This window comes from Sceloporus occidentalis, unplaced genomic scaffold (assembly GCF_023333645.1).
Source record: "Sceloporus occidentalis isolate IW3139 unplaced genomic scaffold, rSceOcc1.0.p SCAF_309, whole genome shotgun sequence".
Taxonomy (NCBI): Eukaryota; Metazoa; Chordata; class Lepidosauria; order Squamata; family Phrynosomatidae; genus Sceloporus; species Sceloporus occidentalis.
In genome coordinates, this window is record NW_028317289.1 from 71,889 (window position 1) to 129,739 (window position 57,851).

The 57,851-nt window shown below is 43.3% G+C and overlaps 1 protein-coding gene across 1 annotated transcript; it reads left to right on the plus strand.

Moving 5' to 3' along the window:
• The first annotated feature begins 7,094 nt into the window (after nt 1-7,094).
• On the plus strand, nt 7,095-16,560 carry LOC149274931 (retinitis pigmentosa 1-like 1 protein). Its single transcript, XM_089505080.1, has 4 exons — nt 7,095-7,730; nt 9,541-9,712; nt 11,354-12,184; nt 12,950-16,560. Exons 1-4 carry the CDS (start codon nt 7,095-7,097, stop codon nt 16,558-16,560), a joined length of 5,250 nt encoding a protein of 1,749 aa, XP_089361206.1.
• Nucleotides 16,561-57,851: the final 41,291 nt, after the last annotated feature.

Below are 57,851 nucleotides of genomic sequence, written 5' to 3' on the forward strand. Positions count from 1 at the left end.
GCTGGACCGGTCACCGGACGAGGCATCCGAGGCAGCTGCCGGGCGCCTCCTGGACTAAACTGAGAAGAGGTAGAGGTTCATTGAAACGTCTCCTGACTCTAAGACGGGGGAACGGATCTTCTCTACCGGCAAAGAGGTCTTCTCTACCAGCAAAGGGGTCTTCTCTACCAGCAAAGGGGTCCTCTATGCCAGCAAAGGGGTCTTCTCTACCAGCAAAGGGGTCTTCTCTACCAGCAAAGGGGTCTTCTCTACCAGCAAAGAGGTCTTCTCTACCAGCAAAGGGGTCCTCTCTACCAGCAAAGGGGTCCTCTCTACCAGCAAAGGGGTCTTCTCTACCAGCAAAGAGGTCTTCTCTACCAGCAAAGGGGTCTTCTCTACCAGCAAAGAGGTCTTCTCTACCAGCAAAGGGGTCTTCTCTACCAGCAAAGAGGTCCTCTCTACCAGCAAAGGGGTCCTCTCTACCAGCAAAGAGGTCCTCTCTACCAGCAAAGAGGTCTTCTCTACCAGCAAAGGGGTCTTCTCTACCGTTCGCACGACATGTTGTGGGGGCATTAGACATTTCGTCTCGGACCGGACCTGAGGCTCGCCGGATCTAAGCTGGAGTCCCCTGCAGGTCCTTGTTCTTCAGGACTGAGACGCGGTTACAATGCATCCGGTTTATAGAGTATGACGATTCTTATCAATAAAGCCATTAAACGCTCATCATAATGAATCTGAGACCCTCGCGGCACCCAGTGCGGGGGAGGGGTGCAGGCAGGCCCTGATTGGCCGTGGACTCGCGTGGCCGTGCTTGTGTAGCTCTCAGCCGTGCATATCCAGCTATTGGCCCGCGGGCCGTATCGCCCAATCAGACGCCCGGAGTACCAGATGACCGTCCGGGGCCCTGACGCTTTTTAAATTAGCCATTTAATAGCCCGTGTTTATTTTTCAAAATGTGTCTTCGTGCACAAATGGAACCGCAGCTTTAGTGAAATGTTGTATTTGTTATGCGGCCTTCCTGCCTTTAGGATGAGTTTTTCTGGAGACTCGGAAATAAAGTTTGTTGAAAGAGTGGTGTATAAATGGAGCAGCCTCTCAGTGGAAGTCGTCGTTGAAAGAGTGGTGTATAAATGGAGCAGCCTCTCAGTGGAAGTCGTCGTTGAAAGAGTGGTGTATAAATGGAGCAGCCTCTCAGTGGAAGTCGTCGTTGAAAGAGTGGTGTATAAATGGAGCAGCCTCTCAGTGGAAGTCGTCGTTGAAAGAGTGGTGTATAAATGGAGCAGCCTCTCAGTGGAAGTCGTCGTTGAAAGAGTGGTGTATAAATGGAGCAGCCTCTCAGTGGAAGTCGTCGTTGAAAGAGTGGTGTATAAATGGAGCAGCCTCTCAGTGGAAGTGGTAGAGGCTATTGTATTCTATGTTTCTATTCTTCTATTGGGTTTTGTGTTAATAAATGTTCATTTTTTTGTTTATTCGAGGTTCATTGATTGAGAGCAGTTGTGAAAGGGTTAAACGCTGGCGTCACATCAGGGCGTTCCGCTGCTGTGACAATAATGTGACCCTAATCTTCAGGAGTAGCTGACCTTATTAGCGTGCCTCGTGTGGGGAGATTAGCGCTGGAAACCTGACTCAACAGGACACGGAATACACATGTAACGATCATGTGACGAGCGCAACAATTATTGCCATTGCTTTCAGGACCTCAGAGGTCTCTTCTTCAGAAACGTTCAACCCATCTGAACAAGAGACCTCTGAGATCCTTTGCATCTTCTTCCTTGCTGCACTAAAGAAAAGCACCAAGAGCGAATGCCCAGTGGGCCGTTGGCTGAAAGGAACACATACCTAAATGAGCTGCCCCCGAGACCCTTAAATTATTAACCCTTCTAATACCAGTCATCATGGAAACCGTGACCTGGCATTATTTAAAGATACACTTACTTGAGTCACCTGCATCCAAGCAGGGAGATCGACCATAATATATTACCGGGAGCAAACGCACCAACTGGGAGTCTTTTATAAGATCCCAGAGGGGAGAATAGGAAGGAGTCAGCTCCAGACCCTGGGAATCTGCCCCTTCACCCTGAGATTGGGGCAAAAACCCTGAGAGCTCCCATAGCAGCAGATCGGGCCTTGTGGTGTTTGGCCACCGGCCACGTGCTACGTGGGTACAGCGCTACGGAATACGATGGCGCTATATAAAACAGTAAATAATAATACAATTGTAAAGTGCGGCTGCTCTGCTATCCCGCCAGCGAGTCACTTTATAAATGGGGGGGGCGCATTGAATGGACCGGCTACTGGTTTATCTCCGCTGCCAGCCCCCCCCCCCCCCCAGCAGTCGGCTCCTGCTCCGCCATCCCCCGCGCGGCACTTACTATCCGTTTTAAAGGATTGTGGGACTGACAGGTGGATGATGGAGAGTTGCAGGAGGAAGGCAAAGATGCTCAGCAGGGCTGCAGTATTACGTATTTATTTATATAGCGCCATCATATTCTGCAGCAAAGGGTTAAAAAAAGTGGGGGATAACGATTCCCCGAAATTTTAAACGATATTATTATACACAATAAACAGACCCATATAAAAAACACATAAATGATTAAATTATTAGATTTTTACCGTTTCTAATACATTATTTACGGGTAACTCTATTTCTCCTCTAAAAGCCCCAATAATGTGTATAGAAACGGCTTTATCTATTAAATGATGGGGAGAAAAAAACATTCTAATAAACGCTGCATGAATAGCTATGAATTAGTAGAATAATTTGTCCTGCCCCTTGGCCACGCCCATAACCACTCCCCCCAAATAAAAGTGGCCCTAAGTGGCCCTAAGAGGAATGTACCGGTTACAAGCAAAATCCCTAGCGTTTAAAAAAAAAAAAAATGAAATAAAAAAAAAATTGAAAAAAATAATAGAAAATTTTATTATGCCTTGTGCTTGAAATTTATATTTAGACTTTGTAAAAAATTTCCCCACCCAGTATAAAAACTGAAGTTTTAAGAGGAATGGATTATTTACAAGAGAAATCCCTGGTGTCTGCAAAACAAGAAAAAAAAAACATTGAAAATACATTTTTAAAATTGAAAAGAAAATTTAAATTTACATTTTTCGAAAAGTTTTTTAAAGTCTAGAACCTCCCACAGTAGAAAAAATCTAGATAAAAGTGTGATCTGAAAATTTTAGAGGAATGAACGGGTTACAACCAAAATCTCTGGAGTCTGTAAAAAAAAAAAATATAGTAATACTAACTATATATTAATATAGCAATAAAATGAAAAGAAAATTTACATTTACATTTTTTTAAAAGTTTTCCGAAAGTCTTGAATTTCACCCAGTAGAAATATAAGCATTCAAGAATAAAAAACCCCCCCAAAGAGTGTAAAATGGACCCTGAGACTCATGAAATATTAACCCTTTAATATCCCCTTATGAATGGGTTACTCAACTGTCCCTAGTACCGGCCCTCATGGAAACCCTGGCACTATTTGTGTGCCCTCCTGATATTAGTTTAATCCCAGTGGCGTTTAAAAAAAGCCTTGGTTCATAAGGGGTTAAAAATAGACTTTTTAGGAGGGTCAAGGAACAATTCTGGGGACAAAAAGGTGAAAAAAAAACCTAATCAGGGGACAATGTTATTTGTACAACCCCCCCCCCACCATGGGCATTGTAATACACGTCTAGTAACTCCCACAGGGGCAAAGGGGCAACTGACAATAGTTTCCCCATCTAATCGCCCGTCCCGCTGTGAAGACTCAAACCTCAATCAGTCGTTGGTCTCGTCTGTCCCATGCATGTTTAATACCCTCACTGTATTACCCTCTACCACTTCTGCTGGGAGGCTGTTCCACTTATCTACCACCCTCTCAGTAAAGTACTGTAATGTGTGGTTGCGCATTATATTATAGATATCTTTCGCGAGCGGTCAACTGTGAAGGGAATAGAGGAAAGATAACATTAAGACTGTCCAGAGCCTACTGGCTTCGCTGCAGGGAGCTTAGTAGCCACAGGCAGCTTTCACAGAGGAAGTATTAGGCTCTGTGGCTTCTCACAGATTAATGTGACCTCTACTAAATAAGGATCATTTACCGGCTTGTCCTTTACCGGCACTAGCCTACCCAGACTTAACAGAGTACACAAACGTGTTAACCGGGAAAAACTAACCAGATCTAATTTTTTTCTGCTGCTATGGCAACAAAATAATGAAATATTTTGCCTGGTCACCTCCCTATCCCTGTGATTTGATCCTAACTACTGCAAATATTTCTTCTGCCACAAAGCAGCCCTTCGCTGTCTTGTTACGCGGCATTAAAACGCCCCTATTTGTGATAATTATGAAGAAAAATTATTAAGAAAAAATAAAATATTGGCGTTTTTACGCGAGGTAAGGTAGGCAACAAAGGGGAAGAAGAACAAAGAGATAATCATAGAACCATGATTACAAGATTCTAGATTTTCATCATATTTCTATATATATCCGGTAAGAATAGAAAGAATATAACAGAACTCTAATAAATACAAAATTAAATCTATATAATATATACACTAATAAAAAAACTAAAATATACGTAAAATAAATAAAAAAACCACCAAAGGTATTAAAAATTATATAAAAGTAATGGAATTTAACTTTGCGGAACATTGGAGAACAACAAAAAAAAGTCTAAAGACGTCACTACGGATCTCGGCACCCGGGGCAGGGTCCGCAGTCCCACCTCTTGCTGACACTTTATTATTATTATTTATTTGTTATTCTGAAGCGGGACGTTTTAGGAAATGTAATATATATTTTTTTTTATATTTCTGGCACAGATTTGGAGAATAGGATGTTTGGGGCAACTTGCTCCTGCCTGTGGGCTTCTCCTGATGCCCTTGGAAATGATCTACTGTCAGGATCGTGAAAGAGTTAACAATTATGTGCATAAGTCAAATTCATCAAAAAGTGGTAAAAATGGAATAGATTTCCGATCAAAATTTGAAAATTTGTAGGGGTTCTTTATTTAAAAAAAAATCAAATAAAATAGAATCAAATAATCTAAAATTCTATTAAAAGAATACAAAAAAAAATACTATTAATAGTTTTTTTGCTGATTCCACGTTTGTCGATTAAATACGTCCTTAGCAAGGTCACTACGTCATTGTCTGGAGATTAAAAAAAACAAAAAAAACCTCATACCTTTTATTTATCCATTTTCCACAAAAAATATATTTTATTTTCCATTTTTTATAGTAGTAATCTCTCTCAAGTGAACATTTTTTTTTACACAATTTGGAAATCGGAAGTTCCTCAGGGTAAATGATTAATAAAGATTTGGCAGCGGTGGCTAATAATTTAAGGTAGATTTTTTTTTCACCAAAAGAAAAACACAGAGAAGTTTGGCATCAGTCTCGTTAAATTTGGGACAGTCTTTAGCTGTTTTTTAATAGCTGCAAAAAAAACCCCACCGCTTATGAAGTGATGCATAAAAATAAAGTAGAAATAATTAAAGATATTAATAATATATGTAGTATGTTTTATTATAACCATTTTATTATTCATATATGGTTTATGGAAACAAAGAACAAACAAAGCACAGATCAATTATATAAAATAACATATATAAATTATAACAAATATAAAATTATATATATGTTAAATATAAAATTACCGGTATATATATATTTAACAAATATAAAATTATATATATGGTATATATATATTATTATAAATATATATATAATATATACATTATAAATATTAATTTATATATATATATATATAATAAATATATAATTATATATAGATATAATATAAATTATTATAAATATATAGATATATAATATATAAATTAGAAATATAAAATTATATATAGATATAATTTTATATTTATTATAATTTATACAATTATAATATATAATTACTTACATAATAAACACGTTTTAAAAAAAATACACCTCTTTGACATGGTTTTCTTTTTTTCCCATTTATTTATTTTTTAATCCTTAGAGGGACCACGTGGTCGATCAAGGCCAATCCTTGGCAGCCTGAAGCTCCCTAAACATTCATTTGGTTTTTAGGTGGATAGGAGATTTAAGAAAATGAAGTTAAAGAAAAAAAGACTTCTTTTCCCAGAACGTGCTCCGGCACACGCCTAATGTGCAGCGGAATTCAAAGGACTCCTAAGCAGGGCTCTATCACCTTGTGATGGCTCGTTCTGCTCCCCTGAGCCGTGATAATCCTCGCTAAGCCTCATACCCCTGTGACAGGTGCAGCATGGATAACAGCTGGGATTTTACTTTTATAGACGGCAGATGTGAACGTAGAAGGGAGTGGAATATAAAAAGTGCCCGCTGAAAACGTGTGGCTAAACTTAAAATATCCAATTCGATTTATTTACTTTACTCGGAGGGTGGTAGATAAGTGGAGAAGCCTCCCAGCAGAGGTGGTAGAGGGTAATACAGTGAGGGTATGAAACACGCACGGGGATAGGCATACGGCTCCTGAATCTAAGACGAGACCGAGGACTGAGCAATCACGGTATTGAGAAGTTTGAGAAGCTCTGGATCCACTCACCTCATCCCAGTTTGATGGAAAACAAATTCATCTTGAGGGTCAAAGTGGTGGACGCTCCGCTGATAGACACATTTTTCAAAGGAACTGAGCTGCTCTGCGCCGCTTGTTGGCACAACTCGAACGCTTGTGAAACCCCCCCACACTAGTCTTCATCGGGTTAGAATTTCAGAATGTGGAATGAAAATGTATTCACTAAACAGTGAGGAGTACATCATAGATGGTCAACCCACGAGTGATCTTCTCCAGCGAGTGGGGCAGACTTGGATGCGTGTGATGGATGGGAAATGTTATTTCTTGAAACCCTTAACCATGGCACATAACATGAATTTTACCAAATAGCACTTTTTTTTTACACATCACATGGGCCCCTTTCTCACCTTCTGTTGATTCATGTTTTTGGAGGCCACAAGCACCACTTGAAATATTTTGGATTCATTCCTGGTTCCTGTTGTCGGAGCTGTTAATGATACTGTTTGTGTTTCCTAACATCACTATTTTTGTATCACGCTTGCCCATTGTGCAATAAACCCTTCTCTGCTTTAATTCCAGCTCCCGATAACCAAGCACAATGAACCCAACCGCCGCGGAGAGGTCTATGGCTGCTCCCTTCAGTCCAGAACAGTCCTTGCCCGCCGTGCCACGACCTCAAGCCGTCAGCGAAGTCACCCCAGCCAAGAGGATAACTTTTTTTAAGAGCGGAGATCCCCAATTCGGCGGAGTCAAAATGGCCATCAACCGGCGTAGCTTCAAGAGTTTCAGCGCGCTCATGGACGATCTCTCCAACCGAGTCCCATTGCCATTCGGCGTAAGGACAATCACCACACCGCGGGGGACTCATAGCATCAACAGACTGGAACAGCTGAAGGACGGCGGCAGCTACATTTGCTCTGATAAAAAATACGTCCAACCCATCGACCTCGGTGGATCGGGGCGCAAAATGGGTGTCCATCGACCACAACGCCCCATTAGTGCTCGAAGGCACGGTCAACAAGAGGACGTGGATGACGACCACCGCGCCGCTGATATCCCGCAGGCTCCAAAGCTACGGAAAAAAATCACTTTGGTGAAAAATGGAGACCCATCCGTTAGACGTTCCATAGTCCTGAACCGCAGGAACGCGCGCAGCTTTAAAGCGTTCATTGAGGACGCGTCTGATCTCCTGCAGTATAGCGTCAGGAGGCTCTACACTGTGGACGGTAGAAGGGTAAGCGCATTGTTGACTATTATACCGCATACTTCCCCAGTATCCCTCATTAGATGGGACAGTCCCTCTCTGAGATCTTAACCAGCATACCTGGAAGCTCATCGCTTTTGCCCGGGGACTTTGGATGAAGCACAGCTCCTCAGGGTTTCTGGGTCATGGCCTGAAATCTCCAGGTAGCAGGAGGGGCGTTTCGATTCACCCCACTCCCGTCCGTGATCATTTCCCCACCCCTATAGACATTCTATTAGGCTAGCCCCCCCACAAAGTCACTGGCCCCAGCCACTGACGACATCGGCCCCGTCAATGGAGCTTGGTGGTTCCCAGGTAAGGTGTATCGGTAAAGCAGAGAATTCTCCTTCTTCTTCTCAATCGGTAGTAGGTTCCAAAGTCGTGGGTTAGAAAGGATGTCACCCCCTTATCTCGCGATCAGAGAACTTGGGGCAAAATTCCATATTCTACGGAACCCCAGAAGAATGGAAATAGTTTCAGAGTCTTGGTCTAGGCCCAGGGGGCAAGAGATCATCTGCCACATTTCCAGGGGCACAACACCCTATAGGGCTCAATGGGCCATTTGGGGAGGTCTACGATCTTCCTTGTAACTGGTCCATTTGCCCTTTGGAGATCTGGGCTTAGCTGGCACAGCAGCCATAGCCCTCTAGGGCCACAACCCCCTTAAATATACGTCTTCTATACCACCATGTGTAATAAAATACATGAAAGCTAGAATTAAGCTTGTTGGGTGCAAGAGCACAGAAAGCAGGTTGCGATTTCTGGAATAACCACCATGGGAAACATTGGGGACCGTTCTGGAGACCCCCATCTGGGGGGGGGGGGGTAGTGACATTCTGGAGAGAGTTCAGAGGAGGGCGACTAAATTGGGGAACAGTTTGCAGGATCAAATTATCAGGAAAGACTGAGGGGTCTCAATGTGTCGGGCTTCGGTGGAGAAAAGAGAGAGAGGGGGATGGGAGGGAGAGACATTTCAATAGATAAGGAGAAATGTGACAACAGGAGGCCAGAATCTAACACTAGAGGGTCAGAGGTTTAGATGTAATGAACGTTAAGGAGGGAGTGATAGATAAGTGGAACAGCCACCCAGCAGAAGTGGTGTAGGCTAATAAAGGTCTGAGTCTTTACAGCAGGAAAAACATGCAGACCCGACGGGCCGAACGGGGCTGATCTGCTGCCAGATATGTTTCTAAATTACATTGTTTCCTTTTTTAATGGTTAATCTGGAATATCAATAAAGGAAAGGGGAGAATTTTATGATTTGTAGCGCACCAGGAGCGCCCGCCGTGCCATCTGGTCTCAGACGAGGTCCCTCCTGGATGTTTACTGTAAGGTGGTGGATAAGCCTTTAATGGGTTTATCTAGGAAATTAAGATCAAAGAAAAAGTGTTGTAAGCAAATAAATAAAACCAGTTTACAAAACGCTTCTTAAAAGTCATATTATTTTATAACGGATTAAAAAAAGGGTAGGACCCCCAATCGGAAAGGAGCTGGATCTGGGTCTTTTCTCCTTTTGTTTGTTTTTATTCCATTATTTCTCTTGGATAAAGAGAACTCACTCAGATGTTTTCTGTACCGGGAGGGTAGTAGATAGGTGGAACAGCCTCCCAGCTATTACCGTATACAGTAATAATAAACTATCATTCCTACAATCCCAGGCTGGCAGTTAATAGTCCCGCTTGGCATGGGTTAAAGTACCGCCCAGGCTATTAAAAATATGGAAGATGCTGGTTATTAAATAATATTGAATATGCCCATATTCATATAATTGCAGAATTAATTATTATTAATTATTTTGCAGATTGAAAACATGCAGGGGGTGCTTCAGTCGCCCGCCATACTGATTTGCGTGGGTCGAGAGCCCTTTAAACCCATCCAAATTGACAACGCAAGGAAAGGTTCCCCCGAGAAGCTGCCCGGACTCCGATCCCATCCCGGCATCACCAGCGAGGTCATGGACAACAAGAAAAATGGTGAATTCATAGAATTTTACTATTATTGCTATTTCCTGCTATATTTTTTTCCTAAATATAATGAATATTCTCCTCAACGTAAATTAAATTAAATAATTACATTTAAAATTAAATTAGATAAATCTTCAGGGAGAGAGAACATAAAATTATTAAAAATTAATTAAAAAAAAATTAAAATAAATAATCCAAATTACTTTGAAATAAAGCATACGATTAATTCTGGAAAGGAAGCTTCTTCTTTCAAGTAATATTTGGGCACGGATTAAAATGTTAATTCCTTTTACTTTGAAGAAACTCAGACTTTTACGCCCCAAAAAGGCAAACTGCAATTCGGCGGAAACACGCTATTCCCCAGGAAAAAAAAGTATATAAATGCAAGTTCATCAAAGCGCTGATTTCCAAACAACCTGCAATTTTCTTCCTAATGTTCCGCAATAAAAACCACGAGCTACATAAACAATTCAGGGATGATTGACAGGTTACAAGGTCAGGTCTGCGGGCTGCGATGCCGAATTAACTCTCGGGGCGCTTAATGCAGCCGTACCATCGCCTCACCGGTTATCCCTTTCACTCTTACCATCATCGGGGTAATCCAGGGGTCCGCGAAACGCCGTTTGATCTCAGACAGGCTTCAGCTTGTGATTCGGGACTTCAAAGCGGGCAGAGTCGAGAGGGAAGGCAGAGAGCGGCGTGAGAACTCGGGGAAGCGTATATGGACAAGGAATTACCGAAGCAACTTTTATGTCTCCCGAGGAAGAGCGAAGCAACTTCTTGGATTTAAAAAAAATATAAATATATTTATTATTATTATTAATATTAATATTATTCTAGTAGTGGTTCTATTGACTCAAATGGATCATCCAGATGGTTTTAGGAGTATCATGGCATCATGAATCACAATCAATAAAACAGTTCTAGACACAAAGAGCTTCCCCGCAAATCGGCCCCTTTCGGCCCTTTTACACTGCCCGTTTCTCCTGCTGTAAAGACCCAAACCTTAATCAGTCGTTGGTCTCGTCTTAGATTCAGGAGCCATATGTCTATCCCATGCATGTTTAATACCCTCACTGTATTAGCCTCTACCACTTCTGCTGGGAGGCTGTTCCACTTATCTACCACCGTCTCAGTAAAGTAAAATTTCCTTACATTACATCCAGACTTTAGAACGTTTCTCTGATCCACAATTAAACACAGATTGATTTACCGACGCTTTAAAGGTGCTCTTTAAGCTTAATTAAAGGATGAGATGCTGGCTTAAGGGAAAGTTACAGAGAGGAAAGAAGAAAGATTGTTTGCCTTTTGTACTTTTTGACCTCTAACCAGTGACAGATGTTATTACAACAAGCCATGTGATTAGTTTGGTTAAGCGTTTGTGCTTAAGTGGAACAACCTCTCAGCAGAAGTGGTAGAAGTTAAACATGCATGGGAGAGGCAATTCTGAATATAAGACAAGGCCAAGGACTGAATAAGTCTTGAGGTTTCTACAGCAGTTGTGGTTGTTATTTTATATTTTTCTAACACCTGATAATTAGTGCAATTTTGGGGTCAAAATTGCCATGTTTTGTCTGTTTATAATATATTAATATATTTTTGTTTTCTCTTTTCTGCTCTTCTGCTCCATGGAATGTCAACGTTGTCCAGCAAACTTTGGGCTGAAAACGAAGAAAAGCGTAATCCATCCCCGGTCTGCCTCGAGCAACAAAACCAGGTTTTCTCTATCCTCAGACAAATCCTACCCCAACGGTCTCAACATGTCCCCAGTGAGCAATGGCTTTGCAGCCTTCACCGACGAAGGTCCACACGCCAAGTCGGACGACACGCCCCACTCTTTAGTCAACGACGACATTGAAAAGAAGGTCCACGTCAACAAAGATGGCAGTCTTTCGGTGGAGATGAAGGTCCGCTTCCGTCTTTTAAACGAAGAAACCCTTCAGTGGTCTACGCAGATTAAAAAATCCAGCACGCTAGGAAAGGCAAAATGCGAACAGCTTCACTTATACCACGAAGATGACCTTGAGACCAAGAAGCAGATGGACCCAGAAAATTTCTCCGAGACAGACGATTCCTTTTACCCATGCGATGCGGAGTCCTACAGTTCAAAGCTAAACGATGCCGAGTTAGACGATATGTACTGTTCTCATTGTGGAATGCAATGCCAGGAGTATGATATTTGGAAGAATCCCCTACACATTGACCCACATGATGATTACGCCAAGCAAAGCACTTGGCAAACTCAATCATCGACTTCCAGCACATCATCTCACCGAAGGTTAAGGAGCAATCAAGACAGCCTCCATACCATGTCTTCCGAGGAATACACCGAGCATGTTCTTCACAAGTCTTCAAGTTACTCAGAAACGAGAGGAAGTGGAGAGACAACGGTACGATATTCTGCTGTAAGCCAATGTACGTGTCGTAGCACTCAGTCGGTTATCTCAAATGTAGATATGGTGTCGGAAAGCGGGTGTAGACGTACCAGAGAATACCAAAACAAGTCATGTCCCAGTCCAAAGAGTTTGTGTTCTCTGCCGAACCAGTGTCCTGGGAAGTTCCGTGGATCAAAAAACGTAAGAGCAGGAAGTTCTGAAGACAAGGCTGAAACATCTCCAAGACCGTGTTCCAATGGTGAATGCCAAAGAGTAAGCGCGATGTCTGAGTCGTCATCTCGGAAATGTCATAGAAGGATGAGCACAAGGAGTAGCACAAATCCAAGAAGTCCTACGTCAAACGTAAGCTGTGACGAAGAAAAACAACAAGGCAGAGGAGACCTCTCAACTCCCACAAGGAATATTTCAAGAGTGTCAAGTGCAAACAGTGACTTGGGTGGTGGCGAATGTGCGGAGATACCTAAAGTCCATCAGAAAATGAATAGTGAATGTAATAAAGAAAGTAATGAACTTGCATTGGACTCCTCAACGACTCCAGGCAATGGTGATGAAGAATCTTCAACAAGAGCATCATCTCGTTCGAGTAAACATTCTGATAAAAGGAGGACACCAAGAATCAATAGTGGACAGAAGAATAGACGGCGTTCTTGTAATTCTGTTTCCTCTTCTTCAATTTCAGTGGAAGGTAGTGAAACCCTATTACCAGATGCTGGCAGAGTTGGACCTTGCGATGAGGAAGTCAATTTAGAAACAAGTAACTTCATTAACTCAAATATGAATTCATATGCTGATAAACGTCAACAGACTCTACGATCTAACCATTCACTCCAGTCTTCCTCGTCTGTTGCAGAATCTATTCCATGTCACAAACAAGATGACCAACCCAGTTCTAACAGCCCCGACAATTGTGAGGAGTCCCAGAAAAGCCACCCTGTCTGTAAATCCCAAAACAACACGGCCAGTCCTGCTCACTCACAAACATCAGGTAAATCGCAGTCCATTAGCTCGAACTACAATTGCGTTAGTTGTCCTGAAAACGACAAGCTTTATAGCATAAGCTCCAGGGTTTCCTCTATTTCCGAGAAGAAGAGCAAGCGCTCAGACTCTTCTGATATCTGTGACCACGAGTCCACTCACAGTAGCGTTAAAGAAACAAAACAGACAGGGGACCCAAACAACGTTGATCAAAGTGCAAAAACATCAAGCAAAGCATCGGACTCTGAGTTTGAATGTGCTTACAGTCCTTCTCCACCAAAGGGACACCCAGCCAAAAGGAATCTTAGACTGTCAAAGTTTAAACATTCCAGTAGCAGTGTCTCTAGTGACCAGGTGAAGACCTTTGAGATAGCAGAAAAGATGGGAAGCTCAAGGTCTTCCACACCTGAGTCGAAGGGTGTTTCGGCATCAAAAGACAGTATAGAGACCTGCAAGAAATTAAAAAATACCACGAACAGAAGTACGGAGGAAGTAACAAACACTAAGAGTCGGAAAAACAGTACTAGTTCCTCAAAGAAGAAGGTCCACAATGAGTCTGTAGATCATGTAAATCAGGATGAGCTTATTCCAGCTGCATTGCCAAATGCATCCTCAATAGAAGTTGTTCACGAATGGCTAAGAAAGATACCGTCGGGAACGTTGGTTGTTGATTCTGAAGTGGAAGAATGTCCGGCAAAGGCATCCAAGGACACCAACAGTGAGATGATGGAGCCCATAACTACCAAAGGAGCAGAAGAAAGGCAAATAAGTAAAGACTGTATAGTAGAAACACAAATTAGCAATCCAACGCAAAATGAGGTTAATAAAGCTCTGGACAAAGTCAAGATAGAAGGAAAGGATGAACGTGCTTCGCCAGACAAAGTGCAAAAAAACAATGCCGACTGCTGTAAGGCATCTGTAAAGCCAACTTGTCACCAAAAAGTTCTCCCAACTACCATCAATACATCTGTCCAAATAATGAAAGCACTGCTAAGCCCGTCACAAGAACATAAATTTGACAGGTCCAACAGTTTGCCCGAAGTGTCGCCTGTTATGGGACGAAAGCTCAGCAATTCAGCAAAAGCTTTGATCTCTTGCCTTGATAGTCTACAGCTTCTGGATGATGGCCGAACAGATCCTTCAGACAAATCAAAGGAGTACAACAAACCCAAGTATACTGAATTGATAAACATTTTTCAGGCCTTATGGGCAGAAGGCCCAGCTAAGAAATGTGAAAAGAATGTTAAATCTGGAAAGCATTACTCCAGGGAAGATGAAGTAACTCCTGGTTCATCTTCGGGAGTTGATGTCAACAGCGGATTCGGAGGCTCTGGAGATGGTAGCGTAATTGGCGGTGATTGTCCCGCGACGGCGGTAAAAGCAGAAGAAAGCATATTGGTCGGAGCAACCATGGACGTGAAAATGATCAATAACATCACGGCATGCAATGGATCTCGTCAAACTCTTTCTGAAGATGAACAGCGTACAACAGATCTCAAACCAACTACGGACGCTAAGAAATCTTCTTGTCCCGGTGAAGCTAACTCACCTAATGTAGATGAAAACATGAATGAGAAAAAAATAGACCATCAAGACAATAACGCGAGAGATGGAGAACTTCCAAATGATGTTTCAGAGCACTTAGATGACAATTGTCCTAATGTTGATGATGAATTGATTGGAAGTCTTAAGCAAAAAACTGGCAATAATGATAATCTAAATAATCTTAACAATGCCGAAAACAATCCTCAATCAAATGTGTCTAACTCACCAGAAACAAATTGTATCGATTCTCCGGGCGACACGCAGTCCAATTCCATCTCTTCCGCTGATTCCAATGGAAAAACCGAGGCGGGCGATGATCAGCAGTCGTTTGATGCGGATCCAGTGTGGGTACTAAAACTGCTGAAGAAAATCGAGAAGGAATTTATGGCTCACTACGTGGATGCTATGAATGAATTTAAAGTTAGATGGAATCTAGAAAACAATGAGAATCTTGATGAAATGATAGCGGAACTAAAGGATGAAGTGAATGAAAGGATTCAAAGAAGTATCGCAAATGAGCTAAAGAAAATAAAGAGGGGAGCAGGGCAGAAAGTACCAAGACCTCCAGATGAAGGCTCGAGGCGGAAGTCTTCTCTACAAGCAGAAGAGAGGAGAAAACATCTGCAAACTATGCGCAAACGATCAGTCTTGCTTCTTGCAAACGGAGACAACAAGGGAAACTGGACCAATGATGTTTCATGCGAGACCGATGAGGAAGATCTCACATTCAGTGCATCATTTGGAGATGAAATCAATGGACAACCAAATGGTGAAGAGTTTTGTCCCTGTGAAAGATGTATAATAAAGAAAAGAGCTTTCAAATTATCCAAACCCAAAGCTGCAGTTGCTGATGCCCCAATCATAAGAGCGTTTGATCTCCAACAAATCTTGAAGATGAAGAAAGAGATTAACGAAGTCACCAATGAAGGAATAATCAACTCAAAAGTGGATGAGCGCAACAAGGAAATGGGTGAACCAATCGCAGAGCATGGTGGCACAGACATGTGCGGAGACTGCAAGAATGAAGAAGGCTCTTCAAGTCATTCAAGACTTGGAGATAAGACGAGTCAAGGCAAGTCAGAATGTTCAGCTGAAGAACAAGAAGACATTGGTCTTGATGACCATGCTTCAGTAGAGTTTGAAAATGAAGATCACAGCGATGATGATTTTCAGGGCAAAGGAGGAGAATATCAAGACATAACAGAAGAGAAAAAACAGGATGAAGGCTTGGAAGATGAAGAACAAGATGCCAATACAGTTGAGAAGGAGGAATGTTCAACTGTGAATTGTCCAACTGAAAATGACACAACTAGCAACCTTGAGGAGACCCAGAGTAGTGATAAAGAAACCACTTCCTCGAAGTTAGATGATGGTCATACTGTGGAACAAGACTTAGAATCCACTATGGAGGATGAGGAAGAAAAAAGTACCACAGAGGACGGAGATGAGCCAGACCAGTTGAGTATAGATTCTAAAGTACCAGAAGAAAACAATGAAAGCAAAAGTATCAGTGGAGAAAATGAAGCAACTGAAAGAAACAAAGAAGGAAATGTCAGTGAAGACGACGAAGAACAGACTTCAGAGGGAAGTCAAAGTTGTTGCTTGCAGAAATCTTGTTTGGGTCAACATTCACTCATAACCCGGAACGGCTCTGCTGATGATGGAGACAAAGACTTTAAGGGCATGAACGGCAGCACCGGGGAATCATCACCTAATGGGCAGTCCAACAGTTCCGGCAGTAAGCAGGCCCAGATGTACCCAGATAGTTCTTCAGACGACGAAGCTGGAGACTCTACATGCGCAAGCCCTGTTGGAATGAACAAGAATGAAGCTACTGGCAGAGTATACGTCAACAACAAAGGAAGCTTTGAGGAAAGTGAAAATACCTCAAAGAAGGATTCACAAGAGGAAGTTATAGACCAAGACGACTTTGACTTTTAGTAGATCTTTTTTTCTATTTTTTGCTTGAATTTGATTTCTTTCCAACAATATCTAGAAGCGCTGTGAATTTTATATATATGTCAACTACTTCCACACCATGTCATGTATAATGCTAATATTTCAGGCTTAGAGCTTTATTGGTTAATTAAAAAAAAATAATTAGCAAATCAAATATTTAATTGTTTGGGTTAATGAGGCTTCGGAAATTCCGAACCTGGTGCTAACTTAGAAGTGTATTTAAAACTAACGCTGTTTGAGAGACCAATGGGTGAGAATGATTTGCCCACATGGGTGAGAATGATTTGCCCACATGGGTGAGAATGATTTGCCCACATGTGAGTTTAAAGGGTTCTAGTCAACTATTTTATCCTGCCCATGAACTGTTGGATGTTCTTTGCACGTCTTGGTATGTCTCCAAGTGATGCTGGATGTTGTATATAAAGGATGTTTATGGGTATGAAATTCCAAAAAACGTTTATTAACAACTACTGGGACTCAACTAGTGCTGTAAAAAAGTTTTGTAGACGGGGCATTGCCATACCTGGGAACTTCTGGGCTCCGGCTACCCGGAGCCTTCCCTTGCGGGACGTGGTCAGGACTGCCCCTGACATCGGTGAGAAGTCCCGCTGACGTCATGGGCGTTCCCGCTGATGGTGACTCTCAGTGGGAAACACCCCCATTTAAAGGGAAAATGGGCAGGGAGCGGGGCGTGTCAAGAGCCAGCTCCCGCGACCCGGAGGACTTAAGTCTTGACCCGGAGAACCGGTGCTTCACCAGGAAATCTCTGGGTCAAACCCAAAGAGTTCCCAGGTATGGGCATTGCCCACTTTGCCCTCTGTGACACCTGTAAAAATAAGGTAGCCTTGACATAAATTTAGGAACAACCAAGCACTTTATCTACTAACATTGTATAATGGAATGTGACCCATTCTTTTTTTTTTTTTTTTTTTTTTTTTTTTTACAATTTAAAACTTTTATTCACCGGAATCATAGTACAATACAGAAAAAGTAACATCCGTGCACATAATTAAAAGAAAATATAAAGGCACCCGCCTCGCAGGACGGTACAGTAGTATCACAGACACGGTTTGAAAACGTGAGATAGAGATACAAGGAGATAACAAAAGGCAAGATACACCACGGAGGCCGGAGAGGCACGAGCGTATAGAGTAGATGGAGGGTCGAAATCAGCCTTAAGCGGAGAACTTGCCAATCTAGTCATAGGAATGTGACCCATTCTTAAAGACTGTTACGGAATAAGACTATCTGAGTTGAAAATAAAATAAAATAATTATTTTTTCTTTAAACCGATAAAAGGAATCATAAACCCCTTTATGGGGGTATCTTTTTTTTGAATGTTGTTGTTCATATTTATTGATTTGGTGCCACCATATTCTACAGTGATGTACAATCTGGAAACAGAAACTAGGAAAGCCATCTATATGTTTTAATCAAATTTACAAAATATTACCTGAAATACAGATTAACCTCCCAACATACAGCAATGTACATTGTATTTGAAAGAAAAAATAGCGGAACAAATCATATAAAAGGAAATTAAAATCTACCAAACTATTAGATTACATGCATTTTGTGTTTTAACCCCTTTCACGACAAAGCCCATACATGGATGAGTTCACAATGCATTGTCCTTAATGGGTTAAGGAAAACCTGTTGTCCTTCCGGCGCTCAGCATTACCAGCCGGCACCGAGACCGAGCTAGAGGGCTCGCAGAGGAGAGAGAGGGGCTCCGAGATTTTGCCATTTGATTTGTTATGTTGGGAACCCTCTTCGTTATCAGAGATTCATACGATGGTCGGAATGAATGGTAATTCACGGGGACGAGATAACCATTGACATTGAGGAAGACTGCTGATAGAAATGGTAGTCTCGGAGGGAGGAAAAATGTACAAATCATCCTTCCTCTAGGAAATGGTCATGCCAGGCAGACCTGTGTCTTACGACCCTTATGAATCAACAATAATGATAAATGATATAATCAAAATAAACAATAAATAATGAGGGATTTCCCATGCTAAGAATAATTATTTCTGTTATTTTTTATGGGATTAAGATTAAGTTATGCTTTATTACATATATGTGACGTAGTGAACCAAAGGAGGCAGGAGGTAATGGGATCGGATACACGGGGACTAAATAATATGTAATAATATTTCTAAGATGTTTCATTGGAATCACTTTTCCGAAGGTTTACATTTTAATTACATTTTTTGTAATTAAATTTGTTGTTTTTTTTAGTTAGTTTTCATATTTAGTTCATATTTCATATGTTCAAATATTATCCGACTTCCCAAAAAAAAATAATATTTTTTTTTCCCCACAAAAATCTATTTGAAAAGTTTCTGTGCATTTACAGGGATTTTCACTGGAAAAGATTTGCGGTAATTCAGATTTTTGAACCATTTTCAAAGGGCACAGTAAAACAACAAAGATCTGTACCATCAATTAAATCTCTATTAAACCAAGTTTTCTGACAGCTAAGGTATTCCTGCAATTAATCAAATCCCATTTTTTTTTGCTAATTAAAGCAGGGCTGTCACAGTACCAAGAAATCCCATTTAATTTGGAATCAATTTTAATCCGGGTAAAAAGAGAAGGGAAAAAAACCCTGATGTTAGCAAAACTGCAGGTGTACGGACGGGGTGATATGAAGAAGACTCAAATGTCTGGGGATTAACGGAAGCCTTAATACAGCACAATAAAATAGGAAACCTTACTTCTCAGTGCTAAGTCCTAGCGTCCTCCTTACTACCAGGCACTTCCAAAACCTTTAACACAAAGAAGGGTCAACCACAAGACTAAATCCCGAAGTATGAGGGTAATGGACTAACCCTTAATGGAACAAATAACCAGGGCAATATAAGTACAAACAGCCTCCTGGGTAGGTATAAAGACCAAACATGGCAGAGCATCCAAAAGAAGTACCACCCAAAATAAAGTAACCCAACGGATATCATGAACGGGGCAGTCAAAAGGTTAGTGTGTGTGCTAGTGTGATACTTAATGAACTAATAATTGGCCGGAACTGTGGTTAAAATGGGGGCTACCTAATTTCCATCGGATAGTGATGGTTCCTAACCAAGTCCTCAATGCACACCAATGATCCGAATTGTATGACTTGTTTCATAATTACTAATGTGCCTTGGGAACCACTGGCATTGAGGAACACGCTTTGTAATATCACCAGTATTGTCTACACTCCCAATGTATGATTTGTCAGGGTACTCCATAACCCCTACTTGCCTTATCTGTGTATTGCTATGATACAGTACTTTGGCTGTACAGTACAAGCCAAGGGGTTAGGGCAGGCAAAAGTTCAAAGGTCGGAGGAGGCCGAATAGGTTTGAGGTCAGCTATCAAGCTGAGTAGACAAAACAGGAAAATAGCCCACTCAAAGTTCACAGCGAGAACCGTCTCACTGAGGAAGAACAGATGCGTCAAAATTAGAAGGTAACACCAGGCTATGCACTGAAATGCCACACAAGACCACCAATGAAAACTCCTTCATGTATGGGTTTGATGGAAGGATGCGACCCGGAAGACACAAAAGTGTGAGATGCCACCAGACACCAGCCCAAAGAGTTTTACTCCAGATATGTTGGAATGTACTATGACTGATCATTCACAAGTGATGTATTCATCACTTATTCAGAACAGACAGATTTCATTTCCATAGAAAGACAAAACACAAAGGCCGCTTTCTGTGACAGAGGTTTTGTGGCTTCGAGTTCCGAAAAAATTCTTATGAGCATCAACCGATTGGTCCTTTCATCTTCGATAACAATAATTTTTTGGTTAAGTAAAAACACAATTTGACAGTCATAACTATGATAAATGACACGTCTACTATACAGATTCGGGGGTTACTGAGGTCATTGTTTCAATGAATGGACCCAATGAAATAAGAGAATGGAGTCAGTAACCAGCTGTGAAATACACTGCCCCTGCTGGCTGCTCTGAGGATTACAACCAGTGGCGCCTATATGTTTGAGCCGGTAAAACGCGCTGAGAGTTTGCGAAGAAATGTACAAAAATTCCACCGGTTTCTTGCAAAAAGAAGATATAGTGGAAAATTAACAAAATCCTACATTCTGACACTTTCCATTAAAAATATGAACTTATATTTTAATAGAATGTTTATTTATTTTCCTTGTAGAACCAACATTATAGCAAAAATTTCCTTTTATATATAAACACAAACTACCTTTCAAAAGTTTGAAGTCACTTAGAAATGTGCTTGATTTTTTAAAGAAAAGCAAATTTTGTGCATTAAAAGAACATGAAATGGATCAGAAATCCAGCACAGACGGGGTTAATGTTGTAAATGACTATTGTAGCTGGAAACGGCTGATTTTTTATGGAATCTCTTCATAGGCGTACAGAGGCCCTTTATCACTCCCATCACTCCTGTGCTCCAATGGCCCTTTATCACTCCCATCACTCCTGTGTTCCAATGGCCCTTTATCACTCCCATCACTCCTGTGTTCCAATGGCCCTTTATCACTCCCATCACTCCTGTGTTCCAATGGCCCTTTATCACTCCCATCACTCCTGTGCTCCAATGGCCCTTTATCACTCCCATCACTCCTGGGTTCCAATGGCAAGTTGTGTTCGCTGATTTAACCCCTTAAGGACAATGGGCGGTCCCTAAATCCATTGAAAACAATGCGTTTTGAGCCCGTACATGTATGGGCTTTGTCATTAAAGGGTTAAGTTTTACAACTAGAAATTTCCTTGTTTTCCATGAAAACAGCTGAGTGACCCCAAACTTTTCACTTTATGAAATGAAGCCCTACTGTATGTGGCGTCACCGTATGTAGCAATTGCAAGAAGCTGTGATTGAAGACTTTTTTTTTTTTTTAAAACCCGTCCGTTCGCTTCATATGTGATAATCCCCCAAATCTGTCAAAAACTTGGAAGCACATGCTAATGATTAATATATAACTTGGTTTATATATCTTTATATCTATATATATCTATATTTGTCTATATATATCTGTGTATATATATATATATATATATATATATATATATATATTTATATATATATTTACCCCTATAGGTCTAGATCATAAAAAGCCAAAACATTACTATCCATTTTTAAGGAGGTTGGGAAGAGCCGACACCAACCCACGGACCTGACCCCCGCCACGGCGAGGAAACAGATTGTTTGCGCTCCTTTCCTCCCGCGTTATTCCCTGACGCTAAGCGGCTTCTTGTAAGATTTATGAAATCAGCGGGAAATTGCTAACTACTGCAATACTTTGATCAAATTTAGAAGGTAGACGTACATCAGCCATCGTCTCGACGGACCGGTGGCAGGGCGGTCCGGCGGAGGAGTAATGCGCGAGTCGCCGGCGGTCACATTCTAATTACTTTTATTTGACACGCGCTTTGTTTGGCTATTTTTAAGTGACAGTCGCCGGTACGGGCAGCTGGTTACCAGTACGTGTTAAACAAAGGTCCGGGTTTTATTTTATGGATTCCAACGCCCACTCAGGACCCCGCAGGGACGCCGGGGCCCATATGCACAGTGACTGCCGCGAGTGGGCGTCTTGTCGCATCTGGAACGGGGAAGACAGGGCACATTAATCCACGTTTAAATAGGGCTCATTTAAAACCATAACGGAAAAGGGCTGCCTGTCGCTTTAATTCTATTAAAAAATGTGAAAAAAAAAAAAATACAAGAAAAAAAATAAAAAAAGACAAAAAAAATCCGCGGCTGCAGCATACCGACTTTAACAAACTGGATTTAAATGTGATTATATTACCAACTAATCCGATAACTAATCTAACGGCAGAAGAGAAAACAAAAGAGAAAGATGGCGGTGATGTCATAAAAAAAAAAAAATTAGATTTAAGTGACCTAATCCCAGAAAAAATGCATTTAAAAAAAACCAAAACTAATTATTTACGTAAAAAATATTTTGTGATTTTTGTATTGACTTTTTTGATTGGCTGATTGTTTTGTAAATTTTTTTTTTATTATTTGCTTTATAGCTGGCGCAAGACTCAAAATTCAGAGTTTCTTGCAAAGTAAATTATTTTAGAAAAAATGCTGTAAATAAGTATTGGAATCATTTTGGAATATGGTCATATGGTTTACGGATTCCAGTGAATATTATTTTTGTCGTTGATCAGTCAAGTTACAAAAGTGTTGATTTTGACAGAGTAGGTGGAACAGCAGCTTTAGAGCCTCCTACTGGAACTCCTTCTGTCTGGGAATTCGATGCACAAAAGATTTTTTTTTCTGCGTTAAAGCAATGAGGTCTTCTAACGCCTATAATACTGATAACATTGACAATAAATTGGAGACGCGCAAAACTATTATTCCCATTAAAGAGAAACGGAACACGGAACAAAATATTTTTCTCCTTGACCCCTTAATAAATGACCCCCAGCATTGTATACAGTAATATAACCCCCCAGCGCTCTATACAGTAATATAACCCCCAGCGCTGTATACAGTAATATAACCCCCCAGCGCTGTATACAGTAATATAACCCCCAGCGCTGTATACAGTAATATAACCCCCAGCGCTGTATACAGTAATATAACCCCCCAGCACTGTATACAGTAATATAACCCCCAGCGCTGTATACAGTAATATAACCCCCCCAGGGCTGTATACAGTAATATAACTCCCCCAGTGCTATATACAGTAATAGAACCCCCCAGCGCTGTATACAGTAATATACCCCCCCAGCGCTGTATACAGTAATATAACCCCTAGTACTGTATACAGTAATATGACACCCCTCAGGGCTGTATACAGTAATAACCCCCAGCGCTGTATACAGTAATATAACCCCCAGCGCTGTATACAGTAATGTCGGTTGGTGACAAAAACCTGTTATCTCTTTTTGTCCCAATAAACTCCCTTTATCTGCAGACCTGGAGCCGCCGTCGCTGTCAGTCATGTGATATTTTGGGTGACTTTCCCGGCTCCCCACACTGAGCTGATGCTTTATGACGATGCTAATGAAGTCCGCTCCTCCATAGACTTTCATTAGTCAAAGTGTCCAGCTGGGTGATTAAGACTGAGCTATTCTATTGTTTTCCCACAGGCAGTATGATAAGGAGTGTTTGTCTAGTAGATCGGGGATCAGATAACAGAGCGAGAAATCAGCTGCCTGAAAACATTATATTATGGGGCAAAACTACAACTGTTAGTTTTTTAACAAAAGTTTAATATTTTTAAGAAAAATCCTTTCATCTGATAGTAGTAATAAAAAATGTGATGGAAACCTAAAATATCTGGCTTTATGTGTTTTTTAAACATTTAGATAGGATGGGTTTAACCCTCGCAAAATGCTATAGATTTTCCCTGACGGGTTATTTCGCTGTTCATATATCATGCATACGTTGCTTTGACATAATGAATAACCCACCTAAACTTTTTAAGGCAAAAATCAGGAAATCATTAATAATACCCGTGGCACATACATCAACTTGAAAGTTTACCATTAAAGCCATATCCCTTGTTACGGCGGGCCGCGCATGTGCCGTCTGCATAATTAGAACTAGCTGAGATTGCATTTGCAAATCAAAAAATTGCGCAACATTGTAGTCAAGACCCGAATCCTCCGGGTCGTGGGAGCGGGGTTTTCATTTTCCCTTGAATTAGGGGTGTTTCCAGCAGACGTCAGCGGGCAGTCCTTGCCGCGTCCCGCAAGGGAAGGTTCCGGGTAGCCGGAGGCCAGAAGTTCCCAGGTATGCTTATTATGGTGAGGGTTTTGTGAAGGGGTGGGGTTATCTTTACCTAGAAGCAAGGCTAGTTGTGCATTGGGCAATACTAGCCCCCAACAAGAATAAGTGGGCGGGGAAGTGGGAGGGGAAGTGCACATGACCGGATAAAGAAGACACTAACTTGGAGACCCAGGGGAGCAGTGCTTTACACGGAGACTCCAGGTCAACCCCAAAGAGTTCCCCGGTATGCTCGAGGGTAGGCATATCGTTTTGTGACTATGAGCCCCTTCTAACTGCCTTTTTAATTACATGGCGTAAGTATGCATCGTGTTTAAGGCCAATCTCTTTAAGGGAAAAAAACTTTCAACCAATCATTGTTGCAGGGGTCGCAATTGCGACTGGGCCCGCCAATCTAGGGTGCCTGGGAAACCCCTGCGACCACTTGTCCACCCCACTAAAACCGCTATGATGGAGTGGGAGTCAGGGTAAGTGAGTGAATTAGTGAGGGAGAAAGGGGGGAGAATGAGAGAGATGAAGAGAGACGAGGGAGTTATAGAGGTAGTGAGTATGCATAAATGTATGTAACAGTGAATGTGCATGTGCTAGCATGAATGTGTATGTTAGAGGGAGTGTGAGTATGCCTGTGTATGTGTGCTATTACAAGTGCCTGTGTTAGCAGGAATATGTATGTTTGTATATTAGCTTGAGTGTGTACATGTAAGTGTGTATTAGGATGAGTGTGTAAGTGTGTAATAGGATGAGTAAGTGGGTAGTAGGATGAGTGTGTATGTGTAAGTGTGTAGTAGGATGAGTGTGTATGCGTAAGTGTGTAGTAGGATGAGTGTGTATGTGTAAGTGTGTAATAGGATGAGTAAGTGGGTAGCAGGATGAGTGTGTATGTGTAAGTGTGTAGTAGGATGAGTGAGTAAGTGGGTAGTAGGATGAGTGTGTATGTGTGTAGTAAGATGAGTGTGTATGTGTAAGTATGTAGTAGGATGAGTGTGTATGTGTAAGTGTGTAGTAGGATGAGTGTGTAAGTGTGTAGTAGGATGAGTGCGTATGTATAAGTGTGTATAAGGATGAGTGTGTAAGTGGGTAGTACGATAAGTGTGTATTAGGATGAATGCGTATGTGTAAGTGTGTAGTAGGATGAGTGTGTATGTGTAAGTGTATACTTCCTGCTTCTTGCGCAATTACACAATTACCCCTTTCACTCCACGTTAAAGACGACCATTGCAAAACAGTATTAAGCTCTGAAATGATGGCTGGGCAATTAGCTGGGGTTAATGTGGAACTTTACACATTCCAACATTTTAGTAACCGATTGTAACGTCTATGTGAGTACATTTGTTATGATGTAAACAACATTAGATATACACAATTTAATTTCTAAACCAATACCTTAATTTTATACACAATATTGGGGCTTTTAGGGGTGTAGAGCCCTGTGATACCCTCATACCCAGCAAACATTCTGAGGGGCATTGGGGAGTGAAAAGTGGCAGAGAGACTGACTGAGAGTATTTGTGTGTGGGTATGAATGTGTGGCGTTAGAGTGTGCAGATCCGGCCTTAAGTGTTCTGGCGCCCTGTGCGGACTACTCTTGTGGTGCCCCCCATCCCAAAAAAGGAAAGGAAAAAAATCTTATCACAAAACTCCCCTTTCTCACTATCTACCACCTCTGCCCCTTCTCACTGCCTTCCCCTCCCCTCTGCCCCATCTCACTGCCCCTCTGCCCCATCTCACTGCCTCCCCCCTCTGCCCCATCTCACTGCCTCCCCCCTCTGCCCCATTTTACTGCCTCCCCCCCTGCCCCTTCTCACTGCCTCCTCCCCTCTGCCCCTTCTCACTGCCATCCTGCCCCCCCCCTCTGCCCCTTCTCACTGCCTTCCCCTCACCCTACTTCTCATTATCCTTACTTACCTAGTGGAGTCCTGTGGTGGGAGCGGGAGGCGTCCGTCTTCTCACTCTGCCGCAGTGCACGCTTCACAGCTGAGCGCCGGAATATGACATCATATTTCGGTGCTCAGCATGAAACGCCGGCACCGCGACGGAGTCTTCACGAGCAACCGCTCGGCGCCCCTGCCCGGGACTTAAATTAAAGTATTGGTTTTTTTTGGTTGTTTTAACTTTATTTAACATCCTCCATGTTAAATAAAGTTAAAAAAACCTTTATTTAACATTGAGGATTTAAATAAAGTTAAAAAAAACCAAAACAAAACAAAAAAGATGTTTTAATTTAAGTCCCGGGCAGGCGCCCCTGTTGCCATGGCGCCCTGTGCGGCCGCACACCCCTAAGGCCGGCCCTGAGAGTGTGTTAGCATGAATGTTAGTTCTGAGAGGTAGTGAACAGTACAGAGTCCAGAAAGCAGGTAATCAGGGGTAAAAGTGACAGCTGCTGCGGCCCCATAAGTTAGGTCTCGTTCTTGGACAGCTGCCCTTATTGCCCCGAGTTAAAAGATGACCCTATCAGTGCTGGATTCCATTACGGTTTGATGTCAGGTCTGACGATTCTCTTTTGATGGAGGGATTGAGTGTCTTCTCCTGGAGTACCGTATAACGTGTACATATGGGTACGGCTCTGTGCACTCCTTGTAGATACTCCACTAATTCCCGAAACCACAGGGGGCCGTGCCCCGGCCCCTCTCCAGATCCAACTTAAAAGCCACGTAAGATCAATGTCAATTTTTACGAGCCCAGATGAAAAGCTCCGCACCGAGACCTGCGTTCTTACACATATAAACGTAATCTAAACATTTTGCCGCAGATCATACGGAGGGATTAGGCGCCGTGTGGGAACAGGTAAAGCCTCGTGGGATTCGGTGCAAAGGAATAAAAAGATTAGCCATCGGGAGCAGCTTCTTACCCCGGCCAGCGATCTGCTTGCCGGCCAAACCGCAAAGTGTGTTTATCATCAGAGTTTACATAACGCCGAGTAGCAAAGCAGACGTGTTTATTGGAGTGTTTATAGAGCGATGGCTAATAACGCCTGGGCTACCTGCAGCTACATGCGCGACTTTCCTTAAGTATATAGAAACGTTTTATATACGCTCCATTCTGTCCGTGCTATTATGCTATAGTTACTGGTCTAACTACAAGGAGTGGTACGATGTGCCCATAAGCCCAGCCAGGATTGGCCATTGGACACATAAGTAAAAGGCATGGTGGGCCAATGGCTCCGCTGGAGCTCTCAGGATTTGCCCCCCCAAGTCTCAGGGTTTTTGCCCCAATCGGGGGTCACACAGTTTGGCTCAGACTCCTTCCTAATCTCCCTACTGTGATCGTATATAAGACTCCCAGTTGGTGGTTTTGCTACCAGTGTGTTATGGTTTATATCCCTGCTTGAATGCAGGTGACTCAATTAAGTGTATCTTTAAATAATGACAAGTCGAGGTTTCCATGAGGGCCGGTATTAGAGGCATTTGGGTACCACATTTGGCGACTCGCTACATAGAATCTTCATTACAGGCTATTAAATGGTTAATATTTCAAGGGAAATAGTATTGTCAGCGCCGTGTCTTTCCTGTTATTAAACAGCCTCAGGAATCATAGGCATTGCAGTCATCTGTAGGCAGGCAGGCCTGAGAGTCTTTGTAATAGTCTTCACAAATGAAAGACTCTATTCCAGTGGCCCAAATCATTCTAAAAGTGATCCCTGTGGAAGCAACGACTGATCAGGAGGTAAGGATATTCGAAATGAAGTCACCTGTATTCAAGCAGGGATCCCAGCTGTCATAAAGCAATGCGAAAAAGCACCAAACGGGTGCGAGGACCCTGAGAATGGGGTAATAACCCCGGGACACTGAGATGACAGAGATAACAGTGGTATCCGTCGGCTGTTCCATCTCCTTACTTGTCTAATAGATGTTTAAAGGGTCCTTTTTTGCAAGTCGATAAGTAATTGGAATAGAAAGCTAAGTGTTTGGAGACCCTGAAGTATATAATTTATATATATCTATAAATATCTATATATATCACTATATCCCCATCTGAATAATAAAGTCAGACCGGAGTCCAACACTAGTGGGTTTATAGCGCCCTCTGCTGGATAGACCAAGTATCACAACCACAAAGCCAAGGCTGCGCTGCGCCCGCTGCTTGATTGCTGTTCCCAAATAATTATTGAGTATCGGGGGGCCGATATAACATGTATAGAGGGTGCAGGGCCAAACAGCCTGGTAGATCTCCTTTCTCTCCTCGCGCTCCAGGAGGCATAGGGCAGGTGTGATGATACATAGAAATATTCCACAGTATACACCATATAATTTCTACTCCTATCACTCTCAGCCCACTTTACCTTCTCAATTTGACATTTGGAAATTAAATGGAAATTCACTATTAAATAAATCATTTATTTTAAAGTTCTTTGGTGTTATATGGAATGTACTGTGGAATATTTCTTAATCCCACCCATTTAATGTGAGGGTAGTTGGGGGGCACAGAGGAGGGTGGTAACGGAGAGGGGGTATGTAATAAAGGTGCAATTCCACTCTGCTGAATGAAATACGTTGTAACAATAAAAAAACATTGATTAAAATGAATTCTTTAATCATGTAAAATGTTTCTTTATACGGGGAATGCTTTAATGTCACGTGATACAAAGGCAGACTCTGATAGGCTGTTCACAGAGAAGATGAGACTTCTTTCGGTGTTGTTTTTATACAATAAAAAAGGAAAGTATGTGATGACAATAAGGCCACGTTTTTTGCAGAATCCGTACTTAAGCGATGACATCACACGCTATGTAATGTTTTCTAAAGAAATGTTTGGCAGGGTGGTAGACGCTATCCCTCTTAAGACAAGCAATAAAAAAAATAATGCAAAATTGAAAAAAGTAAACAACGATTATGGTCCAGTATAGCGAACAGATTGGTTGACTTGCCATTCTAGGGATTAATTTTTGTCATTTTTGTCATTTTGAAACACGTTCATTTCATGCAGAAACCTCAATAAATTGTATAAGCCACATTTGGCTTCGATACTTAAGGCGTTAGGGTGAGCGGGTTGGTTCTCCTTTTGGAAAGTTGAGAATTCATTGGATAAATGGGCAGATTTGGAGGCTGAATGAATGGATTTGTAGGGTAAATGGGCAGATTCTAAGAATGGCTGGGTAAGGTTCAGAATCAAATGGGTTAATCCTCCTATTATTATTATAATTATTTTTTTTATATTCTATTCTTCTAATACTTCACCCAGAGCCATCTCTTCCATGGCACAAAAGAGGAAACCACCTACGGCTCCAACAGCGCCAGCGAAGTCTTCGCGTTCGGTTCGTCTTCGGTGGGGAAAAATCGTGTTCGCCCATTCCTGTGTTAATTTCGATCTCTGTTGGTTGCCAACAGGGGGCTTGTCTGGCACCAACCAATGAAGAGCAGCTGCCCTTTCCCATTCGCACTAAAGAATGAATGGGAAAGGGCAGCTGCTCCTCATTGGTTGATGCCGGCGACTAATAGAGTGGCTCTTACGGACCTTTTAATCCTGACGCCAATGCCGGTTTTTCTGCTGATGAAGTCGAGGTGTATCTCGGTGTATTCGTGTTCGTTTTCATGTTCTACCGAATACGAATGCACTAGTCTAGTAGGAACCTTCTTGTCAACGTTGGACTCTGATTCCAACAATCCTCAGCCTATAGGACACAAATACTAAATTGTTACACAGAAGTGGGGGTCATTCTGCCTTAGGGTGGCCTCTAGAGTTCCAACAAGTTAGGAAGACATCATCAAAGGAACCCCGAGGAACTTAGTTTGTTAGTTACAATGTTACCACATTGTATAAAACTAAACACCTTACCAGTATGTAATCGAATCATAATACTTAGTATACTTATGATTTACTTTTAAGATATGTATTTGTTCCTCCAAACAATTCATTTGAAGATTATGGAGAACTTTCAGACGCCTTAATATAAAAAGTCTAAAATACGACACAAAACATGAATAATATACACGCGAAGGTCTCTCCATACACAATATCTTTAATAAAAATGGACTTGGCAAAGTTTCCTTGGGATCTTTGTTTTCTAGTAAAAAATTTTGGCATATAGGTTAAGAGGACAATATGCCCTTTGTTATAGCGGAGCGTGAAGTAGCCGTGGAGGAAAGAGGAAACCCCTAATGGAGTCTTGAATAGACCTGTGAACAAGTATAATAAAAGTTGTCCTGGATTTCCTTGGCCAACAGGTGCTTCCTATAACATTTCCATTCATTCCCATTACGGAGAGACCAGGGGGCTGCCAAATCCTCGGGTTCATGTGTTCAAGGAGTGAGGTAAGGTTGACCCTAAAGTTGACAGAGGGACCTCTGTCTAATTCTAAGGGGGGAATTCCAAGAGTCCTGAGACCTCGGCTCATCCTACTGCACCTTAAGAAATGGAAACTAGTATTCCACCAGTTCAATTTAAAAGATATATTAATTATTAATTATCTTTCAAAGTAACTATTTAGAGAATCTATTGTAAATTGTCTCTTTTGTAGACCGAGGTGATGTAGACTCGAATTTGTTTTGATCTTTGGGGCGCGTCAGGTGTATCCTTTCAGCATCTCTCTACCTGGATGCAGATGGATCCCCCAATGTTTCAGTTTTTCTAGCTAATATCGGTTATAGGACAGCCATGTTTGTTCGTGGATAATATGCTCTTTGTCAGAAAAAGTAAAAGAAAAAATGCCAGAACAAACAAAAAAACGGCACCACCACCGCCGGCAGTAAAGACCTCAATCTAATTCACGCAAAAATAGTTTGTGGCTGAATAGTAAAGCATCGTATATCATACGTGAAGTAATATTTCAAAGGGAATTACTTACTAGAGAGGCTTAGTGAGCATGGCTTTGGGAATTGACACTTGTGGACCCTTGGCAACTGTAGAAAAGGCCACCGAGGATTATACCGCCATGGAGAAGCCTCCTGTGCTATGTGTCTTCGTATGAAGAAAGGGTTCTTGGTGCAGGTTTGTCATCTGAAGGTAAACGTTGTTTAAAAACCGGGTTACTTATCTAATGTCTGAATATCTTTGAGAAGAAAAGGTCCAGGCTATATATGCCTCCCAATGAACACTTAATGGGAGCCGACTTCATCCAACCTAAGTGTCATTGGATAGTTTTCCAAAGAAACATGTTTTTGTGAACATTAAAAATAGTAATAACATTTATGATGGAGGATATGAGACTTTTTTTTGTGGTTTTTCTGGTTTGAGCTCCTTCTAATGGGTTAATTAGGTGATGTATGGAGTATATGAGACTCGTTATCTTTTTGTTTTGAGCTCCTTATAAAGGGTTAATTGGGCCAGGTACTGTATATAAAGCTTTCTTATCAATGTCTCTTGCACGGTCTGGACGCCCAGTCACTCGATGTTACATAGCACTGTTTGTCCGTTGGGACCTGGCGTTCGTGGGGTACCTTGGCGCGGCAGATGAGCTTCTGCGTTTTGGGCAAGGTACTCCACTTCAATGAGCTAATAGTTTGTTCTTCTCTGTAGTTAACTCAATAATACGTTTACCGTTGTTGTGCTGCCCTCTTTAGATGACCCAAACCGTGACGTTCACCAGTAGAGACCCATTGATCCATTCATCATGGATCTACTAAGTATTCACTAACCAGGAAGTTCAAGAAAAGGCCAAACCGAACTATTGATATCATAAATTAAACTACAGGAAGGTCCTTGTCATGTGCACACATTTTACCAAAAGCAGCAACGTCTACGTCCTACTCAGACAATATTACATATTGCTTCCTGCGTCTCGGACCCCGATGCCTATTAAAGCGTTATTTCTTATGAACTTTGTTCCCGTCGAGTATCGGATGGTTTCTCCTGACCAGAATATACATGGAGAAAAATGAACTTTGCGGACAGTTGAACCTCATTGCTCTCCACCCTATTGTTCTACAAATCCAGGCATGCTGGCTTTCTTCGTATTCCACGCGTGCAAATAAGAACGTTATAACACAGCCATTCAAAATACAACTTGGAGAAATCCGATAACCTGTTACAGATTTAGCCAAGTGAAGTTATCCCGGCCGTTTGGTGGGAGAACAATTATATATTAAAGGTACGGTATTGACAGACGTAGAAGAGGAATAATTCCGGTGGAGATGGTAGATGGTCCCCACCTGGAACGAGGCCATGCTTCATGATATGTCCTCTCTTAAAAACCCAGAGCAGTTCTGCAATATGTTATACGACAAATTACTTAATATAATGTATAGTCATAGAATACCCAGTTGTCTTGATATACTTTGATACAGGTGTCTAGATAACTAAGAAATCAAAAGACTACCTATTAACCTGGGACTTAAGGTTGGATAGAAAAAGCGGTAAAACAACAACAAAAGAGAGCAGAAAAACAAAACAAAAAAAAAACAACGAAAAGGAGCAAAAAGGACAAAACTGAGTGATCTAAACATGAAGCTCGAGATACAATGTCAAGGCAGCTGAGCCACCACAGTTTATGAAGCCATAAAGCAGATGCACCAAGTAAACCTGGAAAGGAGGCACACGACAAACAGTGATAGTTAATAAGGAAAATATAGAAAAATAAATAAAGTGGGACTGAGATAAATCAGAAGTGAAAAGTAAAACTTAAAGATGGTTGACTAACATGATTAGCAACCATGTAACTTAAACATGTAAAGACCAAACAATATTAATGCTTAATCATTGGCAGTTTTGGGGGGTTCTAGGGCTGAAGTTTGCTGGCTGTGGCTGCTAGGAGTGATGAAAATCTGCAGCTGAGCTAAAGGGGGTGAGTGAGAGACGGATGGAGAGGTGAAGGAGGTAAAGTGTATAAGTGTTTGTGCGCATGCATCTATGTATGTATGTATGTATGGGGCAAGGGAAAGATAGGGATGCAAAATATAATAATGAATAAGTGGAGAGATAGGGAGAAAAGCAGAGAGATAATGAGATGAAGGAGAGATGGAGACAAAGGGGAGATATAAAGAGAAAGAAAAGAGACAGGTGAGAGATAATGAGAGATGAGGAGAAGGAGAGAGATATGGGGAGAAAGAGTAGAGATAATGAGAGATGAGGAGAAGGAGAGAGATATGGGGAGAAAGAGTAGAGATAATGAGAAGGAGAAATGATATTGAGAAAGGGAAATGATATTGAGAATTGGGGGAGATAGGGAGAAAAGGGAGAGATAAAGAAAAATGGAAGACATGAGATAAAGAAAAAGAGGAGATATAATGAGAAAGGGGAAGAAAAGGGAGAGAGAAAGAGGAGTAGCAGTAAAGAGGAGGAGAGAGATAAATAGAGCGAGTTGTGGAGATCCACAGAAAGGGGAGAAAGAAAAAAAGGGTTAGGTAAAGAAAAGAGCAGGAATGAAAAAGAAAAAGGGAAAAGAAAGAGATAGAGAAAAAGTGAAGAGAGAAACATGGTGAGAGATAAGGAGAAAAGTGGCAAGATACAGAAAACCAAAAAAGAGAAAAAGAAAGGGAAGAGATAAATAGAAAGGGGAAAGATAACAACATCATGGCTATATGTACAGTAAATGTAAACTTCACTTTTTTTATTTTTATTTTTGTATTTATTTTTTTAGAAATCTTGGCTTTTTGTACACAGAGATGAGTGAATGGAGTTGGAGATATTTACTTGTCATAGAGACAGCCAAGACTCTATCAAGGTCTCTTCACTAAGTGCCGAGGACATCATGAAAAAAGTGAATCCAGCTGTCAATCAAATTGAGTCTCTGAGGTCAGCTCTCTTGAGTTGTGGGTATATTCACCAAATTCTTTTAGACTTGGAGTTTGACCACGCTTCACGATGACTGGACTTAACCTATAATATGTATAGAAATGTATAGCTCCTTGTCTATTCCTAAACAATAGGGTTGAGAATGAGATGGTGGTAGAGCTCTTCTAATCATTCATCGGAGAAACTCAACTCCTGTAGAATCTTTCCCAATAATTCAACAGCGCTTGAACCTCAGTTGACGGAAGTCAATGGGAGATCTGAAAATCCAAACGGAAACTTCTCAAGATCACCTTGATGTTCAATCTTGTCGTTGTTCAGTTTAGTCGACTCTGCCTTTTCAGCTCAGTCGAGCTACTTCTGCGAGTCGACTCTCAGATCAGACAGTGAGTAGACCTGCGTGTGATTAAAAAGCATGTTCTCTGCCGTTATTACGGTTATTAAGTATTGGAGGGAGGTTTATTTAAAAGGAGGAGAAATGTGAGAAAAAAAGAGGTCATGATCTAAAACGAGAAGGTCGGAGGTTTAGATATAATGAGAGGAAGTTTTTTTTGTTATTTTTTTACATACAATCAGTATTAAATTCTACCTTCCAGTCATGATGGTAACTAAACAGTTAAATAAAAAAAAATATATTATTAAATTTTTTAATTGTTTGGACAGCAAAGAATTCAATTTCTTAGCAATGGGTACTAGATTAACTTGCTACAATTTGCCAAAAACTAGCGGAAGGCTATGCGGCTGGGCAAGTTCTATAATATTATCCTAAAAATGAACAACATTCTATGGAATCATCGGCGGTAACCTTTTGTGATTTCTTTTATTCTGTGGTTGACTCTTAATTCCGCCGGTGACAAAGGGCCCATAAAAATTGATAAAAAAAAACAAAAAAATAAAAGTTAGGAAGAAAACAAACATTTTCCCCATAGACCATAACGTAAGTAACAATACGAGTGGGGAGCTTCCTACGGAATCAATTACTTTTTCTTCAAGAGAAAACAAGGGGTTTCATTTCAACAATGGCCACGGAACACGTGTAGAAGAAATAATCGCGGTCATGTGAATGAAGGAAGCAAAGCAAACACGCGTCCGTGGGGAGTACGGAACGAGCACCTTCTAGACCGGCCTCTTTTATTGTTCGTCCGCGAGGACTTTAATTGCTATCCCATCTCGACACTTTTGACAAATATGAGAACGAGTCGCCGGCGGTACAGATGTTGGCTTTCGAGGGACGGTTCCCACACAGAGAGGAAGCGGGGACTTTGCGAGCTCGGAGGAAGCGGCAGCCATTCCCTTTGTAACGGCGGCCTGTCGAAGGATGAGGGGAAAGCTCAGACTATCTATTTATAGAGGACAGGTCTTATTGTCCAGACTGTCTGCGGACCCCGTGGATGTGGCAGAAACCTTGTGAATTGTTGTCCTGGTTTGTTTGTTTTTCCGCGTCTTGGTAAACATGTTCATTCACGTGTTTTTTTTTTGTCCCCCCCCCCTTGGGTTCCTTTCATAGGAAACAGAAGGTAAAAGTCTTCGGTATCTGTATAAACAATGGCCAATATTTACAAAAGCCGAAGCGTGCCTGGCTGCATTAGGTCATAGAAGACCCTGTTCTTCATAGGCCACCTGATAGAAATGCTCGGCTCTAATAACATAGGACCACTGTAGCTTGAATTATAATGATGATCAGCGATTGTAGGTTGAATGTTTCAGTAGGTTGGATGCCAGGAAGAGAAGGGATGGCAGTTAAATGAGGTTTCTTTAGAATAGACAGTATATTTGAGGAAGATCCCAGAGGAAAAAGAGAGGTAAATTTGGGATAGATGTAAGGAGATAGGAAGGAGAAGGTATGAGATGCGGGGGAATAAGGCCAAGTGGGCAGGTGGTGAGGTAGGAGGAGAAGAGGACACCAGAATCATCATGAGGGGTGTCTGGTTGAGGGGGTTGCTGGCAATGAGAGAGGTTCATATACCCTGTAAGTAGCATCATGACGAAGGATTCTATCAATCTATTCTATTTTTAACATGGTTCACAAGGTCTTGCGCACAGGGATGTACCTAGCGTATTTGGCTTCAGGGGTAGATCCTATCCTTTACCCACCTCCTACTTTAAAATGTAAAAACATTCTCCCTTCCTTCTATGCCGACTGCTGAAATGTCCCTGTCTCCTTTCCCAAAGCTCAGCTTCTTCTTTTTCCTCTTTTTCTCCTGTCTTCTTTCTCCTGTCTTCTTTCTTCTGTCTTCTTTCTTTGCCTGCTTCTCCCAAGTATCAGCTCCGCTAACTAGGTCACATTGAGAGGAAGGGAATTTCCGGGAGACTTGGGACCTCTGTGTGTCAGTGTGGCGCCCTCCTGACGAGTGGTACCCAGGGACGACCACCAGCCCTGTGCCCCCCCCCCAAGTATGCCTCTGCTTGGGCGGAGAAGTTGAAAGTGTGACAGGGCCAGGCTAGCTGGCTCATATGTCATATGAAGTTTAGCCGGGTCACGGAGCACTTTTGTGTCCGGTTCTGTATACTGTGACCCGGTAATATATTATGTTGTGTTTATTGTGTAACCGGCCCAGAGACTGATGTGGATTCAGCCCCAGCCTTCAAAGAGACGATCCTATAATCTGGCTGGGGCTCTTAATCAGCCAACACAGCCCTGTCTGCCCAGGCGGCCCCCGCACTACAGGGGGGATAACACAGGTGGGGGAACCCATTGTATCCCTTAATCCCCTCACCTGATACATCCCCTGTATACTGATGGGATTTGTGATGGGATGTGGCTGATGGGATTGGGGGTTGGGTTCGGTACACATTGCATTGAGATTGTATATAAGTTCTGTGTGTTTGTAATAAAGAGAGTTCTTCTTGGTTTACTACGAATGGTGGTCTGGATGATCCGTGGATAGCTGAGTGCTATCCGTATGAGGGACTGACTGGTGATTCCTCAGCCCTCAAACAGGGGTACCCAGCCTTGGGTACGGTGACCCTGTAATATTGGTTGGCAGCGGTGGGAAGAATCCCACGACTTGGGTGAAATCCAAACCACCAACTGGGATTGCAGACGAGAGACACCGAGAGAGCTCCTGGAGGTTTGTAGCAAAGGAAAGGCTACTCTGATTGCGGACTGCAGAGAGATGGACCGGCACCAGGATGCCCCAGAGGAGAGCCTCGGACTGAGTGCTCTACAAAAGAACATTCTATGGCACCTATCCCTGTACCCAGGAGGGGCTACATCGGAGCAAGTGACGGCGGTGATTAAAATGTGTCACCAGGAACTGAGCCAGAGTGGGTCTGTATCTCCCAGACTAGGGGAACAGACCACCAAAATATCATACCAGGATATCCAACCCTTCCGACAACCAGAGGGTGAGACAGACCGGGTTACAGCCAAGGTGTGTGAGCTGGAACACCAGCAATGGCAGTTAGAGTCTGCGCCTGCAGACTGGAGGGATGATTTCTCCCATCCCCACTTTGAAACGTACTGGGCACAGTACTGGACAATGTGGGATATACGAGTTCCACTCCTGGGGGAGAACCCGTTGCCGGAGTGGGAAGACGAATTGAGGGGTCTCATATATGCAGAGCTCGACCTCCAGAGCCGCTACCAGGGATTCTCCCAGCAGTTAGCAGGTGAAGACCACAGCGACCCTCTGATGCTGTATAGCCCCGTCGACCCAGGACTGATATATGATGCCTTCCAATTTGACTCGTCCTTCGGAAGCCCCTGCCAGTACCGCAGGGATACAATCTGGGACAACCGTGCAGAAGTCCTGGTTTATGCTATTCCCCCCGAGCTGGAGGCTGTTATGGATTGCCTGGTCCAAGAGGAATGGCAGCTCGAGAGGGACTATAAAGAATTGCTGCGGAGAGTGGAGCTCCAGGAGTTACAAGGAGACTGGGAGCATGGTACTACAACTTGCAGGAGTGGGACCGAGGTCCTCTTCACCTACTCCGCGGCCCCTGCCCTGGTGAGAAGAACCGAGGTCCTCGCCAGCAAGAAGAAGCGGAGGAGGAAGCCAAAAGCTCCGACCCAAGTCCTCACCAACAACCCTGGCTGCTCTACCCCGGCAGAAGAGATGACTGTCCCCACCTCCCGAGTAAGTGGCACAGTCCCCCTCACCAAACCCCTAGCTATGCCCGTAGAAGCCAGTGCCCCAGACTGTCCCCCTGATTTCCCGAGTGTCCTGGAAGAAGCCCGGGTCACTGCCCCAGAGGTTCCCTATGAAGTCCCCGGTGACCCGGTAGAGGCACCGTTCCCCGACCTAGCGAGGGCGCCAGAGGGGCTGCCGAGTTCCCTGGGTCCTTTCAGTAGCCTGGCGCAGGCCCTGGTTCCTATCTCTGGTTCCCCAAGTGTCCTGGTAGAAGCCCAGGTCACTGTCCCAGAGTGTTCCTCTGACTCTCCCCGTGCCCAGGCAGAGGCATCTGTCCCAGAGAGGAAGATCGAGGGTCTGCTTAACCCTCCCGGTGGTCCAGTATTGGCACCTGTCCCTGCCCCGGAGTATTCCCCTGGGTCCCCTGAGTACCCCGCAGAGCTGCTTAGCTCGCCCAATAACCCTGTAAGGGCACCTGTTCCTGTCCCAGAGTGTCCCCTAGGTCACTCCAGTGTCCCGGTAGAGGCCCCTCTTACTACCTCTACGTGTTTCCCTGGTTCCCCGAGTGCCCCCGGCCCGATCAGCAGGGCTTTCCATCCATGCAACCGCCCTGGCCTGGCAGCTGCCCCAGACTCAGTTCCCAAGACTAGGGAGCAAGAGTCTCCACGTGCCCCTGTTACCCCGGTGAGGGGGATAGCCATGTGCCCCCGGCTGAGCTGGGACCGTCCTCCAATTCAAAGAGGACTACTGACTATCCTTTTGGGCAACCAGGGCCCTGGCCCACCTTCTCTGGATGCTTCTGACAAAGGGCGCCATGAACTAAGGCCTGCACCTGTGAACTTTGTCCACTCGGACAGCCTGCAGCAGACCCGTGTGGATCTGCCTGGTCTGCCGGACCGTTGGTCAAGGGGGAGATCTGTGACAGGGCCAGGCTAGCTGGCTCATGTGTCATATGAAGTTTAGCCGGGTCACGGAGCACTTTTGTGTCCGGTTCTGTATACTGTGACCCGGTAATATATTATATTGTGTTTATTGTGTAACCGGCCCAGAGACTGATGTGGATTCAGCCCCAGCCTTCAAAGAGACGATCCTATAATCTGGCTGGGGCTCTTAATCAGCCAACACAGCCCTGTCTGCCCAGACGGCCCCCGCACTACAGGGGGGATAACACAGGTGGGGGAACCCATTGTATCCCTTAATCCCCTCACCTGATACATCCCCTGTATACTGATGGGATTTGTGATGGGATGTGGCTGATGGGATTGGGGGTTGGGTTCGGTACACATTGCATTGAGATTGTATATAAGTTCTGTGTGTTTGTAATAAAGAGAGTTCTTCTTGGTTTACTACGAATGGTGGTCTGGATGATCCGTGGATAGCTGAGTGCTATCCGTATGAGGGACTGACTGGTGATTCCTCAGCCCTCAAACAGGGGTACCCAGCCTTGGGTACGGTGACCCTGTAATAGAAAGGGAGTGGAAGTGTTGAGGTATTATTATTTTATTATTATTATTTTTTTTATTTTTTTTATATAAAACAGATCTGTGTTAGATTAGAGAGGTATTTGTATCGACTTAACTTAAAACAGCTCAATAGCGCAAGACAAGTCAACTCAAACAACGAGTAGTTTGTGTCACAAACAAATACTCAACTATTTGCGGTGGGCGCTTGGATTGTACACCATACAACAAAAAACTCTGAACCATTCAAGCCTTCACTGTTTATGACGGACGTCGGCAGTGGTATGCATTTCATGTCCTGACGCTACCGGCCACATTCATCCTATAAAAGCACTTTAAGGCACTGTCTCCTCTGCAGTGCTGTACAGGGGTCTCTTTCATCGGGAGCCAGTCAAAAATGTTCCCTGAGTGCCGTTGAGTTGGGTCAAGCTTGCCTTAAATTAAAGACCACTTCAGATGGGTTCAACTCAACTGCCTTCCAGTTGAGCTCCAATCCCATCTAGTTGAGAGAAGTTATACGAGTTATATGAGTAGGTGATAAAATGTTTCATGAGAGTCCATCTGCAATTGGGAGTGCTGCTGAATTGGGCAGTGAGATTACATGTGTTCTGAATTAATTTAACTCTGAGTGAGTCCTATCCAAGGAAGTTGGGATGACTCCAATTCATTAAAATGATCCAATTTTGGGGAAGTTCAGTGCCAAAGCATGCTGCTGGAAGTGTCTATCCATTGGTGTAGTGCTGCTGTTGCTGGTGGTCCTGCAACACAAAATCTAGAGTCTTGCCAAACCCTAAGTGGCTGCTGTAAGTGAAAGGTGAGTCCAGGAGGAGGAAGAGACCTTGCCATCGTAAAGATTGCTCTGAATTTTATTTTGAATTGTAAGGAAACAAACTCTCTCTCTCTCTCTCTCTCTCTCTCTCTCTCTCTCTCTCTCACACTCTCTAAATATTTCTCTACCTTCTCTGCCGACCACTTCTGAATCTTCTTCATCTTCTGTCTTTCATCTTCTATCTTCTACCTTCCATCAAAATGGCAGCACTTTTGGTGATGTCCTCTCAATTAATCCTCCAATACAATTGGAGCAAATCACCGAATGTGCCATAATTTTGGCAGAAGTTCACCTTAGGGCAAAATAGTGGCGCTTTTGGGGACATAACATGGTGTGAAAGAACTTCCATCAAAACAGAGGCTCTTTCGGTGATCTCCTCCAACCTGATTGGAGGATCGGGCGAGAGGACGCCACCATTTTGGCAGAAGTTTATGTCAGGTTATGTTCAATCCTCCAATCAGGTAAGAGGACGTTAGGGAAAGCGCCGCCATTTTGCCCTAAGGTGCTATAGGTGATCTCCTCCCCAAATTTAGGATCAGATGAGAGGACATCACCAGAAGCACTGCCATTTGTACAAATCCAGATACACAAGTCTAATCATTACCGAGCTCAATGAATTTGTCCACATATGAGCATCATCAGGGAACTGGAGAGGAGAGCTGGAACTGGAGAGCTGGAACTGGAGAATGTGCCAAGAGATGAGATCAATGTAATATTTGGAGCCTGGCCATCTGCTGGATGCATGAGACGGCACCCTACACATCTATACCCAGTACACGGATGTGGGCCATGTGGATCCAGCAAGCACCCGCCTATGATTTATGGACCCCTGTGTTTAAAGTCTGAGGGATAATTTTTAGTTTCCAGCCCGGTCCTGGGCAGAAACAGCAACTCCGTCCATCCTCTCCTAGACCACCAACAACATGCGCCTCCAGACACCCTCGTCTATGCAGGTAGATCTACAGTGGGTGGTGAAACATGATTGAAGGCCGGAGGACACAAAATATTTGGGACACCAAACCCAGTGGAACCCCCCCCCCATAAAATTAGTGCTACTTCATCACTTTAATGAATTACTTCCCAACATTATTGTTCGTATTAGGAAACAACGGCACATCAAGGCATTCTGCTTCCATTGTTCTGGATTCATGTTTAATGTTGACCTAGTCTAAACACACGACCCAACATCAAATACCGTTTGAGACGTAAACAGTTAAATAGACAGAAAACAATCAAAGCAGGAATATACATGAACTTTTAATGAAAGTTGTGATTTTTTTTTATCAGATATCCTCGTTTGCTTTTAGTTTGCATATGTAGCATTTCCTACAGATCGCTGATACAGTGTAACGCGTTCTGCGTGTAGACAAAGGACGAGGCGCACAATGGATTTAAAGGGACGCGGGCAGATTGCGTGTCTTTTCTGCCCCATACAGCTGCTCGATGTATATCACAGGATATCCATTCCTTCCAATTCCCCGCTGACATTAGAGAAACAGCTTTATTATTTACATGGAAACAATATATATCACCTGTATACAGACTTCCACATCCGGAACAGCCCAAAAACAAAAGGCTACTTAAGAATAAAAAGGGAGAAGTGAATTATACCAAAAAGAAAACATGAATTAACTCTTTCAGGGCTTGGTCGGCCTGTGATGCATTACTTTTTTTAAAATAGTTCAGAAATTAGTTGCAAAAGAAAGTTGCATGGAGAGTAAGATTGGGTAAATACTACATACCTCCCATGTGTCTGGGTATTGGCGGGACTGCTGATTTTCAGGGACTGTACTGCCTTAGTTGCCCCACTCTCTGGCTTTGTAGAGGCAGGCTGGTTGGGGGTGAGGGGCCGAGGGGCAATTACACCCTGGGCCGGTCCAAAATTCTTCATAAAGGGCCAGGAATGGGTTATGTGGCCCAGCGTGAGCGAAAAGCTACAAAGAAGGCTCCAGGCAAGGTGAGGGGGTAAGAGGGTGAGTATATATGTATTAGAGTTAGTGTGTGTATGTGTAAGCATGTATGTGTTAGCATGAATCTGTGTCTGTGTGTGTTAGAGTGTATGTTAATGTGCATGTGTGAACATGTAAGCATGTGTAAGTGCGTGTTACTGTTAACATAATTATGAATGATTGAGTGTGTGTTAGTGTGTGTATGTGTATGTTAGAGTGTATGTTAATGTGCATGTGTAACCATGTAAGCACTTGTAAGTGTGTGTTAACATAAGTATGTGTGTGTTAGCATGAGTGTGTATGTGTGTAAGTGTTACTGAGTGTGTGTCAGCACATGTGTTGGCTAGGGGCCAATGGTGCCATTTGACTTTGCCTGCCCCTTGGGCCAGAAGATGCCAGCCCTCCCCTAGGCGGTGAGAATCATGGGCCAGATGGGGGGATTCTCTGATCCTTGGGTAAGGTGGCCTTGAGCCACGCTAGTCTTCTGTTTTGGACACCTGAAACGTTGAGTGGTACGCAGGGCCGGCCCAAGGCATAATGCCGCCTGGGGCGAAGTTTAAAGTGCCCCCCCCCCGCATTATCTACCCTTCCTCTGCCGCCCCCCGTTATCTACCCTTCCTCTCCCTCCCTCCCTATTATCTACCCTTCCCCTATTATCTACCCTTACTCTTCCTCCCCATTATCTAGCCTATCCCCCTCCCCCTTTGTACTTACCTTTCAGCAGTCCTGCGGCGGGTCTCCCTGCTCGGTCTCTGTGCCGGCTTGTAAATGCTGAGCGCCGGAAATGACGTCATCTTCGGGCGCTCAGCATTACAAGCCGGCACCGAGACCGAGCTAGAGGGCTCGCAGAGGAGAGAGAGGGGTGCCGAGCCGGTAAGCGAAAACCACTCGGCGCCCCTCTCTCTCTCTCCTGCGCTTAAAAAAAAAAAAAAAGAGCTTGGGGCAAAGTGCCGCCCCTTCAAAAGTGCCGCCTGGAGCAATTGCCCCACTCTGCTCCATGCAGGCCCGGACTGGCCATCGGGCACACCGGGCATTTGTCCGGTGGGCTGGGCCGCGGCAGGGCCGGATTGATTTAGGGGCTGATGGAGCTGCAGCTCCAGGCCCCTACCTTAAAATAGGCCCACTCACGACACAGGGCATAAGGGGCACCTGCCCCTTGAGCCCGCCGCAACTGCGACTGGGTCCGCCACTCTAAATAAAACATCAGGGTTTTTTTTGGTTTTTTTACTTTATTTAACATCCTCCATGTTAAATAAAGTTTTTTTAACTTTATTTAACATGAAGGATGTTAAATAAAGTTGAGAAAAAAACCCTGATGTTTTAATTTAAGCCCTGTGCGGCCGCAGACCCCTAAGGCCGGCCCTGGTGGGGGCTTCCCGGCCCCTTAGAGTGTGCCCGATGGCCAGTCCGGGCTGCTCTTTTTTTTTTTTAAGCGCAGGAGAGAGAGGGGCCCCGAGTGGTTTTCGCTTACCGGCTCAGCACCCCTCTCTCTCCTCTGCGAGCCCTCTAGCTCGGTCTCGGTGCCGGCTGAGTGCTTGCTCCGGCAACAAGGTAAGTAGGGTGAGGGAGGGGGGTGCAGTGAGAAGGGGCAGAGGTGGGGTTAGATAGTGAGAAAGGGGGAGAGGGGATAGATAGAGGGGGTACATATTGAGAAGTGGGGAAGGGGGTACATAGTGAAAAGGGGGAATATAGTGAGAAGGGGCAGATAAGATGGGGAGAGGGGGTAGTGTGAATGCGTATGAGAATGAATGAATGAATAAATGTGTGGATGAATTGTGTGAATGCGTATGACAATTAATGAATTCATGTGTGGATGAATTGCTTGAATGATTTGTGAGGCTGCATTAATGAATGTGTTAATGATTTGTGTGAATGAGTAAATGCAAAGATGGTACATGAAGGGTGGGCTTTAACAATAAATAAATAAATAAAAATGGGCTGCTCGGGCTTCAATGCCCGGGCCTATTTTTTGTCCCAATCCGGGCTTGGCTCCATGGTAGGGCCGGCCCTGGTGGTACGTCTTCTATTTATGTATCAAAAAAAAATAAATTGGGCAACCCAAAAAACACACAATATATACAAAATATCAAACATTTATTGAGATACATTACGCAACAGAAACAGGTAATACGGTAATTGTAGGTCCTTGGGGGCCACAGCCCCTGCATTGCGTTACGGAAAGCCTCCGTCGTGTCTCTTCATTAGGGTATGATGTCATATCCCTCTCGGGTAAAGATGGTGTCCCACTCAGTCATTTTATTCTTTCTTCTGAAGGTTAAATCTCATTATAACATCCTAGAAACTTTCAAATGTCCCTCCCCCGGTCTCCATGGTAACTTTCTATCAGCCCCTGCTTTGGTGTTACAAAGGAATTAAGCGATCTAATATATGACATAAAATCCAGCCGTTTTACATCACTGGACCAAGTGCAGTTGTGTGAGAAGCATTGATATGGGGTTCCCAGTTCTCACCTTTTCCCTTTACTCTTAACCTCCACAAGCCATGATGCTATAATATATCTCCCATCACTCTCAGCCAGCAAACTATACATTATAGAAAAGGCACCGGCAGCTGTATTTCATCCCAAGAGGCACCTTTCTGACCATGTAGAAAAGTATGCGGTTTGTAAATGTTAGTTTCTACCCCTCACTGTATTACCCTCTACCACTTCTGCTGGGAGGCTGTTCCACTTGTCTATCAGTGCTAAAAAAATACCTGGCATAAATAGCCTTCCGAATTCCCAATCACTCTCATGTATAAAAGCTGGCGGCTCGGTTTATACATCCCGTTATGTTGCAAGGCTTTGTGCTTATGATACACTTTACCACACGTTTACAAGACCCCCATTGTTCTTTTATCATCGCGTCCTTTATTTTCTTACACGTTCCTCGTGCGCAGCGTGCGAGATATACCGGGATATATGTCCCCTTCTTTTGTTATATCTTTGTCTTCCTAGAGATGCTGGAGATGATCACAACGGGAAGACAGAGGGGCAGCAGCCAAAACCCCATCCCGTTTCTCCACGCTGAGAATGTACGCAGCCGGCGGTTCTCACGTCCTGGAGACAGACTGGGGGAATCTTTTATTATATCGATACCTGTCATTTTTTTATGGTCTGATGGTCCGAATGAGCGTTCTGGGGAGAAAAAGACTTGATTCCTTTTCTTATTGTTGTTACCAAGCCCTACGTCTGAAAATGGGGAGAGACATATTCTGAATATATTGGATTCATACAGCTTCTTGGCTGCGCATGACAAGAGTGGAAACAACAAAAACTCGAACAGGCGCAGAAGCTACTAACCACTCAAACCTTGTTGACCAGAGCTGACATAGTCGTTACCGGCAAGATAATTCCATTTTTCCCCCCTTATAGCTGATTTTGGCAGTGATGGCACCCAACGCCTCCGGCAGCAGGTGGAGGACTCAGCAGGAAGCCAGTTTAAGGTTGAGAACTTTCCTGAGAACCAATGCTGTTCATTCATGATCCCATCGGTGTGCCTAGTGTCCTACAACGCCATGTCTGCGAGGGAATGGATGACCTTCCTACAGCCTATAAATACTATAAATACTGGTCTTCCATGACTGTTCCATCCGCAGCCAATGGCCTCTTTACTTCTTTATTTTTTTCTCTAAACCCTGAATGACTCTACACTCATCGCCTTTGGCTTTCTTGAGACAATCCAGGAAACGACATCTAATTTTGTGGTCATTTCCCAGTGACGATGGCCTTTAAATAGCGAGGCTCCGACAGCTTGTTATCACTGGGTGTCTTCATGGGTCCCTTAAACGTACGCATCTGGTTTCTGCCATTTGACCTTGATTTCCTGATCTTGGTTTCTGTTAAGGTCGGGCTTTACCTTACATTCAGAAAAGCAAATTTTTGTCCATTAAAATAACATGAAATGGATGAGAAATCCAGCGCAGACGGAGTTAATGTTGTAAATGAGTATTGTAGCTGGAAAAAGTTGATTTGTAATAAAATCTCTTCACAGGTGTACAGAGGCCTTTATCACTCCCATCACTCCTGTGTCCCAATGGCCCTTTATCACTCCCATCACTCCTGTGTCCCAATGGCCCTTTATCACTCCCATCACTCCTGTGTCCCAATGGCTCTTTATCACTCCCATCACTCCTGTGTCCCAATGGCCCTTTATCACTCCCATCACTCCTGTGTTCCAATGGCCCTTAATCACTCCCATCACTCCTGTGTCCCAATGGCTCTTTATCACTCCCATCACTCCTGTGTCCCAATGGCCCTTTATAACTCCCATCACTCCTGTGTTCCAATGGCTCTTTATCACTCCCATCACTCCTGTGTCCCAATGGCCCTTTATAACTCCCATCACTCCTGTGTTCCAATGGCTCTTTATCACTCCCATCACTCCTGTGTCCCAATGGCCCTTTATCACTCCCATCACTCCTGTGTTCCAATGGCCCTTTATCACTCCCATCACTCCTGTGTCCCAATGGCCCTTTATCACTCCCATCACTCCTGTGTTCTAATGGCCCTTTATCACTCCCATCACTCCTGTGTCCCAATGGACCTTTATCACTCCCATCACTCCTGTGTTCTAATGGCCCCATTAAAAAACAAAACAGCTGAGTGACCCCAAACTTTTGAACCATATCTGATATATATATATATGTGTATATACCTATAGTTGTAGGTTTTTTAAAGAAAAATTCCCTATTCTCATGTAAGGGTCCTCCAAAAAAGACAGGTTCTTGAGGGGAACCAAAACATTTTCCAACACGACATAATCACATATTTGCAGTGTCACATAGGATACAGATTATAAATAGATACACTAGATTGTAAGCTCCTAGGAGCAAAGCCTTCTTTCTGCATCAATGTGTGTTAATATTACTGTCAATTTGAATGTTATGGTTAATTTTCACTCTCCCTGATTTAATTCTAAGAAGGTTAGATAAGATTATAAAAATATGATTAAAAAGTCTCATTCTATAGATTTATGGTATGTTTTTTTTTTACCCCAGAGAGCACAATACCCCATCCATTTTTGGTAGTTAAATGACCAACCCCCTAGGTGGCGCCAGAGATCCACGGAATGTGAGGGAAAGCACATTGTTTAAGTTGTTAGTTTTACTTATTATGTAGTTTGCGGAGTTCTTAAGCAGATACTTTGTGTTTAATTTAAGAGCAGCGAAGAGAAAAATGAACAGACTGAATTTTACGGGTATCAGAAAAAATTAAGTTAGAATAACGCTAACACGGCAGTCATATTCCGTACAATAGCCAGAAGAAGAATGCATTGTATTTTATACATCAGCTAAAGATATCATGACGCCTTGGATTGTGGAATATACGTTCACAACGGTTCGTTCCACTGAGAGAATTTGTTTTGCTGATCTATGGCTCTCAAAGTGTGGATCGTGGGTTAAAAACCGATTAAGGTCATGAACCGGCCAATGACATTATACCGGTGCGACAGAAGAAAATGAAGCCATCTTTAGGTTAGCCGTAGTTATTAGCTGCAGGTAACATTGCATGAAGAAGATACCTTGATCTATACATTACGCTCTTCTTTTGCAAGCTAATATTTTGAGATAAAGCCTTTTCACGGGACAGCTTGTGCACCCCTAAATCATACAGAAAAAAAAGAACTTCAGCCCAGAATCTTTTCCTCTACATGTTTGCTAGCAATCTGGCTGTTATGATGTATAGATCAAATTCTAGTCTTTTCATTTGCATCCAAGTAGAGGACTGCATTGGGAGGCGGGTCAAAAAAATTGCGGGCGCGGGCGGTCTTGCTGGGGCTGCGGGCGGGAGCGGGCGGTCAGGCACTGTACCTCCGGGTCCCGGTAATCCCGCGCAGTCCCGCAAGGCTGTCTTCTCGCTGCTCTATAACAGTGTCTCCTATCTTGCTCCGCCCAGGAACAAGGCGGAGTCACGTGATGTGAAGAGCAAGAGAAGAGACGCTGTGAGGGAACAACTTGCGGGACTGCGCGGGAAATCAGGTAAATCGGGCTAATTTGCGATTCATATGAAGCCACGAAAACCAGGCCAGACCCCCACGAAGCGGACAAAACAACGCAAAAAGCTCAGGATTTTCATATGAAATTTGTAGGCCCTTTCACTCGCACAGTTCGCGCCAGGTTATGTCTAATCCTCCAATTGGGCGAGAGGACGTCCCCGAAAGAGCCAGAATTTTGCCCTAAGGGGAAAAATTGCAGTTTTTTCGATGTAGTCCTCCGGCAGAGAAGATAGGGCAACATTTAGAGAAAGTGAAAGTGAGAATGGAGAGTGTGAGAGTGAGTGAGACTGAATGAGAGTGAATGTGAGCACTGGGAATCAAAAATGCCCCGAATCGGCAGGGAATTAGATTCATTGCCAAAAAAAGAATGGGGAAAAATTAAATATAAAAAAGAAAACATGGATTTCTGTAATAGGCCATCATTTTATATATAATCACAGTGGTGGAGAGCAGAAAGAGTTGTGTTCTAGACTGTGTGACCCTGACAATCGGCCCCTTCACCCCAAGACCCTGAGATTGGGGCAAAAACCCTGAGACTTAGGGTCAAACCCTGAGAGTTCACGGGTATGATCCTCCTCTTGTGCTGCAGATCTGCATCGTGCAGAGCACCACGACATGATGTCATATACCATGAAGATCTGCCATGCGCCAACGATGAGATCTGCCACGCACTAACGAAGCGGCCGGAGAGCTTCTGGCCCTCTGGACCAGCCTGCCCATGGTCAGAATACGCCAATGTAATTGTTCTGCTTTAATTTGTAGACTTCAACTTATTTCGGAGCTTTAGAATCCGCTGCTCTTTTACTGATTACATCGTTCTATTTTGCGCACAGAAAACATTAAAATCAGAAAGAAAAAAAAAATACATTAAATTAAGACCAAATATCATCATTTCAGCGTTGACAGATTCTGGAGAATAAATCAGGCGTTAATGAAATGCAATTCAGAACTTGTCTGACGTGGTGCAAATTGAATTTGCACGTGAAACAAACGTGTTGACATGCGCTTCGCAAAAAAGAGTAGCTCTTGGTAAAACTATATATATATTACACATATTAATGAATTTATCAGAAAAAATTGAAAAAAATGGCATATATTATTGAATTATTTTATTACCTGAATTTATAATTTTATTACATTTCAGGTTGGGGGTCATAAGACTGCAGCCCCTCTGGGCATTCTCCTAGCTTTTTCTACACTTTTTTTATTTTCTTATATTAGAACATACACTCAAACATACACTCACACTCACACACATGTTTACAACCTTATTCTAGTATACATGGTGGAAATATGAATCTATATACATATGTCATTCTGAATTGTGTTTTTTTATACTTGCTTACATTATTTTACATACATATATATACATACACTCACTTATACATGGATTAAATTTTACACACACACACACGCACACACACACACACGCACACACACACATACTTACACTTATATGGGCCGGGCACACACATCGTTCTCTATCGATCAGTCATCTCGTGAAAATGCTGATTAATCTCCGGAAGGAGGGAGCGGCACACCGGCCCTGGTGGTACGCCACTCCTCATCCCTGTCTTCCCATGGACAGGATTCAAGGAAACCCGCATCATTAAAAGGACCATAAATAACCCCCCCATCTCCTTCAGCTTCATATAGTGGTGGAGAGGGGATGAGAGAGGGTAGGGAAGTGTAGCTTCCCCTCATATCAGAAAGGGGGAAAGAGCGTTGCAGAGCATCCCACCGCACCTCACTCGCCTAGAAAAAATGGCGACGTCAGCGGGCCCACCCACCAATGTCAGCGAGACCGCCCACTGATATCAGCAGGACCGCCCACCGATATCAGCAGGACCGCCCACCAATGTCAGCGAGAGCGCCCACCGATATCAGCAGGACCGCCCACCGATATCAGCAAGACCGCCAACCGATGTCAGCGGAGCCGCCCACCGATGTCAGCGAGACCTCCCACCGATATCAGCGGGACCGCCCACCGATATCAGTGAGACAAACAAACATTGAGTCATCCGGGCCCTCGTTACACTCATGCGAATCACGTTAATCTTAAAAAAACGTATTTTTTCTCCAGTAGCCTTCTAGAAACGTTCCGGATGAGACCCTAACGCGTTCCCTGTTCCGATCGCATCTAAAAGTGTTCCGTAGCCCCTGCGGTTTCCCGCGCAGGTCAGAGCGCGTCGTTACACGGACACCGTACTCAATTCACACCAAACAATTGCTTTGCGGCTACGCCGCCCGAGACCGACCTCCATGACGGCCGGGTTTGCCGGTGGAAAGCGCGCAGATTATTATTTTTTATTGTTATTATTATCAGGGGCTCTTCGGAGATCCCGGCACAGCTGTCACAATTATTATTTCTCAGCGAAACGTGCGAAGTGAATCTTCTGCTTAGAAATGTGAAAATCCTGCCGTGATTTGCAATTGTTTCTGGATAGGCTGCCGGCGAGAGACGTGCGGCGTGACCTCGACGGCGGCCGCGCTGACCAGACCCCCGTCATCACATCATTCATTTTATAGTTTTGTCTATTTCATTTTTTCCCCCTTTAAAATGCATTGAGAGATTTTTCAGAATCTACCCCAATGCATTTGCCCCTTTTACCACCGCTTGGCTGGACACGTCTATAGCTTCCCGGTGCGCACATGCGCTATATTCCCCACCCGCCAGCCCTGGCACTGGCTTGCCCAAGAGTTCCAGGGGGTCTAATAAGACAGGAAGTGCACCCACTGAATTCAGTAGGAACGTTTTCCTGCCAGTGAGTGCGTGCGGCGCTTTAATGAGGTAAGTAACTTATTTTGTGCCATTACAAGTACCAACTAATTTAATATGCATTTTTCGTTGGTGGAGCCGACCACCATACCTGGGAACTTCTGGTCTCCGGCTACCTGGAGCCTTCCCTTGTGGGACGCGGCCAGGACTGCCCGCTGATGTCAGTGGGAGGTCCCGCTGAGGTCGGGGGCGGTCCGGCTGACGTTGGGGGCGTTCCCACTGATGGCAGCGGAAAACACCCTCTTTAAAAATGGGCGGGGAGCGGGGCGTGTCAAGACCCCGCGAACCGGGAGGATTCGGGTCTTGACCCGGAGAACCAGAGAAATAATATATATCGGCAGTAGGGGCTAATATTAATATATGTTGGCAGCAGGGTATAATTTTTATGTATATCGGCAGCAGGGTATAATATAAGTATGTATCTGCAGCAGGGGTTAATATTAATATATATCGGAAGCAGGGTGTAATATTTCTATATATCTGCAGCAGGGTCTAATATTTATATATATTGTCAGCAGGGGCTAATATTTATATATATTGTCAGCAGGGGCTAATATTTATATATATTGTCAGCAGGGGCTCATATAATGAAAACTAACTGCCAGTTTAGCTGTTATTTTGAAATCATATTTCAATCACAGTCTTTACTTCAAAGAGATAAGTACATATAATGTAGTTAAAAATGCATGTCTAACATGTGTATATATATATATATATATATATATATATTTAGTGTATATGTACCGTTTTATAATTGGCCCCCCTACTTTGGTCCCTGGCCCCCCATGTGCCCCCCCCTAAATATGAAAGCTGGAGACGCCACTGCTTGGAATGGGTCCATGTGGCCCCATTATGAGCTGGGGGAAGTGGAGAGATCATGGGGTGGGGAAGTTGGAGGGGCACGAGTAGGACAGGGCAGGGGGGCTGTATCTTTAGGTTTATACGGATCCTCAAGATTTCGAGTGGTGGCCCTGGGGGTTCTAATGTGGCCACAGACTTTTGCAATTGTGCCTGGCCCAAGTAAATACCCCACCTGAGTGACTGAAGTCTGGGCATCTGCAACATGTTCCCAACCTATACATTTATTTATATATATATAATCCTAATATAGACTAGAAATGCTCCTCATCCGGGATTGTCGCACAAACTGAGGGCAGGCGTCAGGAATCAATCAGTATCAGTTTTTGTATAGCGGACATTTACATTTAGTATCAATTTCATTTGTAATTTGATGCTGGAATTAACCAAGTCCAGAAAATCCATGCCCTGTTTGCTGCTAAACATATGCCGCCATAATACAATCGTAATTACAAAACGAATCGCGGCTCATCTCATTGTGAAAGGCCTCGGGCTATAAATTCCATTTAAAACCATCCTTGTGGAATTGATTAAAAAAAAAAAAAGCCGCATAATCCCCTTCTGATGGGGTGAAGGGCCTCCTAAAAAAAGGGAACTCACACCAATTACTAATATCAGGTTAAAATAACATTTTCTGAGGTATTTCGCTGTTTTCTTTAAAAAAAAGACAGTTTTTGCCCCATAATATAATGTTTTCAGGCAGCTGCATATAAACAAATTCGGAGAAATTTTTTGATTCATTTTCAGGCAACAAATTTCCGTTCCCTGCCCATTTGGTTTGGCTGAAATTAGTTGCTTGGTGCCCACCACATTCATACCCACACTCTCATATCATTTTAGTGCATTGAATTAAGACACTCTTAGGGTCTCGTGTGGTTCATTTGTAATACCTATTGTCATTTGTTTTGGAGGAGACCCCCGGTGTGTGAATGCGCCCAGACAGCGCAACCATCCTGCACATGAAATACAAAATCTGGATCTCATTTACAATAAAGTTAGCTGAAAATAAATGTAACGTGTTTTCTCTTCTTATTTATGTCATATCTGCCCATGGACAGAGAGCAAAAGATCATTCTGAATAAACATAAGAATAGGAACATCTGCCCCATTTGGCTCATCTATAAGACATATCGTCACATAAACATTCAACACATCATCATTTTGAAGCTGTCGAGAGATGGTCCTCTAAAGGTCTTAGAAGCTTTTGTAACTCAACACTGGACTCCATGAAGGAAGACTAAAAAAGGGCTAATTGTGGACCATCAATGGCAAATATCTCAGTAGCTTAACCTTTTGTTCAATAGTGGGATCTCTACTATCCTTATCAGTCAGTTATCTTTCTACTCAATGCTCTCTGTCACTTAAAAAGCACATTAAAAGGTTTCCTGAGAAACTAGTGCTGCTTAGCAATAGAGTCCTGTCATTCTCCCAAAAGGCCATCCTCTATGTATTGCATCACGTTAGACTCATCCACATTAAACAGTGACACAGGAGGTCTTCTCGGCTCTTCGACAGGCTGTTACACAGTTTGCCTCCTTGAATAACGATAATTATTTTTGTTTCTACGTAGAAGGAAAGAAAAAAAACATTCCGAAAGTTTTCAAAGTTATCCATAACTACGATACTTCTTAACAATCAACCCAATGAGGCACGCTCCGTTTCCACCCACTAATGAAACATCTATTCTTCGGGTAAGAGCAGAGTGGTTGAACAAACAAAGGAAAGAACGGAATAATTCCCAGCATGGCGGATCGCCTGGGGACGGAAAGAAAAAAAAAATCATGGTTGAAGGAAAGAAGAGGGGGGGGGGGGAGCAAAAGAATTGTATTGAATGTTGTAAAGGAATATTACATAAATGGAACAAAGAGCCACGGGCAAGAGCCGAGGACGGCATCACTCTCATTATTTAAAATCACTGCTGACTTTCGACTAATGTCTTAAGACCGCTAGGCTATTAGGAAAATCCAAGAGGTACTTGATCATGATGACAGAGCTGGGGGTTTTTTGTGTCTTTTTACAGATTTGTCTATAATTCCGTCTCACAGAAGCAACCTTTTTAAGAGAGCGAGTTTACATCACTGGATACATCTAAAGAAAGGTTGCGGCAAACAAGTAGAGGAAGTGTTGGCCATCCATGCAGAATTCAGAGGTCCAGGGGCATCAAACCGACAACCGGGACCCAGGTCGTAGGGCAGGGGCGTCCAACATGCGGCCCGCGGGCCAAATGCGGCCCACGAGACCTCGAGGTGCGGCCCGCGTAAGATCAGCAGCCAGGGCACCTGGAGCCCTGCTACTTACCTGTGGGAGGGCCTTTTGTACTGCACAGAGGAAGCAGGAATCACATGACTCGTCTCCAGTCCTGCTTCCTCTGTGCAGTACCAGAGAACGCAGAGAGAGGCCGTGCCCCCTGCTGAAGTCTGTGAGCGGCATCGAGGAGCTGCAGTGCAGGTAAGGTGGTGGGGAGGGTGTTTGAATGAGGATGTGTGATTGAGGGAATGAATGAGAATGAATGAGTATATGAATTAATGTGTGTGTGATAGCATGGATGTGTAAGTGCTGGAACCTAGGCATGGTGGGACAGTGATTGCTGTTAGCAATCACACTCCTATCATGCCAAGTCAACCATGTGGAAACCTAGCTAGCTGCCCCCTTGTGTATTGATGCTGCCAGCAGTATGGGGTCTGCACATTTCTTACAGCCACCCTGTACCAGCATGTACTGGCTGACTTGGCATGATAGGAGTGTGATTGCTAACAACAATCACAGTCCCACCATGCCTAGGTTCCAGCATTTACTGGTTGGATGTGTAAGTGCTGGAACCTAGGCATGGTGGGACAGTGATTGCTGTTAGCAATCACACTCCTATTATGCCAAGTCCGCCAGTACATGCTGAAACCTAGCTAGCTGCCCCCCTTGTGTATTGATGCTGCCAGCAATATTGGGTCTGCACATCACTTACAGCCACCCTGTACTGGCTGACTTGGCATGATAGGAGTGTGATTGCTAACGGCAATCGCAGTCCCATCATGCCTAGGTACCAGCGTTTACTGGTTGCCTGGGTATGATAGGAGTGTGATTGCTGTTAGCAATCACACTCCTATTACGCCAAGTCATATTGCTAATTTTTTGTCCAATTGTGGTGTTACCTACTGTGAGGCTGCAAGGCAGGATTAAAGGGTAGAGACCGGTATGCAGGAACGTACCCCAGGAATCAGCAGATAAGGCAAGTGAGAATAAGCCGAAGTCAGGAAACGAAGCCGTGGTCAGGGAAACTAGCAAACTGCGAGGTCAAAATCCGAAGCCAGGGTCAGGAACCAAAAAATCAGGAACGCCGTTTAGTAGCCAAGGGTCGGGATATAGAGAGCAGCAGAGTAGAGGACAAGCCGGGTTTGGTACACAGGAAATCAATAGGAAAAAATCACCAAAGGGCACTAGAGCTCGAATAGAAAAACAATCACTGAGCACTGAGCTAATCTCAGTGCTCAGCTTTTAAACTTGCCGCCAGGGGGAAGCCTCGCCCCCAGCCGTGACGTCATCGGTGCGCGTACCCCGGCGTCTCCACTCGGGGGCGCATAAAGTTAGTTGAGGGCGGGCGCGCGCGCGCCTAGCAGCGGACATGCTGACGGAGGTGGAGGGAGCTGGAGACGCGCCGCGGGATCCGGTACCCGCGGGCATCGGGTACTCAGGTGAGTCACTTCGTCGGACCCGGGGTTGCGGACCCTGACACCTACTTTTATTAAAAATTTGAGTTTTTATTATTTTTTATAAAGGTGGGGGGTCATTTTTGGTTTTGGCTAAGTGAACTGTGAATGTTTTGGTCCAAAATTTTCATTTTGGTGCATCCCTAGAATAAATAGAACTATTTAATTTTAAATTATCCTGAATTTTTAGTCGCAAACCTTTCTAGGCCCAGAAACCAGTGAGAGGAAAAGTAAAGGTTTTGCGTCATTTACTTTATTTTAATCTGCATATTTTATTAAAGGCCATATTTTCTCACAGTGAAAAATGAGTGCGGCCCTCGCACGGATACAATTCTGATGAAGTGGCCCACTGCAGAAAAAACTTGGACACCCCTGTCGTAGGGGGTCCTCCCAAGTGAGACCCTTAATAAAGACATCTGTAATATTTCATCATCAAGTATACTCAAGATGTTTGCTAACCTAACCATAGGTCGCATTTTGAGTAAAATTGTGTTTGATTGCTTCATTATGTTCATAGATGTTCAATAACATGTTCCAAGATACAGCCATGCATTCGTGGGAAAGGACCCCTCAACACAGCTTGACCCAGAATGCACTGGGTCTCCTCTAATGTCCATACCTAAAAAATGTGAATATTTTTGCCCCACTCCAGAGGCTTTTAGGATCACACAGTCTGGAACCGATGTCTTCATATGGCACTCCAGTATTAGAAATATGTCTATAGATAAAGCAGGTCCTCATTGACCATTGCACAAGATTACCCCACCGCTTATGATGGGAAGGGGATCTCCAGCCTGGCCCACCAGACTCTTCTCCAGTTCAGAGAGCTTTCTAGGAGAGTTATATTGTATGGGGAGCAATTATAGGGAGGTCACTATGCTTCCTTTAGGATCTAGGGTTCATGAGCTTTGTGATCTACTCAGGTCTTGATGTTGGTGGAGCTTGTAGGCATCAATGGGGTTTTTGCGGTTGAAGGGAACCAACATTTTCTGTTTTGGGAGTTTTACCACCCAATAACCTCCTTACCCAACTAGTATTACCAATGTAAGGAGTTGTTACAAGTATACAAAGTATATAAATAAGAAATAAAGGTGGACATTGTAGCCTTGGCCTTCAACGCTCTTCAAAAGAAGGCCAAGAAGTGCCTGGCCTGGTTAACGTTCAAAGACACCACTGGAGACCTCTCTTTTTCGTTAGGGGGAGTATAAGAACTAATTGAAAAGTAAGAACACTTACAGTTTCTTGAGAATAGATTTGTTTAATCTTTTCAGTACTTATATCACAAACCCGATATTATGCGTAAATTATTATGTTCCTCAGCCTAACCAACAAATTGCTCTCCGTTCCTCTAAAATAACATGCAGTTCACGCTATAGATTATTTTAATCCATTTATTTTTTTAATGCATGTTCTTTCCTTATTACTTTTGATACATACGTTTCCAAGGGTCTGATTGCGAAACCTACTCTTTTGGAATTTATCGGATTTAATTTACATTTTGAATACATCCATATTTCAGCAATCAAACGTTTAATGGCAAAATGACTGTAATTTGTATTTTTCAGCTTACATTCGATCAAGAATCAGACCACCAGCTATTATTTAAAAAAAAATAAAAAAAAATTGTAACTCTTAAAAGAAGTTTTATGGAAAAATAAAAGGTAGGTATGGAGGAAATTACATTAAAACCAATTTCTACAATCAGGCAATTTAAAACAGCGGGTGAAAAAGTACTATATAACTTGGTAGAAAAAATGGGAAACCATCTGGTATTGCCAAGTTTTTGAAGTTTTATTCTCCTCGTTAAATGTGGTGAGTGTCTATTATGCCCCTAGAATTATATGTTAGCGCGAAGGAAGGTTACATTCGAAGTAGTGTAGAGTCTAATAGAATCCAAAGAACAGTAAAAATGTCTGAATATTTCTGTATTCGTACCCATTGTACAAGAGGATGTATTTTGCCCCAAAGATACCGTGCGGTAGAGCCTCAGGCACTAAGAAAGGGTAAGATGCGCTTCTACTACCCTCTGGACACCAGGATCAAAATGAATAGCCAGGAGTCGGGCAGGCCAAGGTTAAGAGTCCAAAGCAAACCTAGGTCAAGGATAGGATCAGGGTGAAAACACAGGAATATACAAAAAAACTAAAAAAAACTCAGAGAAGCCTAAATTAACTTTAATTAGCGATCCTCCAGACGGCTACTGGGCGGACATGTTGAAGTCGGCTGGGCTCCAGAAAGATGGCGTCACTGACCT

Coding starts and splice junctions, on each gene's coding strand:
- LOC149274931 (XM_089505080.1), top strand. CDS start 7,095: ATGAACCCAACCGCCGCGGAGAGGTCTATGGCTGCTCCCTTCAGTCCA. Junction 7,731..9,540: donor ACACTGTGGACGGTAGAAGG/GTAAGCGCATTG, acceptor ATTATTTTGCAG/ATTGAAAACATGCAGGGGGT. Junction 9,713..11,353: donor CATGGACAACAAGAAAAATG/GTGAATTCATAG, acceptor AACGTTGTCCAG/CAAACTTTGGGCTGAAAACG.